General features: G+C 35.6%; 3 protein-coding genes and 1 non-coding gene across 6 annotated transcripts; 2 read left to right on the forward strand and 2 right to left on the reverse strand.

Annotated features, from left to right (window-relative positions):
- The first annotated feature begins 20,313 nt into the window (after nucleotides 1–20,313).
- LOC141720839 (protein PSK SIMULATOR 2-like) lies at nucleotides 20,314–26,785 on the forward strand. Of its 2 annotated transcripts, none has more exons than XM_074523476.1 (12): nucleotides 20,314–20,844; nucleotides 23,138–23,463; nucleotides 23,573–23,665; nucleotides 23,759–23,849; nucleotides 24,416–24,509; nucleotides 24,638–24,735; nucleotides 25,027–25,096; nucleotides 25,280–25,392; nucleotides 25,632–25,748; nucleotides 25,845–25,921; nucleotides 26,025–26,069; nucleotides 26,164–26,785. In XM_074523476.1, the coding sequence occupies exons 1-12, from the start codon at nucleotides 20,530–20,532 to the stop codon at nucleotides 26,627–26,629; spliced, it is 1,905 nt and encodes a 634-aa protein (XP_074379577.1). In that variant the 5' UTR covers nucleotides 20,314–20,529; the 3' UTR covers nucleotides 26,630–26,785. The 2 variants fall into 2 exon arrangements, with proteins under 2 accessions (XP_074379577.1, XP_074379578.1); XM_074523477.1 differs by having other exon boundaries at nucleotides 20,707–20,844; nucleotides 23,091–23,463.
- Nucleotides 26,786–26,891: 106 nt separating this feature from the next.
- On the reverse strand, nucleotides 26,892–26,996 carry LOC141722787 (small nucleolar RNA Z279/snoR105/snoR108). Its single transcript, XR_012575789.1, has one exon. It is a non-coding gene; the product is annotated as a small nucleolar RNA Z279/snoR105/snoR108 (small nucleolar RNA).
- A 2,747-nt stretch (nucleotides 26,997–29,743) lies between these two features.
- On the forward strand, nucleotides 29,744–30,241 carry LOC141719529 (chaperone protein dnaJ 11, chloroplastic-like). The gene has a single exon (XM_074521907.1). The coding sequence runs from the start codon at nucleotides 29,744–29,746 to the stop codon at nucleotides 30,239–30,241; it is 498 nt and encodes a 165-aa protein (XP_074378008.1).
- A 659-nt stretch (nucleotides 30,242–30,900) lies between these two features.
- LOC141720840 (synaptotagmin-2-like) lies at nucleotides 30,901–34,876 on the reverse strand. 2 transcript variants are annotated; one of them, XM_074523478.1, is made up of 12 exons: nucleotides 34,440–34,876; nucleotides 34,147–34,245; nucleotides 33,964–34,014; nucleotides 33,755–33,878; nucleotides 33,469–33,587; nucleotides 33,287–33,388; nucleotides 33,118–33,192; nucleotides 32,827–32,903; nucleotides 32,487–32,733; nucleotides 31,714–32,064; nucleotides 31,453–31,581; nucleotides 30,901–31,167 (listed from the first exon to the last, which is right to left on the reverse strand). In XM_074523478.1, the coding sequence occupies exons 1-12, from the start codon at nucleotides 34,548–34,550 to the stop codon at nucleotides 31,036–31,038; spliced, it is 1,617 nt and encodes a 538-aa protein (XP_074379579.1). In that variant the 5' UTR covers nucleotides 34,551–34,876; the 3' UTR covers nucleotides 30,901–31,035. The 2 variants fall into 2 exon arrangements, with proteins under 2 accessions (XP_074379579.1, XP_074379580.1); XM_074523479.1 differs by lacking the exon at nucleotides 34,440–34,876 and having other exon boundaries at nucleotides 33,964–34,024; nucleotides 34,147–34,243.
- Nucleotides 34,877–72,089: the final 37,213 nt, after the last annotated feature.

Below are 72,089 nucleotides of genomic sequence, written 5' to 3' on the forward strand. Positions count from 1 at the left end.
AAGTATACAAATGTGCCTAGGGTTACCCCCATCATCAACACGAGAAAAGGAAATGAAGATGAGGGGGAAAAAAGAGAAAAAATAATATTATCAAGGAGCCAATATCATCAAAGCGAGATCGACGGTGTATATTAGAGTCCTAACAAAAATCACTAGGAAAAAAACAATTTCAACCGAAATCAAGTACCGTCGAGAAATCCAACCAAATTGAAGAAAAACAATAATTATGATTAAAATTTAAAATATCCAAGAAAAAAAATAACTGATTTGAATAAGAAGAAGACAAGAAAAAATAATAATAATAACACATATTTTAAACCGAATATGTGGAATCTAACTCGATATAACTCATCATCAACCTATCATGGATCGAATCATAACTCTTGATATTATAATAAATAACCAGTCGCTCTAAAACCATAAGGTAGTAGAGGAAGGCCCAAAAACGATATTATACTCTTTCTCATTTATAATCAATTTATTCAGCTCAAAGAAATTAAGATATCTTTTGCTTTGCGAATTCATAATACGATTGATTTTCTATTATCATTTCAGGAGATCAGCAACTAAAAATCTCAACAAAAGGATGTTTGACCATAGGAAAGATGACTCAATGAAAATATGAGACAAATTACACCTACAATTCACATTAATTTGCATCCTAAATTAAATAAAGAATAGTCAAAAATTTAGATTCACATTAGTATGTTCTAAATAAATAAAGAAAAATCATAAACTTATATCAGTTAAAAATTGCTCAATAAATTTATAAATTATATAGAACGTTGAATATACTTTTTTCTTACAAAGCTAATCTTCTACTGCTTTTAAGTTTGTATGAACGCTAGAACTTGCTCTTACGCGAATCTTCTATATTGACAACCATTATTTACTTACAATATTTTAATGCTTATTACTATAATAGTGACGGTATGCAGGTGTATGGATAAGATTCAGTGTTTTTAGTGTTTAATATTCCTAAGCTAATATTTAAGATGTCAGTCCCTTGTCCCTTTTTAGTTGTCACATTTTCTTTATAAAAGTCAAATTGACCAATTTTTACCGTAAATTAAACATTACCCTTATATTACTTGAAAAAACTAAAAATTATATATTAACATAGATTGAATCTACTTTCCGGTGATATAATTTTTTTATTTTGTTCAATTTTAAATTATTAATAAACTTCGGTCAAACTTTAGTCAATTTGACCTGGTCAAAGTTAAATGTGACAACAAAAAGTGAGAACTAAAAAGGGACGAAGGGAGTATTATATTTTGAGTTTCTCGTTACAACACCGAAATCAAAGTACGTGATTTTCGTTGATCATTTTTTAAAAAAAATTTGTTCATTTTATTGGATCATGTTGTTGTATCAAAAATATTTTATTGATTTAGATAATTGACATTGTGATATTAAAAATATAAAAGACTTTTAGAAACTCCTAGTTTTAGTAGTATATGAGTTCATAGAATCCGGTCACTATCTAGGGTGATGGATCTTTATTTATTTCTTTTGAACTTTTGTTATTGAACTAGTGTACTAGTGTGCAAGCTCCGCCTCAATATCTTTACTTTTATTTCTACAGTGACTTTTTAATATCTTGGGTTTGGAAACTTCATCATTAGGCCTTAGAATTTGAATTATCTTAATTTCTATTTATTAGTTTGATTTTGAATTAATATTTTGAAATGTCGAGATGTTATAAATTAACCAAACATGTTTTGTTAAATATAAAAGTGTTAAATTTTTAGTTATCTTTCAATTGTCACAATAATAAAATTATAGATTTATTTTAGTACTTTAATTTTCCTTTTCAATATTACCTCGAAAATTGTAAAGTGGATATCATATGATGTAAAATATTGGGTTTAGAGTTGAAAATTGCTATTTATTCATAAAATAATGAATATTTATTTATCAATAAATAAATCATGTACAATAATTGATAAACAAATAATTTCTTTAAATTAATAAATATTTTATCAATTCTAAATACAAAGCAATTGTAAATACAAAATGTAATACAGTGCCAGAACGCTGTAAAAGCTCCTGTCACTAATCTTTCTTGTAATCTTTCTTCTCATTCCACGAAGAAAGGCATGAAGGGCTGCATATGTTAATTTTGGAGCATTTTCTTCATTGTTTACTGCAAAATCATAAGAAAATATAAGAAATATGATGAGTATTTCGAAAAATTATTTACAACAAAATTGAAGATAAGTTTGTATAACAAAACTAGATGACTACACATAAAGTTGTTTTTAACAAAGTAACAGAACTGAATTCTTACACTGTTGGAGTGGATCCGAGTTAACAAGACTTCACACATAAAATTACCCACTCAACATTTACAAATCAGAGGATTGAAAAAATTGAAATTAGAGTAATGAATATCAAAAATGGTTAAGAAGACTTTTCTAATAAACATATATGAGAAGATATATGCTTAATCGCATAAAAAAAGAAGAAGGGGCATTGAATTTGATATTAATTTGTGGTTAGGATTTCAGAAAGAGGGGAAGAGAGGCAGATGCATAATGCAGAGAGGAGGCCGAAGGTTTTTGTGATGCAAAGATAAGGCTCAATGTTAGTCTTATATAGAGTCCTAACAAATAATTGAATGGTCAAGATAAAACCCTAACACAAATCAACGATTGTGATGAAGTATGATATGTATTCTATTGTAATGTCAATGAATTGGATGGTTAAAATCAAACTGCTCATATAAATTAACAACTTTAATTCTTTCATGTACCATTTTTCCCTATAGCTAGGGAAAAATAAGCGCCCATGAATTAAAAATAATCTTGCTATTACATTAATAACATTGGGATACTTTCAATTTAAAAATGTAAAAATTTGATAAAAAAATATAGCATTTTTTATAAGGTTAATTTCATATCTAAATGGCGGAATATGTGCTTGTGATTTTTTATTTTGATCAAATAATAAACACAATTGATTTTCTAGGCAATAAAAGTAATATTTTACACCTTACTTAAAATAATACTTGAGTGCACAACTTAAAAATAAACAAAATATTATAATTTTTGAAGTAAAAATTATTTTTTTAACTTAATGCATACACATTTAAAAGTCTCTTACTTTTTGATTAGATAATAATTTTTTTGTTTACTTTTGTAAGGAGTACATATTGACTATGATATCAATTTTTAATGTGATGCTAAAACATAAAATTTTATGTTTTTACTTGTTCTATATATATGTTAAGAAAATAAAAATTTTTAAAATGGGAGATACCCAATATTTTAATTATTTATTTCATGTAAATATGTAAATTTTTAACACAATAAAAAACAAATCTAAAATAATACAAAAAAAATTTGGAAACATTTTACAATTTAGCATATTACTAGAACATATCCTTGACACTAAAATTTACATAAATATTTGCTTATGTAATTCTTGTTGTACTGTATGGTACAATTCTTTATTATTAAATAAAAATTTCAAATACACTACAATAGTTATAAAGTCTTTTTAACATATTAAAAAATATAGTGCTCATATATTCAAGTGGATATGAGATAACAAGATTTAAATCACCTATTCCTGTAAAAATGCAAGTAATCAATTAAAAGGGGTTATCAAAAATTTTGTAATTAACCTACATAAGAGAATCTTGAAGGCTGTTATCGATAAAAAACTATTATATATAATTGCTGTATTTATACTAAGGAACGTGAGCTTCAAGGCTCGAATTTGACTGCTCTTGTGTTTCGTGACTCAATCTGCCTTAACAAGATGCCTACGTACCTTGCTGATTGCCAAGGATCAAGTCAAAAAACATAGTTCTTATTGTGGGGTGAGGCCCCTTATATAGATGTGGGAGTCCTTGAATTGGACTTGGTATAGGAGACTTGGTGGACAAGCCTATGAATTAGGATAGACTTAGGAGTCCTAGGAAGTAGGAAGCTGATTCCTTATCCTTTTAGGTCCCCTTGAGGCTAATCTATAAGGATTTATATCCTTATCGGGACTCTTCTCAATAGCTGATTTTTCCCTTATTAATTAATTACGAAATTAATTAATAATCAGGGCTTTTGGTCCTTTTTTATTCCACCTAGCCTGATCTGGTCCATCAGGCTTATCCTTTCTGGTCTGAATATTATACATCTTATTATTGGGCCTAGCAGCCCATACCTTGCAGTATTTAATTATACTATCACAATTTATTTACCCCTATCATTTGCCCCCCAACTTTTGGGAAACATTGATTAGGTTTCGCAGAAGTTAAATCTACTCGTTCCCTTACAGGGTTTTGTTTTTGCGTAAAGTGTGGAGCGACCTACACATTTACAATGAATCTTCCTTTTATTTAGAAATCATCTTAATTTCCAGGAATTTTTTCCTAATTTTCTGGGATTTTCCCTAATTTCTGGGATTTGTCCTTAAATTTTTTGGATTTATTCCTTATTTCTGAAAATATTAACACTTTTCAGAAAATATTTAAGGAATTTCCTTATTTTTCTGGATTTTTTCCCTAATTTCTGGGATTTGTCCTTAAATTTTCTGGATTTTTCCCTTATTTCTGAAAATATTAACACTTTTCAGAAAATATTTAAGGAATTTCCTTATTTTTCTGGATTTTTTCCCTAATTTCTGGGATTTGTCCTTAAATTTTCTGGATTTATTCCTTATTTCTGAAAACACTTTTCAGAAAATATTTAAGGAATTTCCTTATTTTTCTGGATTTTTTCCCTAATTTCTGGGATTTATCCTTTAATTTTCTGGATTTATTCCTTATTTCTGAAAATATTAACATTTTTCAGAAATTATTTAAGGAATTTCCTTATTTTTTTTTGTAATTTTCCAGGATTTTTTCTTCCCTTTTTCTTCCTTTTTTCTTCCTCTTTTTTTTATACAATTTTCGACCAGGAATCCATTCGACCAGGATCCTGGTCGAATTAACCTCCATATTGCCCTGGTCGACAGCCTTTCGAGCAGGAGTATTTCGAGCAGAAGTCCTGGTCGAATTTCGGCCAGGATTTTTTCCCCTTTTTTTGTTTTTTTTTTTTTTGTCGACCAGGAAGTTTTTCGACTAGGGTTTTCGTCCCTTTCGGTCAGGATCTCCATTTCTGACCGAATTAGCCATCTTTTGTTGCCCAGGTCGACGTAAATTCGGGCAGGGTCCATTCGATCAGGATTTTACTTTACTTCCTGGTCGACAGGGTCAAAAAACGTTCTGGCATTCTGGTTGAATGAAACAGCTATTTCCCCTTTTCGACCAGGAATTTCTGGTCAGGATCCTTCTCTTGACCGAAATAGCCCCTTTTTCCAGCCTTGGTCGAAGGAAAATCGACCTCAATGCAATCGACTAGGATCTTGGTGCAGGTTCTGATCGAATTAGGTCAGGCTCCCTTTTTTTTATTCTTTTACCTTGAAGTTGGGCCATACATCTGAGGTGGACTCTCTTGGGTCCTTGATTTGGGCCTGGATTTCTTGGGCCTACCCTCTTAATGGGTCTTCATCCAGGGCCCATTTCTTAAATCTGGGATTTTGTCTGTCAACTAATTGGGCCCTCTTTCTGGGCTTTCTTGGACTGGGCCTTTATCATGCTTTAATATCCAAAGCCCATTCAAACTTGGATTGGGCTTTAACTTTTAAGCCTGACTTCCAGAATATTCTGTAATTTCTATATCATTCCAGATTTTTCCATATTTTTCTAAGATTTTTCTAAAATAATCTGGAACATTCCAGATCCTTCCATTTTTGGGCCCATATGGGCTTTTTTGAGGCCCAAATCCCCTTCTTCTTGGCTATAAAAAGGTGGGATGAGAGTGTGATTCCTCACACCTCTCATTTCACTTCTCCACTCATCCTACAAATTTCTCCCTCTTCTCTTCCTTTAGTTTTTTTTTTGGCCACTCCTCCCTTCAAGACTTTCAGGTTTTCTAGGCTTTACTAATGGCTGACAAGAATTCCGAGAGAGCGGCGAAGATTGCCTCGGCTTCAAAATGAGGTAAGGATATCGAGATCCGTTCTTCGTACATGTCTTTAATTGATATGATTAACACTAGGGGGGATGAATATCCCTCTACTGCACATCTCGATTCTTTTAATCATTGTAACACTTGGCACAATATTGATTTCAATAAACTAAATGCTCGTTATAACATCCTTCCTCCTTTTAGATTAGTTCCAGTCTCTGGTGGTGACCGTACTTGCCACTGGAGACCCGACACTCTCTTCATTTACACAGATGCCCTTAATGCTGGGCTTAGGTTTCCTTTTCATCCTTTTATTCCTCATCTTTTGGCTGATTTACAAATCAACCCGTGTCAGCTTCCTCCAAACGCCTGGAGGAACATTCTATGTTTTATGGTTTGTTGTCTTAGGGAGGGCTTTCCTCTTTCTGTAGCTGTTTTTAGGAAGGTCTTTCAGTGTTATAATAGTTCTTCTAATATCTGTGGCTGGGTCTATGTCAAGCAAAGGCCCAAAAGCAAACATATCTTTAACAGCGCCTCTATTCCTGATAATAATCAAAATTGGAGGAATAGTTTCGTTGGGTTACGTTGGGAGAATGGTGACTGGGGCACACTTTTTCGATCTTCCTTCGGGAAGGTCAGTGATGGTAGCCTCAAATCCATTCACTTAACTCCTGAAGAAACTATTATTTATAATGGGCTTACTCAGGATGATGGCACCACCACCAGCTGGACTCTCTTAGAGGAGTTTTCCCTGATTCATGTGGGACTATCCTCTGTTTCTCAACAGGGTATTTTTCTTCCCTTCTCAATTTTACTTCATTTCATGCATTATTAACATCACTTATTTTGTCCTTTGCTTTGTTTCAGCTGCTAAGGAGATTAACGAGGACAATGTTCCTTTGGTTGAGGAAACAGCTAGGATGAAGAAAGCTCGGCTCGCAGGCCTAGACACCCGGGGAAAGGCCACGGAGCCTATCTTTTTGAAGAAGCACAAAGAGCCTATAGGGGAGGCCTCAACTGAAGGAGCTGGAGCCCATGGTACTCCTATCACTGCTGCTGCCCCTACTGCTGCTGCCACAGGCGCCTTTCAGCCTCTCTGGGGATTCCGCCGAGGGGATACCGTAGTTGGTTCCACGAAACATGCTTGGGATTGGTCCTACCATAGCGTGACTCCCAAGGACTTTACTGATGTGGTGGCCACCCCTGATCTTGAGAGGATTAAGCTCATGGGAGCTCAGTCTCTGGCTTCGGTATGCCTTCTCTTTTTTGAACTTATTTTTCGTTCTTGTAGCATTTTCTTGCCTTATACTTTGTTAATTGCTTTGTTTCAGTCTAACGCCTACTTTCAAGGTGCTGTGAGGCAAGCCGAATCATGGAAGCGGGCTTCTGATAAGGCCGATAATGCCCTTAGGAGGCAACAGAAGAAGTATGCTACCCTGGAGAAGAAGCTCAAGCGCAAGGAGGAAGAACTCGGAGAGTCTAACGCCGAGCTGGTGGTACTTCGGTCGGAGAAGGATAAAGCTATAGACAACTATCTGGACTCGGAGGAGTTTGCCCAATCCATGAGGATTAGGGATGATTCAGTCTTTCCCGGGTTTTTTAGGACTGGTTGGGACACGGCCCTTGGGACCGTGAACGAGGCTTGTCCTGATATTAACCCGGCGGACTACATCTGCCCTGATGACGAGGCTTTGCTACAGAGGTTTCGTACCCGAGTAGTTGTCTCGGACCATGTTCCTCAGGATCCACTCCTTCCTCCTCCCGAGTCTTCTTCCAGACCAGCTGAGGACGATAGCTCTTCCTCCTCCTCCGAGACGACAGAGACATCCAGCGAGAGCGGAGAGGACGATCATATGGATGCCGAGGGTACTTCAGCTCCTTAGAGCTTTTTCAGCCCTGCGTGGCTTGTTATTTTTTATCCTATTTTCGAGACTTTATTTATCGAATTTTTGTAATATCTATCAGATCTATTTCATTTATCACCTTCTATGCTTGCATCCATGCATTTGATTTTTATTTGTTAGGCCACAAACATACTTTGAAGAACTCATGAATTTCGTAAAATTGTCTGGGATTCGTCCCTTACACAAGTAATAATAAACTTCGTAATAAAACTAAAACATATAAATCCTAAGCAAGCAAAGCTTCAAGGTGCTTTTCAACCTACTCGCCATCCTGACGAGTGAGAATCGTATCCGGCTGCCCTACACATAGTAAACCTTCAGGTTTTGTGCATGCCAAGTTCTCGGGACTTCAAAACCATCCATAGTCTCTAGCTTGTAGGTTCCTCTACCTTGAACACTCTTGACTCTATACGGCCCTTCCCAATTCGGGGCAAGCTTCCCTTTTTGTCCTACACCAGATGCTTCTATCTTCCTCAAGACTAGATCACCTTGTTTAAAAAACCTTTCTTTAACCCTTAGGTTATAGTAGAATGAAGCCTTTTTCTGATATTCTACTATCTTTGCATGTGCTCTATCTCGCACTTCATCGATCAGATCCAGGGCTAACCTTTGCCCTTCCTCATTTTCTTCTGCATTGAAAGCCTGAATCCTTGGAGAGGAATGTGATATCTCTACTGGAACTACTGCTTCTGCCCCATATGCCAACATGAAGGGAGTTGCTCCTGTCGTGACTCTACAGGTAGTCCTGTAGGCCCATAATATTGGAAGTATCTCATCTACCCAATTATTTCTTGACTTTTCGATCCTCTTCTTTATTCCATCCAGGATTATCCGATTTGCTACCTCTGCTTGGCCATTGGCTTGCGGGTGAGCCACAGAGGTGAATCGTAACTCAATTTCATTTTCTTCACAATACTTCTTGAATTCCTCATTGTTGAATTGTGTTCCATTGTCAATGACGAGGATACGGGGAATTCCATATCGGCACATAATGTTTTCCCACAGGAATTGTGCAACCTACTTAGTAGTGATTTTGGCCAAGGGTTTGGCTTCGATCCACTTGGTGAAATAATCAATGGCTACAATCAGAAATTTCCTTTGTGCCGTGGCCATAGGAAAAGGCCCTAGAATATCCATCCCCCACATGGCAAAGGGAATAGGCGAGTTGATAGAGGTCAGCATCTCGGGGGGTTGTCTAACAACTGGTGCATGCTTTTGACAGCGATCACACTTCTTCACATATTCTTTGGCATCAGCCATCATTTCTGGCCAATAGAAGCCTAAACGGGTTATCTTATGAGCCAAGGCCCTGCCCCCCAAGTGCTGCCCACAAATACCTTCATGCACTTCCTCAAGAGCCAAGCGTGCCTCATCGGGCCTGAGACACCTCAAGTAAGGAACCACGAAAGATCTCTTATACAGAATTCCATCTATCAAGGAGTACCTTAGTGCTCGAATAGTTAACTTCCGTGCCTCAGTTGTATCACTTGGCAACCAACCGGTCTGAATGTGAGCCTTGATGGGATCAATCCATGACGTCCCCAAGCCTATGGGAGCCACAAGCTTAACATCTATGCTCCGTGTCTTCAAAACACGGAAGTACACACTTCCTGAACTTTCTTCAATCTCAGACGAAGCGAACTTTGATAGCGCATCTGCTTTAGCATTTTCTTCCCTTGGAATGTGTTCAACATGGCATTCATTAAATTGGGTCATCACAGCCCTTACTAGGCGAACATACTTAGCCATCGTATCATCCCTTGCCTCAAATTCTCCCTTTACCTGGGATATGATCAGCTTCGAGTCTCCACGGACCTTTAAGTTTTTGACTCTAAGTGTCCCAGCTAGACCAAGGCCAGCAATCAGGGCTTCATACTCTGCTTCATTGTTTGTGGTTGGGAAGTCTAGCTTCATAGCATACTCAATTAGGAATCCATCAGGGCTTTGCAAAACCAACCCTGCTCCACTGGAATTTGTTTTTGATGCTCCATCAAAATAGAGAACCCAATATTCCTTCTCCTTGTCCCCATTATCGACTCCCTTGTCTTGAGGTATGGTATCTTCCTGCCCCCCGACTTCTTGGTTGGGTATGGTACATTCCACCACGAAGTCAGCTAGTGCCTGGGCTTTTATGGCCGTACGTGGCTTATACTTGAGATCGAACTCTCCCAACTCTATTGCCCACTTAATTAGTCTCCCACTTGCCTTGGGACTGTGAATGATGTTTCTCAGCGGCTGATTTGTTAGCACTTCAATCTGGTGAGCTTGAAAATAAGGACGCAGCTTTCTTGAAGCCATTACCAAGGCTAAAGCGAATTTCTCAATAGTTGAATAATTCAACTCTGCACCATGCAAGATTTTGCTGACATAGTATACGGGTTTCTGGACCTTCAGTTCCTCCTTAACCAACACCGCGCTCAAGGCGCTTTCTGAAACAGCCAAGTACAAGAATAAAACTTCACTCAGAACTGGCTTGGCCAACAACGGGGCCTGGCCCATATACTTCTTTAACTCTTCAAATGCCTTCTGATTTTCCTCACTCCATACAAAGTCTTTAATGTTCTTTAATGACTTGAAGAATGACAAGCACTTGTCTCCTGACTTGGAGATGAATCGTCCTAGCGCCGCAACCCTTCCTGTGAGCTTCTGTACATCCTTGACAGTTTTTGGTGGTTCCATATCCAGGATTGCCTTTATTTTATCGGGGTTGGCCTCAATTCCCCTCTTTGAGACCATCAATCCCAAGAATCTTCCCGATCCTACTCCGAAAGCACACTTCGTTGGATTCAACATCATCTTATGGTACCTTAGGACCTCAAAAGCTTCCCTCAAATGGGTTATATGATCAGCCTTTACTAGACTCTTGACTAGCATGTCATCAACATAGACTTCCATAGTCTTCCCAATAAGATCCTTAAAAATTTTATTCACCAACCTCTGATAGGTGGCTCCTGCATTCTTGAGACCAAACGCCATAACAAGATAACAATAAACACCAAAGTCAGTGATAAATGATACATTTGGAATGTCATTCTTATGCATTTTGATCTGATTGTATCCGCTAAATCCATCCATGAAACTCAGCATCTCATGTCCAGCAGTGGCATCAATCAAAGTATCAATTCTAGGCAGCGGGAAACAGTCTTTGGGGCATGCATCATTCAGATCAGTGAAGTCTATACACATCCTCCACTTTCCATTAGCCTTCTGCACCATTACAGGGTGCTAACCACTCCGGAAATTGAATCTCCTCAATGAAACCAGCCTCTAAGAGCTTTTCTACTTCCTATTTTATAGCCTCCTGTCTTTCCGGGGCAAAATTTCTTTTCTTTTGTTTCATTGTCTTCCGGCTTGGATCCACATTTAGTATGTGAGTAATTAACTCCGGGTCTATGCCTGGCATATCAGCTGCTGACCATGCAAACACATCACTATTTTCTTGTAAAAATTTCACTAACTTCCCTCTAAGAGGCTCCTCTAATGTGGCTCCAATGAAAGTCATCCTCTCAGGATTCTCGGGGTCTAAAGGAACCGAAACCAATTCTTCTGCTGGCCTTCCTCTATTCTCATCATTTTCTCGAACATCCATATCTTCAATAGGAAGAACCTGCCCCCCGACTCCATCTGCCCTCAAAGAGGCCACATAACAGCTTCTAGCCATTTTTTGATCTCCTCTCTCTTCTCCAATCCCGTTTCGGGTGGGAAACTTCATGACTGAATGGTAGGAAGAGGGGACTGCCTTAAAGGCATGTATCCCTGTTCTCCCCATGATAGCATTATAAGTTGAACTAGCCTTTACCACCACGAAATCCAGCATCTGCGTTGCTTGCCTTGGTTCCGTACCTATGGTGGTTGGCAATTTGATTATCCCTTCCACAGGACATTCTACTCCAGCAAATCCATATATCGGCATGTCGGTTAGTGTCAACTGGGAGTCGTTATACCCCATTCTTAGAAAGGTGTCGTGGAGCAAGATATCCACAGAAGCACCATTATCCACAAGGACCCTCTTAACCGGGCTATTTCCTATTATCGGTGTTATGACCAGCGGGTCGTCATGGGGAAACTTCACACCCTCTAGGTCGGAATCATCAAAAGCCAATGTTACTTCTGTCCTGGCCCTCTTCGGGGCTTCTCCAACAATATGCATAACCTCCCTAGTATATGCCTTTCTGGAATTTTTGGACAATCCAGCAGCAGTTGGACCTCCAAAGATCGTGTTTATCACTGGCCCTCGAGGGCGTCGCGGTCCTCCAAAAATTGCATTTATAACCGGCCCTCTAGGTTGGGGATTCCGCCCCTGATCGTCTTGGTCTCTCCTACGATCTTCAAAGTTCTTCCTTCCATTATTATTTCTATCCCCTCCATCTCCAGTATACTTGTTCAATCTTCCTTTTCGAATCAAAAACTCAATTTCATCTTTCAGTTGCCTACACTCATCGGTGTCATGGCCAACATCTTTGTGAAACCTGTAATACTTGCCCTTATCTAGCTTGGCGGGATCAGCCTTCAAGGGCTTAGGCCAGCGAATATCTCTGTCTTTCTCAATCTCCATCAAAATCTGACTTCTGGGAGCATTTAGCTTAGCGTATTCAGTGAACTTTTGCCCAGGTCCTCCCTTCTTGGGGGTTGAATCAGGGTTTTGTTCGGTTCTAGGATATTTGTCCTTAGCGATATACTCCAAATCAGTTTTTCGCTTCTTGCCTCCAGTGGGCTCATTACTTACTGCGGTCTTCCTCATGCTTTCTTCAACCTTGATATACTTCCCTGCCCTCTCCTGGAGCTGCAACATATTTTCAGGGGGACGTTTGGCCAAGGACATCTTGAAAAACTCATCCCTGGTTCCTTGTTGCAGTGCTATCATGGCTACCTTATCATCAAGGTCTGGGACTTTTAAAGCCTCCTTTGTAAAACGATTCAGGTATTCCCTCAAGGATTCCTTAGCTCCCTGCACAAGACTCATAAGAGATGCTGAACTTTTCTCATGGACTCTTCCACTGATGAATTGATTAATAAAAGCCTGACTTAATTCTCTGAACGATCCAATAGAATTTGGGGGTAGGCGACTGTACCATCTTTGAGCCATACCCGACAGGGTTTGAGGGAAGGCCCGACATTTTATAGCATCATTCACGGGTTGCAGCAGCAGTGCATTAGAGAATGTCCTAACATGATTAGCGGGGTCTCCCGTGCCATCATAGGCTTTGATAGTGGGCATCTTGAATTTCCTTGAGATATGGGCATTCATTATCTCTTCTGTGAAGGGTGGAGTTGGATCGTCAGGATCTCCAAGGGGAAGGAGATTGCTTGGATCAGTTCTTGGGACAACAGCCCTTCTTCTTACCGGACCATCCTGGTCTATGATAGGAGGAGGATTTTTCCCCCTAGGAGGTATGTGGGGTCTGGTGGCCTGGTGAGCCTCCAAATCACGCCTCAGCCTTTGGATTTCAGCCTCATGAGCCCTGATCCTTTCCTGCACTACTTGGGGATTCGCCCCTGGGGTGCTTTGGGGGCGTTGCCTTCCATCGGCCATTGGCTCTTTTCCAGGACGCCTCCTTCTCGGGGCCACTTCATCATCCGAAGATTCGGAGTCTCTCTCAGTGTATGGACCAGAAAATTCCCGATCCTCAGGGATAGGACCCAAACCTCGTATATAGGGGGGCGACCGCCCTCGTGCTTCGCTTCGCCCAGCATATCCGCTTCCTCCAACCTCAGGGTGAAGGGGCATCCCATAAGGGGGGTTAGTAGTAACAATAGTTGAATATTCATACCCGACGGGTCGAGAATTCACAGGTATATGTATTTGTTGAACTTGAGGATTCGTACCTTGAACCGGGGGAGTTGTCCCTTGTAGCTGGGGTTGAGTTGCCCCTGTCTGGGCTCCCTCCTGAGTAGATGCATAAGTTGAATGGGGAGGAACCTCCACGGTTGATGAAATCACCTGGGTTGTCTCTGATGGTGTTCCTTCCTCTATAGCTCCAGTTGTTCTCCGTGTTCTCGCCATGGTTGTTGTTGAAGTGTCCCACAGACGGCGCCAAATGTTATGGATAAAAAACTAATATATATATAATTGCTGTATTTAGTACTAAGGAACGTGAGCTTCAAGGCTCGATTTGACTGCTCTTGTGTTTCGTGACTCAATCTGCCTTAACAAGATGCCTACGTACCTTGCTGATTGCCAAGGATCAAGTCAAAAAACGTAGTTCTTATCTGTGGGGTGAGGCCCCTTATATAGATGTGGGAGTCCTTGAATTGGACTTGGTATAGGAGACTTGGTGGACAAGCCTCTGAATTAGGATAGACTTAGGAGTCCTAGGAAGTAGGAAGCTGATTCCTTATCCTTTTAGGTCCCCTTGAGGCTAATCTATAAGGATTTATATCCTTATCGGGACTCTTCTCAATAGCTGATTTTTCCCTTATTAATTAATTACGAAATTAATTAATAATCAGGGCTTTTGGGCCTTTTTATTCCACCAGGCCTGATCTGGTCCATCAGGCTTATCCTTTCTGGTCTGAATATTATACATCTTATTATTGGGCCTAGCAGCCCATACCTTGCAGTATTTAACTATACTATCACAATTTATCATCTTTTTTGCACAAATCCACAGGTTTTCTCTTCCGATTTCGCGTTACTCTGAGAAAATCGTTTCGAGATTCGTGTTTACTAGTTGTGACAATTTGATTTGATTGATGTTGCAGTCTGTGATTGTTTTGTTTGCTTCGAATTAGAAGTATTTGTTTTGATTAAGAATGTTAGGTCAAAATTTGGGGAAAAATCCTCGTGTTTCTTATGCAAATATAGTAATGAATAATAATGGACAAAATGATGCGAGTAATAATGCAGAAAGTAGTGATTCTAGGTCACAAACTCATGTTAATGATGAGATCTCGATTGAATCGAATCTTCATCATCTTTATCTTCAGAACATAGATCATCCTGGACTTGTTCTTATCTCTAAGAAGCTTACAGGAACTGATAATTTTGGTCCTTGGAAACGTTCCATCACTATAGCTCTCTCTGCTAAAAATAAGATAGGTATAGTTAATGGTACTTATGCTAAGCCTAATGAGGATTCACCTTTACGAGCACAATGGGATAGAGTCAATGACATGGTCATAAGTTGGATTTTGAATACTGTTTCTGATGAGATTAGCAATGGGATGGATTTTGTCACTTCTGCAGAGGAGATGTGGACTGAATTACATGATCAGTTCTCAAGTGTGAATGGTCATAGGGTTTATCAAGTTCTGAAAGAAATTCATGCTTTAGAACAAGGTGACAAGTCTGTTGAAATCTACTATCATAAATTGAAAAATCTTTGGGATGAATATGCAGCTTTGGAGTCTATAATTGCTTATAAATGTGGCTGCAAATATGGTTCTTACAAACTGATTGAAGAAAGGGAACAGAGGAAGAAATTGTTACAGTTCTTGATGGGTTTGAATGATAGCTATTCTGTTGCTAGAGGACAAATTTTAATGATGACACCTTTGTCTACAATTTCTCAGGCATTTTCTCTTGTTAAACAAGATGAGAAACAGAAGCAAGGGAATCATTTTTCTGTACCTTTCATTGGTAATGTTAGCAATGCATCAAAACCTGGCAACTCTGCAATGACTTCTAAGTACTCTAGTCCTACTCAAAGCAATAAGCCACCTCTAAAGTGCACTTACTGTAATAAAGATGGTCACACCAGAGAATTTTGCTACAAGTTGGTAGGTTATCCTGACAAGAAGAAAGGAAAACCAAAATAGATTGCTCAATCTACTGGATTTAGATCACTACCTTCAGTTGCAAATGCTAATCATGTTGATGTGTTATCACCAGCCTTGTCTGTTAATTCTGGTCAAACTAGTGCTCCACCTGTATCTCCTGCTCCTTCTCTGGAACAGCTACAGAATCAAATTTCTCAGATGAATAAAATGATGGTTCTGATGATGAATAAGAATGGCACTCATAATTCTCCTGAAGACCAAGTTGTTTCTATGGTAGGTATGGCTTATTGTCTACAAGCCTCTGTTTCACATAACTGGTCAAATGTTTGGATAGTTGACACAGGTGCTTCCAGTCATATGTGTGGTAACAAAAGTCTTTTGCATCACATTATCACATTGTCTACTCCTTTTCAGGTTGCATTACCAAACAAACATATTATTGATATTCATCAAATTGGTAGTGTATATCTCAATGATAAAATCACTCTGAACAATGTTTTTTTTGTTCCACAGTTTAGTTGTAATCTTTTGTCAGTCTCAAAATTGACACAAGTTGACACAAGATCTTTGTTGTATTGTCAACTTCTTTTCAAATTCTTGTGTCTTTCAGGACCTGACACAGCAGACAGTTCTAGCTACTGGTGAATATTTTGATGGCCTGCACTATTTCAATCCACTTTCTACTCTCAATAGTACTACAGGCACATCTACTTCATCTTTTGTATTACCTGTTTCACATGCTTGTATCAACGTCTCTCAACATTTTTCTGATATATCTAGTTCTAAACTTTGGCACATTAGACTAGGACATCCATCTGCTACTGTTGTACAACACATTGATGCTTTCAAATCTTATTCTTGTAATGGTTGTCCTGTTTGTCCATTTTCTAAACAATGCAAATTATCTTTCCCTAAGCATAGTCATTCTCATGCTACTGCTGTTTTTGATTTGATTCACATGGATGTCTGGGGTCCTTATCATACTCCCACTATCACTGGTGCCAAATATTTTTTAACAATAGTGGATGATCATTCCAGGGCTACTTGGGTTTTCTTGATGCCTAATAAACAGCAAGTTTTTACAATTTTCAGAAGTTTTTATTTTTATACAAACCAACAGTTTAAGGCTTCTATTAAAACTATCAGGACTGATAATGGTAGTGAGTTTTTTAACTCTACTTTTAATGATTTTTTGGCCTCTCTTGGCATTGTTCATCAGTCTTCATGTCCTTATACTCCTCAACAAAACTCTAGAGTAGAGAGAAAACATAGACATTTACTGGAAATGTCTAGAGCCCTTAGATTTCACTCAGGCTTACCCTTAAAATTCTGGGGGACTGTGTTCTTACTGCTGCTTATTTGATAAACAGGTTGCCTTCACCTATTCTTCGGTATAAATCTCCTTTTGAAATTTTACATAATCAATCTCCAGATTATTCCCAGTTAAAAGCTTTTGGTTGTCTTTGTTATGCATCTGTTCATAGTATGGATAAGTTTTCTCCTAGGGCAATCAAATCATTTTTTCTTGGATATCCAGTTCATCAAAAAGGCTATAAATTGTATAATCTGGAAACTCATTCTATTTTCACTAGCAGGCATGTTATATTTCATAAAGATAATTTCCCTTATCTTCATCAAGTCCCTGATTCTAATGATCTTTCATGTTCATCTTTCTTAGATTGGTTATCTGCCAATTCTACTTCTCCTTTTATCAATTCAATTTCTGGTTCTGATCCTCAACCATTTCAGTCTCCTACTACTACTGTCTCACCTACTCACTCATTTAATGGCACACCTTTTCCAGATTCTTCACCTATAGTCTCAGATCCTTCACCAGTTCTTCCTTATACAACTTCTATTTCATCTGACTCTGTTACTCCTATTGTGCCTAGACAGTCAACTAGACAAGTTCAGAAACCTAAGTGGTTAGCAGATTTCTATGTCCCTTCACTCACTAAATCAAATGTAAATTTGGTATCAATCTCTGCTTCTTCTTTGGAACCACAACATTTTTTCCAGGCTGTTCATCATCCACATTGGGTTGAAGCAATGCAAAAAGAATTGCATGCTCTTGAACAGAATAATACATGGCAGTTAGTCCCTCTTCCACCTGGCAAGAAAACTGTTGGTTGCAAATGGGTGTATAAAATCAAATACAATCCCAATGGTACTGTTGAAAGATATAAGGCTAGATTAGTTGCGAAGGGATATACTCAATCTGAAGGAATAGATTACCATGATACTTTTGCACCAGTGGCCAAAATGGTTACTATTAGAACTCTTCTAGTAGTAGCTGCAGCAAAGGGTTGGATTGTTGAGCAATTGGATGTCAATAATGCTTTTCTTCATGGTGATTTGCATGAAGAAGTATATATGAGTTTGCCTCTGGGTTACATAAACACTTCTGGTATTCCTAATCTTATTTTCAAATTGATAAAATCAATTTATGGTTTAAAGCAAGCATCTAGGTGTTGGTTTGACAAACTGGCCAATTGTTTACTACTGGCTGGATATGTTCAATCACAAACTGATCATTCTATGTTCACTTATTCCAAAGGTGATATTTTCCTTGTGATTATAGTGTATGTTGATGATATTCTGGTTTCTGGCAACAATCAAACTAGCATTAATGATTTGAAACAGCTATTAGATACTAAATTCAGCATCAAGGATTTAGGAAAAATCAAGTATTATCTTGGTTTGGAAATCACCAGGAATACAGATGGTATATTTGTTACTCAGCAGAAGTTCATACAAGATTTGTTAATATCTGCTGACATGTTAGACTGTAAGCCTCTTTCTGTTCCAATTGATCCGCATCTGAAACTCTTTGACAATTCTGCATCTGGGGATTTACTTGACAATCCATCTGTCTACAGAGTTTTAGTTGGGAAATTGTTGTATCTCAATTCTTGTCGACCAGATATTAGTTTTTCTGTTCAAATGTTAAGCCAATACTTGCATGCTCCCAGAGTTAAACATATGGTTGCTTTAATAAGGGTTCTTCGATATTTGAAATGGACTGCTAGTCATGGTTTATTTTTCCCAGCATCAAATTCTCTCAGTTTGTCCATGTTCAGTGATAGTGACTGGGCAGGAGATGCTAATGATCGAAGGTCTGTTGGTGCTTATTGTTTGTTGCTTGGTAATGTGGTTGTTTCCTGGCGTTCCAAGAAACAACAAGTCACTTCACGCAGCTCTGCAGAAGCTGAATACAGAGCCCTTGCAGATGCTTCCTGTGAAGTTCTCTGGTTTCTCAATTTTTTAGTTGATCTTCGTATTCCAGTTACTGGTCCAGTTCCATTATACTGTGATAGTAAAGCTGCAGTGGATCTTACTGCCAATCCAGTTTATCATGCACGCACAAAACATATCGTGCTTGATTGTCATTTTATTCGTGAGAAGATTCGACTTGGCATTGTTAATGTTCTACAGATTCCTACACTTAAGAACACTGCTGATGTTCTCACTAAAGGTCTTAGCAAGGTTTTACATTGGTCCTGTGCTTCCAAATTGGGTATTCTTACCTTTGGTTCACCTCCAATTTGTGAGGGGCTATGCTGGTATCTGTTCATAGGGGGCTGAAGACATATTACTACACAGTGAAAAAGTCAACACTGTCCACAATTGTAATTTCAGTATACAAAAGAAACTATTATTAGCTTACAAGTCGAGTGGTCAACATTTAGCAAAATAGTGTTGTATATATTTGATTCAGACTTATTGTGTAAGATTCAAGGAAATAAGAAAATAACAAACTTTCCCTCCCAAAATCTCTCTCTCTCTCTTTCTCTCTCTCTCACATGTTTCTCTGCATCACTAATGGAGATTAGTACAGAATTAAATTCATTTCACTCTTTACTAACGATCTTCTCCTTATTTATTTTACTTTAATTCAAATCTCTCTCTTCATTTATTAACTCCACTAATTCTTTTTCTCTTACTCATTTCTCATTCTTCCTCATTTTTATATTTTTAAATTAATAATTTTCAATAATTACTTTTCCTTTACTAATTTATCTTATTCAAAATTAATTTTATTTACACAATTATTCATTATTGTACTTTTATATTTAATAAAATGTTGATAATCGATATTTGTATTTTGGGTAATATTGTTTTTTAAATTTCTATAATTATAATTTTATTCTATTCTCATTAATATGTATTAATAATATTGTATTAATATATATTTAAATTAAATTATTTTAAAATAAATTTTCAAAAAATAATTATAATATAATCGAATATCTACCCTGAACTTAATTTAGTCAATAAATCAAACAGGAGACAGTCAGACAGCTAAGAATTCAAGCAACTTCTATTGTTATCCCTTCTCCGCCCGACTTTTTCTTTACTATTTTCTTTTTCTTTTTTTTACTAAAGAAATTAAGTAGTGTAAATATTACTCCCTCTGTCCCTCCCATTTGTTTACACTTTCCTTTTTGGGATGTCCCATCCAATTGTTTACATTTCAAAACTTTCCAAAAATAGTAAAGTTTTTATAATTTTTAAATTAACTACATCCACTATTTTCCTCCACTATAACCACTTTATACATATAATATTAATCGGTCCCACTACTTTACTCATTTTTTCAACTTTTCTCCACTACTTTATCATTTTTCTTAAACTCCGCGCCCCACCCAAATGTAAACATTTGGGAGGGACGGAGGGAGTAGTTTTTTGACAGAAAATAGTGTTAATATGAAAACAAAGACAAAAAACAGTTGAGTCAGCGAGGAAGACTTTTGTTACAACATTCACGAGATTCGGGGGTCATAATGAAACCTCAATTAACGCGTTATGTAATCATACACACAAACACACCTACACACATTATATTCACTCGTTCTTGGTTGTCAAATTATTGGATCTACTACTAAACATCAACAACTTTATGTACTTGTTGTATTAGACACCGTGCTGTGAGTTTAACTAGTGTTCTAAACATGGGAGGATTATGCACAGGTGGTACGATCAAACATCATCATCATCATCATCATCATCATCATCGTGATGTTCAAAGCAACAATGATTTTGATCATTCTTCCGATAACTATTCCAAGGATGTTGTTACTAAGAAGACCAATGATGATGTGGTTGAAGAGGAGAATTATGATCATGGAATGAATGGTTCTGGTTTCGAAATTTACGATAAGAAGAGAACTCGCCATATTTTGGACTCAGGGGAGCTAAATTTTAACATTTCTACTCAATTCTTGAATCGCCGATCAGCGGCTGCTCGGACTTCACCAACCACTAAGGTACCTCTTTTTTTATTCTTTAGTCAATGAGTTTTTTTGCTTTTTTGTTTTTTTGTTTGAAGTATTGACTTTGTATATTTAGACGTTTGCGTAACGTTCTGTTACAAACAACTTTGTTACGCTTTCTAGAACGAGGGTAATTATTGAATTTAAGTATAGAAATATAGTTTACAATAATAAAATGTTAGATTTGCTAAAATACCAATCATTCCCAACATTCGAAAATACATGTTATTTCGAATTGTTTGTTGACACGGACAAAGTCAGGGAAAACCTCTAAAATTATTTCAATATTGAACCTACCTTTCATGATAATTTAAATAAACTACTTTGTTTGATTCAAAAGGCGAACAGCCTATTTTTGCACTTAGGTTAATGGATCTCTTTAGATCACTATTCTATTTAGACTATAATTCCATATGGATTTCGGTGGGTTGGTCTGTATGAGAAGTTATGGGAAAGAGTATATTACAGCATCTCTAATTCGTGTAGGCTAGAATTGTATGTATATTAGAAAACAAGGGATGTTCTTGTTGCTTTGCCTACTTTGACCAACTAGAATATTTTGCTTCCCTGGTCATAAATCTACATTTCCTTTTATAGTTCAATCTTTTATATGTTTTTAACCATAGACATTATTAGTACATTAATGATTAATGTAAAAGGGTTAATCAGTTATTTCGTAAGTTCAGTTGGTACTTCGTGGTTTCTACGTCTAAACTTAAAAAGCTTTTATCACTGAACAAAATGATAAACCTCAACTATAAATCTATTTACTGTTAAAGAAAAGTGTATCACTTGATGTGCTATGGCGAGTTTACTTCTTTCTGGGATTAATGACTGATTGGTAATTGAACTTGGCACCAGTTTGCAGTTCAACAGTAAACTGACAAAGGTTTCACCAGCCTAATGTCCCTGATTCAAATAGCCTGATTTTAATGAGGCGGTCTGAATTTTTATCTATGATGGGTTAACCAGTAAATATTACTCCCAAGTCTTAAATCTTAAAAAATGCCTGATTTTAGTTAATTTAGTAATAATTTTGCATTTTGCCATGAATATGCAAATTTAGATTTTAGTAGGTTGAAGTTGTAGCTGTTGAATTGTCAAGCAATGGTGTACCTCGCCAGCGCATAACAGTTGATCTTTAAAGGTTTTCCTCTTAAGCATTTTGAAAAATGATTTTGGTTCAGTTATATTGATGCAAGCTTTACCTTATATAGTTGAACTCCTTTCCACTCGAGTGAATTCCAAGTTAGTTGTAAGTTCAGTTACCAACTGCCATTAAGCCCGATTGGGGTTATTTTCCATTTATAAAGTTATTTGCAGTGAAAGTGATGACAACAATTGTTGCTTAGAGCAACTCCAACCGCACACTGTAAGGTTATTATAGTGTAATTTACAGTGCAAAACCTACTCCAATGGAACACTATAATGGTGTCAAAGTTATACCAAATAAATAGTGTGACACCAAATTTGGTGTCAAAAGTACATTTGGTGTAATTTTTACGCCAAATTTGGTATCTTTCATAATTCCCACACTACCCTTATATTTGTTAACAAAAACAAATTTATTCCCACCATATCCCATTTATATCCTATTATCTCCAAATAAGGCGTTTGCTTTTGGAAAAGTAAGTATCTCATATCTGTATTTAGACATTTAGTGTAAAGTATAGTGTAAATAGGTTGTAGTTGATTTTGTGAATGGTGTAATTTTGACACTAAAATATTGTAAAATTTACACCATTCTAGTGTCATAGGTTGGAGATGGTCTTATTTATAGGACAAGTTTTGTAACTTTTCATAAATATAGTAGAGATGCGCAAGGTGATAATATTTGAACTGATACTTAAGTCACCAATGCAAAGAATAATTTATTTGGATAGCCGCGCCAATATGAGAGACATGTTTGAATCCAGTTGATTTTCATATACGCTGCCTATCAGTCCCCATCCATAACTTTCTTACCAATCGGACTTTTACCAAACTGGGGCACAAATTGGGAAAAGCAATACATGACGAAAAAATTGGAATTATGGAATACATGAATATAGGGTATGCATCTATGTAGTTGAACAGCTATAGTCGATAATTATATATACATTTGGTCAGAAACAACCATAGGAGAGCATGAATATATTATTATTAGTCTATTACCAAATCTTTATGTGATTGTGAACAGATTAATTACGGCAATGCTTTTGGTCTTTGTTAGAATCTTACTATTTTGTTTATTGTGCAAGTCTGCTGCCATGCTAAATTTTGAGAGAACATTGTTCCTACATTTTAGGGGCCTCATATGAACTCATTTTTTGGTAAAGCTGGCATTGTTGGCTTAGAGAGGGCAGTAGATGTTCTGGACACATTAGGAAGTAGCATGACAAATATGCACGCCGGAAGTGGATTTGCATATAATCTGGCTTCAAGGGGAAATAAAGTATCTATTCTGGCATTCGAAGTCGCTAATACCATTGCAAAAGGTTCAAATTTGTTACAATCTATTTCAGAAGAAAATATTCGAATCCTCAGAGATGAAATCTTGCAGTCAGATGGAGTACTGCGACTAGTTTCTACAGATATGACAGAGCTGCTTAGAATTGCTGCTATCGACCAAAGGTTGGCCATGATATGAAAGCATTGTCCAAATTAGCTTGTCCATTCCTTCATTCCACTTTCCGCGATAATCTTGATCATTGAGCTTACCATACTAAATGTTTATTTGTAGGGAAGAATTTAATATCTTTTCTCGAGAAGTAATTAGGTTTGGAGACCTCTGCAAGGACCCACAGTGGCACAATCTGGATCGTTACTTTTCGAAGTAAGTTGTATCCAAATTTATAATATACTTAAATAGTGTAGTATCTTGCAACTTAAACTGTATGAATTGATCATAACAGCTGTACCATGTCAGGTTTGATTCAGACCCTGGAGTTGGAAAACTGCGTAGAGAAGAGGCAGAGATGACAATGCAGGAACTCCTTAGTTTGGCCCAGTACACATCTGTAAGCTGTTTTACCCCTTCTATTTGGTTCCAAATTATAAGAATTTAAAGGGATATTCACTTTCTCCGTCTTACAGAGAGGCTATTGATCTTTATCCTATTAAACCATATTCCATCAACCTCATTATAAATTGGTAATTGATCTTGAAGGCAAATGCCCATTCACTCTGAAATCTGGAAATCTTATATCATTATGTAATCGAGAGTCTAATATCTAGTGCTATGGATTTGATGGTTCTGGACTTCTACATGAGTTTCATAGAATCATATGAAAATATATGTTTCTATATATTTTTGTGATGTGTCAGATAGGATGATCTGTAAAATGATTGTTTGACAATTTTGTGTCTTTACTCAATATTTTAGGTCAGGTTTTGTGTTTTTGTTAGGGGTCTAAGGAGGATTAGTAGGAACTAGAAACTTACCTATAAATTTATAATTTCGTCTTGCTTATTAAACACACTTGCACACCCATATTTGCAATTGCCAAGGCTTAAACCTTTGACCTCGTGTGGAGGGAGTGAAGCCACCTAAAATTTCTATGACTTACGAATGTTTATTCTGCAGGAATTGTATCATGAATTGCATGCTTTGGATAGATTTGAACAAGATTACCAAAGGAAGGTCGAAGAAGTGGAGTCTTTACATCTTCCTCGAAAAGGTTTGACATTTCAGATTTGTTCTTTGTCCATATTCAGTTTTCATGTAGTTTTCTCTACTACTATATGGTAAATATGCATTATATATATCATTATGCTGTAACCACAATAACATTTCTGTTCTGGACAGGAGAGGGTCTCTTGATATTACATTCTGAGCTAAAGCAACAGAAGAAACTTGTAAAGAGCTTGAAAAAGAAATCACTCTGGTCTAGAAGTTTGGTGGAGGTACATGGTCTTATGGTTTAGTGATTTCTGATAATTTGAACCCATATTAGTGGACTTTTGTTGAACAACACTTCAAATATTTTCTTGTACTCAAACAGTGCAGATTTTGCATCAAACTAGTCGTGTTTGTATTATGTCTGTGGGACAAAAATTAACTTCCATTCCTGACATGTTTGTTAAAAACATCAAGGACCTTCAACAAATTTTTCACTGCCATGTGGAGGAAGCCTCATCTATTACTACTTATATTGTTAAATTTAAGCTTATTGTTCTACAATTTTTTTGATATAGGTTGTGGAGAAGCTTGTAGATATAGTCACCTTCATACATCAAAATATCCTGGAAGTGTTTGGAGACAATGGTATGAGTTACATGTTTGATATAGACAGATATTCAAGAGTATTTACCAGTACTTGCATGTCCAAAGTGTGAACTATTATTTATATTTGTAACTGAATGCAGAGATTATTGATTCATGTGACTTTATGGTATATTATATGTAAAGAGATTAATAGCTCATTCCTTCACTTTTTGCTGTGATTAGTTTTAGGTTTATCGTCTTCCGAAGAAAAGGCTTCCGGAAAACCTGATGAAAGACTAGGCATTGCTGGTCTAGCTTTACATTATGCTCATATAGTCACTCAAATCGATAACATTGTAAGCACTAGTCATTCTTCCGTCTTTTTTCTTTTTAAGATGTGGTAGGCAATGGTTGGTTGAGTGTTATGCAACTGGTGTGTATAATAATTGAATTGCCGTTATCTTAAAGAAACTCATTGTTGAACTAGGCATCTCTTCCTACCTCTAAATAGAGATGGATTGTATTATAGGGTGTTCTGCAACTGGTATCTAAAATTAAAATGCTGTTATTTAACTGAAGCTCATTATTGAACTAGGCATCCCGACCTACCTCTCTCCCTCCTAACATGAGAGACGGATTGTATAGCGGGTTACCAATCAATGTGAAGAAAACACTGCGGTCACGGTTGCTGTCGTTGGATGTTCATGAAGAAGTATGTTTTTTCTAAAGATTTCCTTTGTATCAGTAATTTATCCAAGGAAATTTTCGTATCACCTTCTCATGTTCTCATACTGTCCTCATTCTCCAGTTGTCCATTCCTCAAATGAAAACTCAAATGGAAAGGACCCTCAAATGGCTTGCTCCGATAGCTGCCGATACAACCAAGTATGTACCACATTTTCCTGTTTGCTTATCTGCTGTACGTGGTTCATTTACTATGATTCTAAATTAAAAAAATTCCCTTTTCTCTGAATGTGAATTTGCGCAGAGCGCATCAAGGTTTTGGATGGGTTGGAGAGTGGGCAAATACTGGGTCGGTGGACATGTTTCTTTTGCCTTTTAAGTGTATATTTCATTTATATTATGTGGTCATCATGAGGACTAACACTGTATCACATTTTTTACAGTATTGAATTTGGTAAGACAACAAAAAATAGCGTGATTCGACTCCAGACACTTTATCATGCAGATAAAGGGAAGATGGATCGATACATTCTTGAACTGGTTATTTGCCTTCATCGCCTAATCAGCCTTGTAAAATACAAAGACAGTGGATCTAAAGCTCAGCCAGTTCAATCTCCAATTAAAAAAGAATTGGTTCCAGATCATGAGACACATAGTGAAGTCCAGAAGAACACGATTACTTTGGAGGCTGGAAATGTGACAGATAACACAATGAAACGGAGAAAGCTGCTTGGGAAGAGCAAAAGCCTAGAATTTGTAATGGAAAGGAGGAAATCACATAAAGTCCGGGCATCAAGTAGGAGTGCTGGGAGCTCCCCAAGGAGAGCACTCGAGCGAAGGCAATCGAAATCTAGCATTTTGGATGTTTTGGATGGAATAGATCAACATACTGAGCTATCGTCAATCTAGTAGTAATCCCCCTTTCCCAGAGTATTTTGTTCACAAAGTGGTATTTTTAGTCATTAAAACAGCTGTTTTCATGATTCTAATCACTGGAGCACAGCCTTAGTTTCTTCATCTTGTATATATTTTTTGGAATACCTTAATGTTTTCTTTGATGAGGCATTACTTGCTTTTTTTAGCAATGACTTGAGAAAACTGCACAAGAAACAACCTATAATTGAAAAATCCTATAATTTTTAGCCAAGATTTTAGAAAACTGCAAGGAACTGGAATCAGATTGGTAAAAGTGAGAGTGCCCCATTGTCGTAACCAGGCTTGGGCGAACACTCGTCTCGCATATTATAGTGCAAGTTTTGACCATTCATCATATTCCGTTAGCTGCCTGAAGGATCATGATATCAGAAAGAGCTTGGTATGCTTATTTATAACTCTGCGCATCATTTTATTCGTCGTGGCTTCGATGTAGGACGGACTATAGCGAGGGAACAATAGGATGCAATAGTAAATTATCCTACTCGTGTGAAGATGTATGGAACACTATTAACTTTCATTCTTAATCGGAATGCCGATAAAAATCGTAAATTTAAAGACAATCTGAGAAGAGAAAGACCACCACCTTATATCAGGATTCAGGAGTTGAATGAGAGTTGTCGAGTCTCCCAAGCACCTTATGATAAGAGAACATGGAGAGTCATTTGTTAAGGATTACCTCCTTCCACGATGTTTGACAAATGTAGTATAACTTGGTCAACATAAACTAATGGATAAGCAAAGAATCTTTCTTAACTTAGCCGGCCACCTCATATGATTCCAGGTTATTGATTTTATTAGGCCTGAGTTCATCCCGACCTCTGATGCTGCAGAGCAATGCAAGACTCTGCAAATCTCGCGGTATCGTTGCATTGTTGTGCCATTATTAAGGAATTTATATGGAGTTTGTATCACGAGATTAAAACTGCACAGAGGATTTTATCCAGAGTGATGCACCCTGAAGCTAAAATGTTTTTTCAAGGAAATTTGATGGCAAAAGCAATATTTTAACATCTGTTTACATTAATCACATTTGTGAATATTTACTTGATTTTGAAGCTTTTAGTAAAGCTTAAAGCTTACTGCAATCCCTGAGTAACTGCAACTGCAACTTGTTGGTACCGGATTTTCACCCGTCAGGACATGAAGATTACTAAACATGACGACCGCGGCATAAAGAGTTTCTGCTGACACAAAAGGAACCGACGGGAATAGTCGACATCAACTGCAGTCGACATGACGGAAGCGGGGCAGACGGACGAGAACGGAACAAAGCTAAATTAAGTCAAATAACAACCCTTAAAAATAGGAGAGAGGTTAAACTACATCTCCTATCTTCCAGCAACAAGCAGCAAGGATGTGACTTAATTGTAGCAACCGTGGGAGCTATATGAGGATGGTTAAACAAGATAAAATGGAGAGATAATTATTATCTACATGTACACACACTTACACAATTTTACTTGGATTAGAATTCTACTTCATCTCCTGCACCCACTCTCTTCAATACCCACACATTATATATAAAAACTCCATACATTATCTACTTGTATCCATAACATATATACTTCTACTTACACAAAAACACTACTACTCTCTCTACTACCTATGTATTCGTAATATCACTTGATAATGATTGATTAGCCAATTTACATTCACATCTACTTTATCATCTACACTCATTCACTTCATTACTCACATATCCAATGAATTATATATATTATTAGTTATAATTCATACATTATCTACAACACACAGTCCTATAATACATATATAAACTACAACACTTCCAATACTCAGCCTCTACATATATACACAATAATACACCATATAGATAGTTTTCTCCTCAGCCGACGAGTAGACTACACAGTCGACGAGTACAAACGGCGCACTCGACACGTCCAGACGCACAATCGACACGTCCAGACTGCATATTCGGAGAAGGAGCTTTCACCCATATTTTATTATTATCTCACTGATTGTAATCACTTGTAATCATCTTAACATCATTATAGTGAAATCATTTCGGTTGGGTAACGTCCCACCCGCGGTTTTTACCGTTTCACGGGGGTTTTCCGCGTCACCATTTGCTTGTGTCGATTACTTTTATCGTTCTTATTCTTACTTTCTTTTTTTAATTACTTAAACACTAAATCGTATTAGACTTAGCTTTTAACCCGCAAATTTTGGTAAAAACACAATTGCAACTGCATTTGTCTAGGAAAATAGCATGATCAAGCTCTCCTTGTTGAGAGGGGACCGTTCTGTATGTGGGAGTTTGATGTAGGACCTATTCGTTTAATCAAGTAAAACTACTTGTATATACGACAAAGTAATATGGTCCATACGATCAATAACTATCTAATATACATATATCGTAAAGGAAAATGATTACGTGATATCCAAAATCTCTTGATATAGCGATATCTCCCTCTCCGGTTATGATGTCGAGAATTCAAAGTACTCTTCTAAAGTTTATAAGTGTTGTTTCCATCAATCATTTGCAATGTGTCTTACTTTCAGCTCGCCTATAGCGACCTTGTTAACAGTAGCAAATGTCCTTGTTGACAATAGCAAATTAGACGCCTACCGGGTTACCATAGCTATGAACATCCCTTTTAAAATACTATGCCCAATCATCGCTAATGTAGTTTCTATAATTCGGATTAGCTCGCTTGTACAAGTTGGTTGTAGAAATGGAATTGAATTTAATATGATTACATGACTTGACAGGAAAAAGAGGAGGACCACTAATCACCGTATAAGGAGGCAGGAGTTGAATGCCTATCTGTGAAACACAGTCGACACGCATCCAAAACACGTCATTCTAAGTTGTAGATAGGAGAAAACTGAAAATTCGGTCGCTTCTGTCCAAAATGTTTGAAAATTGGAAATGGAGCCGAGTCAGCAGAAACCAACGGATAAGCTAAGAATCTTCTAAAGCTTAACTATAATTCAAACTACCTCAACTCCACCTCATTTATTATTCAGATCTCAACTTTCTATATATATGTTCCTCCACCCCCCTTAACATTCACAATTTCACATTACATTATATCCACAATTTCTCAATCTTCTGATACAACATTAATGGCCTCTCTTTTCTCCTCGGCTTCAAGTTTCCACATTCTTACTTCTTCCAGTCCCAAGTTTGCTCCCACGGTTCCAAGTAGCGCGAGACCTCGTACGTTTCACACTGTCTCCGCGGTTTCATCAACAGCGAATGCAAGTAGGACCGGATATTATAACTCGTACATTGATCAATCAATGTCGACAAATGCTTCATTGTACGATGTTCTAGGAATTCAAATGGGAGCTTCACATCGCGAGATCAAAACTGCTTACAGGAGTTTGGCACGAGTAATGCACCCTGATGTAGTATCATCTAAAGGAAAGGGTGACTCGTCTGCGGAGGCTTTCTTGCAGATTAGTGCAGCTTATACTACTTTGTCTGATGCGCAGAAACGAGCAGAGTATGATCTTCAAATTTTAAGGACAAGATTACCGTATTATTCAACCGCAACTGTTAATTCAAGGTATAAGGGCTACAGGAGCCAGAGATCATGGGAAACTGATCAGTGTTGGTAGCAGAACTCGGATCACAAACTAATTACTTATGTTAAATCGATTCGGTAGGTAGAACTGATAGTGTAATGTATAAAAATCTTAACGCATATTAGTGCCATTTATGTACATTGTCTGATCGGGAGACTTCTGTAAATTCTTTAAGTTGCTGAAATCCAAGATTGGTGATTTTTTTAATAGTCTGATACTCTGGCTACAGATTATCATGTCTTAGAAAAGCTTGAGTAAATTATATTAGGAGGTGTTTAGTTCATGGTTAAATGTGCTCGATTAACAGTCTCATTATGCATTCAAACGCCCCTCAAGCTATACGACATACATGAAATGTTGTCACAACAATATATTTATGAAAGTGTAAAACCATTTTATTAATTATGTTAATATAACAAGGGCCTACTATAAAATTATACTCATTTAATAAAGAGTATAGATGACAGAAATAATTTAAGACGGTAAACCAATCTTTGATTTGATTTCTTATGAGCAATAAAACCATTAAGTTCCGGCCCAACAAGTAATTTTGGTGTGTACTTTTCTTTCCATCTTTTTGGTGGATTACCACAAATCACACCAACGGTTCTCATCAAACAAGCTGTAGAAGCTTTGTTTCTATCAATTAACATTGCATTTACAACGCCAGTAGGATGTAGATATATCAACTATTTAGCTGAAGAATATGTACTATTTCATTTAAAAGCTATGTAAAATGTTTGTACAAAGAAATATGATGAAGGTGAAGGGATCATATTCTTGCTTGGAAAATGTATGTCTACTATACAAATTTTGCATTCTTGTGCTCAAGATGAAGTCCTCCATTGCATCTCAATCTGAATCATACCATTTTTTGAATCAATGAGGTGGTACCTCTCGTTTATCCTCTTGTTCTTGATCACATCCGAAAGGTAAATATCTACGTAACCCAGTGTTTCCTATATTATAAAAAAAAAATTGTAGATATGAGTTGATTCAGATCATAAGAGTTGCTGCAAACAGTTAAAATAAGAATATTACAAGAAGTTAAGGTGTTGCACTAGGAACTTCTCTGAGTTTCACTGTGATATAAAAAACTTGAGTTTCTGTTGACCTAGTGGGAGGGGAAAATGATCGAACCTAAGTTCATTTCAATATCGGAGATTCGTTTTTACCACTAACTTCCCTTTAATTTTTGGATGTCACTAGGGAGGTTATAAAATAATTACGGATGTTATGTGTACCTTGGGATATACACTCAGCCTACTTGAAGTACTAACAACTTCCACATGAATCCTGTCATTAATAGGTGGCTCCTCCAGCATGAACTGAAACTCCTCCTCCCATCTTGGATCTCGGTTTTTCTTCACAGTCTGCAGTTGATCAATAAACATGCATTTTATGATCTATTTTACTGCTATAACAAGGTAATATTACCAAAAGGTAAAAGAATGTTCCTAGTAATAAGACTATAAGAGTATGCACAGCAACATGAAAGTAATTACCTTGGTTTTTTTTACTTCTCCTCTAAATAATAGACGAATTGACGGATTTGTGTGGTTCTTTCCTTCCATACTTTGACCCTCGTGAACAATAATTACAAGCAAACCCCCGCCAGCAGGTGTTCCTTCAGGAGCCTTTTGCACGTCGCTAGAATTACCAGGATCAAATGGAATCTCATCGCCCTTGAAAGGTTTGTAAACCGCTTCAAGAACAAGCTGGCCACGTAGTTTTTCATTTTGAACATCTTCAGGGTCCATGTTTTTCCGCAAATCAAGTGTTAGAACTTTGGCTTCATCAGGTGTAAGAACTTTCACTGGCACAACATTCATACCCATTCTTTCATGTGTGCCAATCTGAGCTCGGAAAAATGTCCACACAAATGATAAATTAAGGCATGACCTCGGCAAGGAGAAATAAGAAGCAATAATTATTTGACCAAGATCAAAATAGTTCGTATAGTAATAAGGAAGTTTTAATTTGTTTCCATAATGCCAGTTTATGCGCCCGTATCTGCTATGAAGGTGATTTTTAAAAACAAAAAAGGAAAGAACAGCCAGTAACCAAAAAATCTGGATTACATTTATGTTGCACCCTTAATATTTTATGTTAATTTGATATTTCTCTTCTCCCGGTAACAAGAGATTGAAAGTTTGAGCATTATTAGAGGCAGGTGTGTGTGTGTGTGTGTGAGTATCTTGTCAAAACCCTGCTTCTGCTGGCCTTAACAAAAAAACAACTAATTAAATTGGATTTAAATGAGGGGAAAAACTGTTACCTTCTCCCAGTCATACACAACAATCTCCAGAACCTGAGACTCAGGATCCTTGACGACTAAATGGAATTCTTCATTCCATTCAGGGTTCAAGTTTTTCTGTTTTACTGTTGTTTTCTTTGATGGAAGTTTGTCTTCGCTAAGTTTTAATTTCACATAAGGGTCTGAAGCACCCAATAAATCTTTCTTTTTAAGCTTTGTTGCCCTCACAACCTTCACTTGGAGAATCCCTACAGGTCTCTTGGCAGCCCTGCAGTAGGCAGCAAGTAGATACATTTGGTGAGAGCAAACAACATTGTGATGCCTGAGGGGAAGACTAAAATGTTTGCACTATTGCACTTACTTTGCAGGATCCATTATCTGTACTTCAAGTGTTTTAGGCCATAGATACATATTTGCAACCTGGTCCTTAATACGATCCTGGAAGAACAGATCGAGAAATCAGAACAATTTATGAGAACAGTTCAAGTCAAGGTAGACATCACAATAACAGTAAACAGCTATTAGGTAAGATTTAAGTTTCTAAGTTCTGGATCATGAAATTTCTACAATTTTGTAAAACTTCGAGAAAGTTAAGCAGAAGTATTTTCAAAAACAATGAAGAATTTGGACAACATAAGCATCACGATAGCACCTGGACAAATCTATACAGGCCCGGGATGGACATTACATCTGCTCCTAGCAATTTTAATCCAAAGTCAACATGAGGCTGCAGATTAAAAGTAAAAATTATAGTGAAGCAAAAGTTCATGGAAAAGAAGAACTAAGTTCAACCAGAAAAGTAAGTCTGGAGATGCTTCTACCTTCTCCATGAGCGAGACTAATATTTTCGCAAAACAAGGAATATTTGGAACTAATGGCTTCAAAGTAATACGTGGACAGGCAAATACTTGCAAGTCAACCACCTGAAATGCTACAGACCATTATTACTCACAGAAATTAGTAGTCTAAATGTATCTTAGTGTGTGCGCGCACACACCAATACCTGAACGGTGGCTCTTAACCCAAATGCCTTAACTGCTACAAGGACGTTGGGGTTCCCTGCCCACTTCAATGATGGTTCCATTATCAATTCCTTCTCCTCTGTATTATAGACTTTCATTCCTGAGATGAAATGTCACAGAGTGGATGAGGATAAAAACAATATGAAGGAGGCAACAGCATTGGCATTTAGCTTGACACCTAAAATCTTGGAAGAAATAATATCTTTCCGATTTACACATGTAGCTTGATATCTCAAATACAAGGGTTGAAAGGTAGAGTAGCTTAACCTGTAAAGACAGGAGGTAGGCTTCCTAAAGATAGAACTTCAAATTGAACTGAATCAATTTTATACTTTGGAATTTGTTCAGCAATAATGGGCTGTGCTATAGTCCTGACAGTCTTGCAAATTGCCTGACAATTAAGCACCATAGACATCTCAGCCGTAGTACGGAGAATAAGAATGTCACTAAATCTGAAGGCTTAACCTTAAAGGTACCTTGTCCAGATAAGGCCACAAGGTCTCGATGAACTTATTTAGCCAATCAATCTGAATATAACTGTAAACATATCAATGTCGAATGCAACAAGATAGACAAAGAATCAACTGCAAGTTTGGCTGTAATGCTTTACATGAACTGTATAAAACTCTTCATAAATGCTTAAAACAGTGAGAACTTACGCGGTCATGGTCTGGATATTTTATCCAAACCGGAATCTCTGGAAGCAGAGTTTTTAAAGCTTTAAAGTCTTGCTCAGCTAAAGTAGGAACAACAGGATTCTGATGATTAACATGAAAAATGAACCGCAGTGCAGAATACGATGAGAAAGGTAAACTAGTCAATGATATGGCAAAACAGAGACTAGCAATTTGGCACATTAGTTGTATCTTTTACATATAATATCTATGTAGAATTAGCTAAACTCAGCAAAAGAAATTGCAAGTACAAAAACAACAGGCAGGAAGGAACTGACCTCAACATGAGTTGGCTGGAAATAGATGAAGAGGTAATATCCAATAATAAGACCAATTGTGATTCCCAGTCCAAACCCAAAAATCCCCATAAAACTGCTCACAATACCCATCTCTACTGATTTGTATTTTTTTATCAGATCACCAGAATTCTTTGCTACAATTCACTCTGGAGAAAAAAAATTACAAGTTGCAAAGGGAAACTATGATTTCATTACAAGTTCCGAGTACAAAACCAAATCAAACCAAACATACGCCGTGAGATGCATGCAACACAGTATCAACTTGATACACTCATACTATCAAGTAGTGAAGAGTTAGATGTACACGGACGTTAAACAGAGGTGTAAATGACATAAGTTTGGAGACAAATCATTTAAAAAGTCAAGGAAGATTTTCTCCTCCCTAAAACGGATCACTCATTTTTCTAACATGTTGATATTATATATTCAAGCATCCACCAAAGTAGAATAAGCATGCAATTATTTTGTAGGATCGTCGGCAGAGTGTTTTGATTGGAGGAAAAAACGAATTTATGACATTAGGCCCCAAGAAAATCATGAAAACAAAGTTACATGACAAAAGAAAACACAAAACGGGTCCCATTGGGCCCCATTAACCAACTCAAAAGGGGGACCAACCAACAGGAAAATAATAAACTAATAGCTTCCATTGGCAGTTAAAATATCTATTTTAAATTAAATTCTTAAATGCGCTAAGAATAAATGGACTTTTATTTATTTATAAGAAAAAGTTATTTATTACTTACGGTTACGGATTATAACATTTAATAAAATATGATCTTAAATGCAGTAAGAATGAAAGGACTTCTTAAATTTACTTTAATATTTTAAAATATGTTGTTTATTATGACGTATAATAAGTAGATTTAGTAAAACATGTTATAATAAATCGGAAGAACATAATGTTTGTCAATACACTATGAAATAGGGGTGAGCAAAATCGGATATCAGGTCCGGTTTTAAAATTCAAACCGAATATTCGATTTTTCGAACTGCTAAAATTACATTCCGTATCTGAATTCGCTTTAACCGGATATCCAAATATTCGGATATACAATTAAATCGGACCGAAAATCGAATTATCCAAATCCATTTAAAACTTCCATTTTTTAAGAAAATTACGATTTACAGGATAAATAATGCATATTCGAGTTATAAAACTAATGATGCATGAAATTATACATTTGTCATCACAATATTAGTTGGGAAATGTGATGACACATAACTTAATTTAATATAAACATCGATTGTAAATTAGCGTTCATGATCAATATAAACATATTTTTTATTACACAATTATATTAAATTCGTTATCTAGTTTTTAGAATACTCGTCTAACATAAATTTTTATTTCTTACTATCACTTATGTCAAATTAGTAAGTATGGTTAATGTAAACTTGTTAATAGTGATATTACGCACTTGTATCATTTTTGTTGATGATACTAATAAAGGAATGATAAGTCAATTAAATATTAACATTAAACTTTAAAAGTCTCGGGGAGAAACAATCATAATGTCATTTTTTTTTAAATAAATATAATTTATCATGTATTTATATCTATAATTTTTTTATCAAAAAAAATAAAAACCGGATCGGATCCGGATATCCTATTTTATGAAAAGTTGTGATCCAGATCCGATTCCAAATCTATATTAAAAAACCGGATCGGATATTCGGTCCGAATTATTCAGATCGGATATCCTAATTATCAGATTTTTTAAAGCGGAAACCGGATCAAAAATTCGGATAATTCGGTTTTTGAATTTTCATGCTCACTCCTGCTATGAACTCAATTTGGATTATCTTACTTTCAAAATTACATATTTATGGTAAATAAATATATAATTATATATTTTCCCGAGAATAAATGCTTAGTTTTTAAAATAATGAAAAAGAGGCCTCCAAATTTCAATCTCTATAATACATGGTCATAGGGCGGCTGCTGGATGAGTTGTGGTAGAGCCCCTCTTTGTTTCATTCCATTTGTTTTGGAAGAAAAAAAAAAGCAGTGCTCTCTGAGTGGTACGCGTACCCGCCTCTTTTTGCCAACTCCGTTTTGTCTAAAATAATATTGCATACCCCCGAAAAAATATTTCATATTTTTTGTCCGAAAATGGATCAAAATATAAATTAAATCAAATATACTCGACATATTTTGCTTAAAACGAAATTTGTGAAGAATTATATATACGCAAACTATATTTCTTATATAGGAACACTATTTTTGTAAAAATCCGACTTACTACATCGTACATATAAAATAGTGTGTAATATGTTCGAGACAATATCTAAGTCTGTGATAATATTCACAAGGACTTATCCGTAAAAGACATCGGGAAAACGATTACCATTCAAATTCAAACTTGTTGCATTAATTCGAACAGTGATCGACAAAGATGTGATTGAATCTGACCTTGAACTTTAAGATTGATGTTTGAGGCACCATTAATTCCAGCCTTTTAGTCTTCCTCCGTGTATATTATAATGATTCGTGGGAAATAACACCAAAATCATCATTTTCAAACCCTTGCTTGGCAGATTGATCGAAAAAGCGTTACCTTTTCGAACACATAATCACGATAAAACAACCAATAGTAGCAACTTCAACGGAAACATATCCCGACCATTTTTCTTCTTGAATTTAAATTGCCACTTAGTTAATCACTTCAATTAATTGATCTTTTCCCATTCCTACTATTTTCTCTTTTTCTCGTGAGTGTAATCCTAATTTCTGATAATCAATCTTTCATGCCCGTGATTCAAATCTTGGTGCATTGGCGATGTTTGTCCATATCAGGAAAGATAGTAGCGAGATTATCCAAGTGCACCGAAGTCGAACAAAACGGATTTACAAAACCAAAAGAATAGAGGCAATGTATAAGTTCCTCAATATGGATATAATTTTATATTGTTTCTTGAAGAAATGGATCAAACTATAATTTTCTAAAATTTAACGACTCTAAATGACACAATCGTGGTCCTTTTTGTATTGTATGCTCCTTTGCAAAAGTAATGTGGAACTTACATTTCTTTCACAAATTTTCAACACTAAGATAGCAACTTTGAATAATTATATCCTATTTATCTCTTAAGCATTTCAAATTAAACAAAATGTCTCGGAAAACTCTCACGGAGGAGAACACACTCCAAGCATTACTTGTTGCGCGCACACACAACAAACACCTACTCAAAATTGACTTGATAATGTGGGGCTAAAACCCACATTTTCCAACAATTTCCTATATGGATGAGATTGATATTTCTCTAGCATACACCAGAGAGCCAGACACGAATTTGACTTGGTGATAATTTCCACGAACATATATAAAATACGATAGGTAGAGAATGCTCTGTTAGGTAATGAATACAACACGGAGGGGGTGGATGTGTTTTTGACCATTTTAAATGCTTTTTGATTTACTTAAACTTGGTGAAGAAAACAGATAAAAAATGTAACAATATTATGCTAGATGAACTAAAGACAGTGCACACAAGATTTCAAAATTCATTTATTCACACAAGATTATAAAATTCACTTATTTTTATATAAAAATCCAAGTTAGTGATTTGCTACAAATTTCTGGGTTCTTTGTTGATAAAGAACTCAGCTTCTCTCTTTAGAGTTATAAGATTTTTTATATCTATTTTGTTACTTCTAAAAAACAAAGCATTCAGTGTTTACTTTATATAATAGTAAACACTGGTTTTACACAGCATGCAATAGCATGTACTAAACCCTACTTTAAGTTAAATAAAAATTTATATTTCTGGCTTACTATATCTTTTCAAATCGTGCATGTCTGTGATTTTACTTTGTCAGTTAATCTTAGCCTTTGATCATGTATTCTTCAAGCTGCTTTTTGTAGAATTCTCAAATTAGTGATTTATTTGTTTGTTGATTGATAATCTTGAATATTTAACTGATCTACATTTTGTAATTGAGTTTTACATCGAGATCTCCAGTTTGTTATATAAAGAACTCGACATCTGGATAAGTGTAATGGTTTATCGAGATCTCTTATTACTCTATAGTTGTTTTGACTTATCGAAGTCTCTGAGTTCTCTATAAGAGAATTTGGCTTGTCGAGGTCTCTAATCTTCATGTCTTCATTTTGGCTTATCGATATCTGTGAGTTCTCTAGTGAAGAAATGACTTGTCGATATCTCAGAGATCTCTAGTGATAATTAGACTTATCGATATCTCAGAGATCTCTAGTGATATTTTGACTTATCGATATCTCTAAGATCTCTAGTGATATTTTGACATGTCGATATCTCCAATCTTCATGTCTTTATTTTGACTTGTCGATATCTCTGAGACTTCTCTATAAGCTTTTCTTGATTTCTCGATAAGTCATTATGGAGTTCTCGAATGACTTCTCTATAAGACTTAATATGTGACTTGTAGATTTCTTGACTTAGAATGTTTTTCCAAAACAGATTTATTCAACTCCAAACTTCTTCACATTGTCTCTGAGGCATGATCTTCATGATCTTCTTCTAGAGTTTATTCTTAGACTTGAAACTGTTTACAGAAAAATGCTCCATTCTAATCTATTTACACTTTTACAGACTTAAGTGATATAATACAAAATGCAAACTTAGATTATCATACAACTTATTTAGGGTTGTCAATTTGACTTAGTCTTGTTATAGCAGGCATGTCTTGCACAACAATCTCCCCCAATTTGTGAGAAGATTGTTTCAGTGACTTGAATTTGCTTTGTTTTAATCCCAACAGATTTAAAGTGGATCTTGGTTGGTGGTTCAAATGAAAGTAGGTTTGAGATTTTCTTTAGGCTAGTTTGAGCGGTAGTAATTGGGATTTTGAGAAGAGAGTTTACAGTTGGCTTGTATAAGAATTTTGGCTTTGAGGTGAAGGATGGTTGAGTGTTTGAGCTAAAAGGTTTAGTGAGTTGAGCTTGGTTGATTTGGATTGGTGGGGATTGTTTCTGTGGTCCTAAACCATCTTCCTTCTTCTTCTTTCTCCTTTCATCTCCTTTCTTCCTCTCATCTTCCTTCTTCTTCTCATCCCCTTTACTCTCCTTCTTCTTCTTATCCTTGCTCCCAGTTGCTTTTGAAGATTGACTTGAATTTGAGCCAGAAGTTTTTTGCTCATCATGCTTCTGCTCATCATCATCCTTGTCATATTTTAAATTGAATTATGAGGTTGACAACATGGTATCAGCATTTACAAGATACCTTTCAAGGATTCTGATTATTTCTTCATCTTCAATTTTCTTGTTATTTTTGTATTTCAAATCAGATTAAAGTGTCATAATCAGCCTCATATTTTCTCTAACACAATTCTTGGGAACATTGAAGATCTTGCATTTCTTGGTCTGAAAACAGATGTAGGCCACCCCATTTCCTGGATATAGATAAGCTTCAGGAAAAATATCTATTTGAGCCTTTTTGAGTTCATGAAGCAATTGGGTGTCCTCTGTGATGACCAAATGTACCTTGTCAATTACTACATCCAGCTAAGATGCTCTTAAGGTTCTGAGATTTAAAAGAGACACCTGAAGACATCTTTCCGCACCTGCATCATTGATATTCACAATAATTCTTTTCTCCAAATAGTTATCAATTCTCACAACCACTGCCCTAATGAAGTTGATGTTCTTGGCCAATGCTCTTTTGTAGGTGATGTAGTTTTTTTGAAGAGACATCCTCAAGACTACAAGAAGTTCACTAAATTCTTGATCTTGATTTGGTCCTTCTACAGCCTTGATGAATCTGTCTTTTCCTACATCTTGGAATTGTTGAGATTGTGAAGAACTTTGGTCATGCTGAATTGATGTGATAGGCTCCTTAGATTTAGATTTGTCAGCATCCTTGGACTGTTGAATCCTAGCTTAAATCTCCCCTTTAGTCTTGGGAACAGGCATGAGGAGCGGAGTTGGTATTTCTGGCCTTACAGCTTCAGGCAATGAGGACAATGGTTTGTTGAGCTTCCCCATGATGGCTCCCAAAGCCACATAATTCTACATTCGGAGATGCTTGTGAGAGTCCACCAGGGTTTTGATGTCTGTTTGTTGACTTTGCACTAAAGATGTGAGAGCTTGTACTTGTGCACTTAATGAGTCATTTGAGATTTGGAGAGAAGACACTTGCTGTTGAAGTTCTTGAATTTGCATGGTTGATGAGGATTGAGATGTGGAGGAAGTAGATACCCCAAAAGTATCATGCACAACTTTCTTAGCTTCTTTCATGAGCAAGGTTGAAGGAGTATATCTGCTAGAGTGCATCTGATCCAGCTTCTGTCTGAAAGGAGTAAAATGATGGATATTTTATTCCTGTATGATGAGTTTGTGTTAATAAATGGTAATGTGCTAATTGTTAAGTGTTAAATCGATCCTTGTAAATTTCTGAAAATATTTACTTAAATGTATTATTTTCAAAAGTTATTTGAAAGCCGATCTTATTGATATTGGTAAATTGAAATTGTTTTGTAATATCCGGGAAATATCGTACTATTATTTTTATCAATAAATAATTATTATGCGATTATTATGGGAATTTTGGTGAATTATCCGAAGACTGATATTGATATTTGGGTGTTTATATGTGATAAAGTGTAAGTATTTTGATTTTTAATATGTCCAAAATAAAATATAGATAATTATGGTATTTTCTGGTAATTTTTGGATTGTTATATGATCTTATAAGGATTTATAAATTTAATAATTATTTTTTGAGTAATTATAAAACTATTTTTTAAAGTTGGGAATCGTCCAACTTCAGCCGTTTTTGCGTTTTCACAACCTGGAACTCTTCGGAAAACTCCTTCTTAACCTAATCTGATTATTCTGAACATTTTCCGTGTTATGGCCTTTTCGATCCGGAGTACGGTTTGACCCGTACGAGTCCCGATACAAAATTTTCGATACAATAATCATTTCGGCAGATCAATAAAATTCGTATTCTCGAGAGACGGGATATTTTTACATTATTTTCTCATAGGGTGTTTTATAAGAAGCTCGTTTTTGATAATTATCCAAATCTGGTATTAAATTGTATCATTTTTATAATTACTTAGCGGCTAAGTAATCTATTTTCGGATCCGATATATAAGTGTAATTACGAAATTATTAAATAAATAAAATATGTGATGGTTCTGTCAGCAGAGTGTTGTATTTATTATTAGTTGGGTGTAACTCTGTGGATTCGAGGATTAATTGTATTATTAAATGCTGAATTCTATTGTTTTGTTTTCACTTTTAAAAGTGATTTTATTGAGAAAAAAATTTATAAATATTAAAATTGTCTCTAAAATTATTTTTATGACTTTATAATTTCAATAATGATTTATGGGGATTTATAAAATTCTGAAAATAATATTTCATCAATTATTTATTCCTAAACGATTTTCTGATTGTATTAAAGTGTAAATTCAGTATTAAATTCCAGAATGTTTCAAAAATCATGAAACCTATATTTTCTGAAGTTTTGAATATTTAGAGAATTTTAAAATTATTTCGGAAATTTTTCGGGTTATATTTACCCGCACATTTGTTCATTAAATCATAAAATGCGGGTATGATACGCGATTCAAAAATATTTTAAAAATTATGAAAATTTTATTTTACAAGTTTTCTAATTATTCCGAGAATTTTAGATTTGTTTGGTAATTTTTTTGGTTTCATTTAGCGGCGCGTTTATTCAATAAATTGAGAAATACGGGGCAAAAACAAATATTCAGGCATAAATAAGGATACATGTTGCTGTACTCTTTTAAAAAAACAAAAACCTAAAACTACCCCCACCCCTCCATTTATCATTTTAGGCGCACAACAAAAGCCCCCATTCTATTATCCACCGCCACCATTTCTCTGTCTCTCCTCTCTCTCCTCTGTTTATATATTTTCAATCTTCGAAAATTTATATCTCCCAAACCGTTCGTCCAAATTTCAATTGTTATATATATAAACGATCAGCTCTTCGATACCTACGCATAGGTATATATATTGTGCAAGGTTTTGAGGAGATGATTTGCGTAGCATATTTTCCGTTTTAATTTATTTTCAGGGCGTTGAAAAGAAGTTTGACGGTGTTGATTACTCCACATGGCATTTCAGCGTGTATATGTCTATGACTATGAATTTCGGATTTTTCTGGAGATATTTTCCGGACATCAGATAATCACTTCGGGGTGATCAGAATTTATTTTGAGTAACAATTTCGAAATTCCGCTTTCGTACTTGTGTATATTATAGCATGCTAGTATTTATATATTTATTTCGTTATTTTTAAAAGTTGTTGGAGAAGTCAATTTTGGTCCGAATTTTTGTTTAGATGACCGTGTTTTTCATTTCTGGCGTATTTATACATGTAAATATAAATTATTATATGTTTTAAATTTATAAATTATATTAGAGTATAGTTGGATTGTATTGTTTGGGATTGATTTTGAGCGTTATGACCCAAAAAAAAGTCCGTTTTACAAAGACGTTATTTCGAATATTTTTCTAAGATATTTGTTTCGATTTCAAATTATTATCTTTTATTATTTTTGAAAATCATAATTTGATTCAATTATCAATAATTTGTTTTGATTAATTATTTATTCATTTAATTAATTGATTAATTTATTTAATCAATTAGTTTTATTTATAAATAGTTGAATAAAGTGTAATTATTTATAATTGAGCCAAATAATATTCTAAAATTATTTTGAGCTTTAAAATTATATAAAGGTATTGAATATTTAATTAATATTATTATTAATTAAATTATTCTTATTTTATTCCTAATAAATAGACCGTTCGTCCGTTTAATACGAAATGAACACGTCTAGACTCAGAAAAATATTTCGATTTCATTAAAAAAATACTTTCGAGACCCAAATTCTTTTGTTTCGAAAGGTCGCTTGTTTTTTGAGTCATTCTGAGTCATTTATTGTTCGGTAAATCATATTTTTGACCCGATTTTTAGTTTTAAAAATATCGAGACCTAACTTTTGACGAACCGAGGCATGTGTAATATGAATTATGTGATACGTGAGTTATGTGTTTACATGCTATGTAAATTACGTGCGTACGTGGGACATAAGTCTTGTGTTTGAATGTTTTCTTTATGTGTGGGCTATCGTATGGGTAGACTATAGGGTTTTGATGCGTAGTTCATCGAGTAGTTATCGTTTAGACGATTAAAATTGTTGTTGTGTATATGTTGTGTACTTGATGATTTCATGAACAAAACACCTTGGTAGATTTTACTTAGTGAAAATGTAGCACTCGACGGATAAGGATTATAGTCCCGATGGATAACTCATTTTAGTCCCGACGGATGATGACTTATTATCCATCGAGTGAGTAGCTTATGTAATAATAAGTCTGTAGCACATATCTGCATACACATTGTTTAGAATCTGTAGTAGTACTTAAGTCATGTTGACTTTAACTAGATATGCAGAATAGGTTGATTAATTGTACATAGGTGATGTCTTGTAATTCTGCATAAATGAAATAAAGTCTAGTGCCTGATTTCTACCCGGCGGATAAACAACAATGAATTCGACGGATGATCAACAACCCGACGGATGATCATTAACTCGACGGATGATCATAAACCCGACGGATAAAGAATTCAAATATCTGTTGACAGTGACAACACAGTCACATGCGTCGAGTAAATGCAAATGGAATGTGATAGCCTATTCAACTGGGTTTTCGAGAACAAAGAAGCATTGTCATTTCCATGTTATTATGAAGATATTCAAAGATACTGGAATAGAGTAATGAAGTAGCATTGTATTAGACTTGATAGTTTTTATTTTATTATCCTGTCTTATTACTTTGTAATCTTGGTGATATATAAACAAAGAAGCAGCAAATAGAAAAGAACTAAGGAACTAAACAACCAAGAGAGAAACATTTGTAAGCTGCATTCTTAGCATTTCTCTCATTCTTATTTGTTATCATTTTGTAAGCAGCTGTGAGCTTTTTGCACACAGAGTTCTCTCGATATATATTATATATGGTGGAATCATTCAAATCCACCAGAAAGTTTTTAAAGACTCTTGTTTTTAATTACTTGTTGTAACAACCCAAATCCGGGGTCAAGATTTGGTGTCACTAAACAATTATTACATAAAATAAAGAAATAAATAAATAACCCCTTGAATCCGGACCGTTTACATGTTATGATATGAAACAAGAATCTAACCTTCTATAACTCACAACAACTAGAATACAAGTGTAAATAACTTTGTACTAATGCTCTTGTCATATTCTTCTAACTTCTTCAACCTCTCGCAGCGGTGATTTCTCTAACTTCTGTTGTCTATCAAAGCTATTCACTTTTATCCTTATCTGTTTCTGGCAGAAATAAGAATTTACAAAGCAAGAGTGAGCCAAAAATGCCCAGCAAGTATATAATTTGAGTTTCAAGCATTAATACCAAAGAGAAAAACTTCCGGACAAAATCTTAAAACAATTTTAAACAATTCTATTTATTTGAGTGAGTGAAGCGAATAAACGTTGGCTGTCACCAGCCTTCAACTATAAGTCCAAAAGTGATAAGGGATTCCCAAATTCTTATCCAGAATCTGGGTTTTGTCCTGTTTTGGAATCATAAAACCTTTCGAGAGAGAATGCCGTTAATGGCGATCAACAACAAATTAGACTGGACACTAGTTCGTATTTATATCCTGCTGACCAGTCAGGATACAGTACAGATCTATACCTACCTGTATAGATCCAGTCGGGTCCCCAGGCACTACGACCCATCTCAAGGCACCGGTCATGTCCAGGTCCTTAGGATTAAGTAAAACTTAATCCCTAAAATATAACTATCCAGCCCGTGGAGTATTTTGATATCAAATCATTTTGAATTCAAAACATCCCAACTTAGGGTTCGCAAATAACTCGAAAGAATGGGTATTTGCTCAAGAGAGCAATCGAATTATAGGAACAATAATGACAAGGACATGCATAATTAGAGTAATTACAGCGAAATGCAAAACATTTAACTATTCTGAACTTAGAATAGGAACGAAGAATTATTTGCAGTATTTTAAAAGAAAAATCAGGAATACTTGCAGCATTTAAAAGAAAGTTCTGGAATACTTGCCTCAATAAGCTTTAATAGCTATTACTAGTTGACTTTGATTCGACTTGATTGTTCGGCTTTATCGTCAAACTACTATTCCATTCTGGATACGATCCCAACATTCAGGCCCTTCAATTGGAACTTCGTTGATCTCAACGTCTAATCACTAGATCGTTCCTAGTCCGATGTCGATACTCGGGTTTTCCGTCTAGGACCTACAGGATTGAAATACCCTAATTCAGATAACCACTTAAGCTTAACATCAAATCGCTATCCTATTCTACCCATACGATTTCATAACTGAACTCATATTTATATGTATTATTGAAATACACATAGCAATTATGGTTCACATCTTCGAATCTCAGTTCAGTATTTATTTTCGGAAAATACATATATTTGTTATTTTGAAAATAGGGTAATCGATTATTCACAAAATATCTTGTCACATTACGTAAGTAGGTTTCGTAACATTCGATTATATATCCTCGTTCGACGTCTCCGATAATTAAAGGTTATGTTCCCGTATTTTCAGAATCAGTTTTCCCCGAAAATCGAGCAACATCTCCTTTGTTTATCGGCCTACCCGTCGAATCATTTCAACGTCAATCATTACAACAAACAATCGCAATCATCCAGTTCACAACCAAATTCACCAATCCCAACTACCAATACGAACTCAATTTATTAATTATTATTTGTTTTCTTTTCGTAATTAATATCATGAACTAATTTATTTAATTTATGAATGTAGGACTCAGATTAAAATCATCACGGTCCACCGTCGGCTCGCCGAAGCTCATCGCCGACGGCGATAAAATTCGCGGGTTTCCGTTTATTACGGACATCTGACACGAATTCCATCGATTAATCTTTATAATTTCCTGCACGAATTTTTTTATTTATTTCATGGATATTATTCAATTACTTTCCTGCAGAAAATAATTTAAAATATTAAAAATTCTGAAATCAAGCAAACTGCACACGCGTAGCACACACGCGCAAAAAATATGCCACAATCAGAAATAATAGAGCACATGCGGAGATATGCCGGAAAAAGGAACGCAGGCAGCAAGGCAAGAAACAGAGAACAACCCACACAATCACACACATACATGAACATAACAACACCCACACACACATATACTTACGTATATATACACACGCGGACAGGAACAACACAGGGTGAACCACACCGCCGGCCACCGGAATTAAGCGGCGGCCAGAACACAGGGGAAACAAGGACAAGAAGTAAAGCAGGAAAGAACTCAGGGAAGAAAAGGAAAAAGAAGAAAGAAAGAAAGGGAAAGAAGAGAGAGATGAGCACAGAGAGATATCGAGAGAGAGGAGAGAGAGTCGAGAGAATAGAGAGAGGAGAGACAGTGGCGAGGGATTGAGAAAGACAAAATTGAGGCGGTGATGGAATAAAACAAGGCAACATTTACCTAAAACCCAAATCTGACACCAATTTTTATTATTTTAACGAACAACTCACGGGTAATTCAAACCCGAAAATTACTAAAATACTTTATAAAATATCACAAATAATTCAAAGTTATTTAAAATAAATTTTTCATAATTTTGAAGTCATTTTTGAAATGTAATTCATATCCGCGTTTAATAATTAAACGAAATAATGCGCGGGTGAATTTAATTCAAAAATTTCTAAAATAATTTTAAAATTCCCAAAATATTAAAAACGTAATAAAATATAAGGTTCGTAATTTTTGAAGGATTCGGGAATTAAATACTGATTTTACACTTAAATGCAATTAGAAAATCATTTAAAGATAAATAATCAATAAAATATTGATTTCTAAATTTTATAAACTTTTAAAAATAATAAATAAAATTATAAAGCAACAAAAATAATTTTAGAAATAATTTTAGCATTTATAAGAATAAATATCCAATAAAATCTCTTTAAAAATGAATTAAGTTCATACAGCTCGATAATTAATTACAAAATTAATCTCCGCATCCAATAAATCACAAATAATTAGTAATACAACAACACATAGCTGACAGAACCATCACGTACTTTATCTGTTTAATAATTCGATAATTATATTTACATATCGGATCCGAAAATAGGTTACTTAGCCGCTAAGTAACTAAAAAGACGATATGATTTTAATACCAAATTTGGATAATTATCAAAACAGAGCTTCCTATAAAATACTTTATACGAAATTAAGATAATAATGTCTCGCCTTTTGAAAATATGGATTCTTATCGATATATAAAATGATTTAAGTATCGAAAATTTCACACCGGGACTCGTACAGGTCAAACCATACTCCGGATCGAAAAAGTCAAAACATGAAAAGTGTTCAGAATTATCAGATTAGGTTTGGACGGAGTTTTTAGATGAGTTTCGGGTTGTAAAACGTAAAAATGATTGAAGTGGGACGCTTTCTGTTCTAAAAATTACTTTTATAATTATGTAAGAATAATCATTATTAATTCTATAAATTCTTATAAATTCACATAACAATCCAAAAATTCCCAGAAAATACCAAAAATTATCTATATTTTATTCTAGATAATTAAAAATTAAATTATCTAAATTTTTATCAGAAATAAACATCCAAATATTAATATCAATTTTCACATAATTCACCAAAATTCATCTAAAATCACATAATAATTATTTATTGATAAAAAATAATTACATAATATTTCTCAGGCATTACATCCTTCCCCCTTAAAATGATTTTGTCCTCAGAATCATGCTAAGGAACAGATCATGATGTTTTCCAAGTGTCTTACTTAAAATTTCTCGGAACTCATTACTTTAATCACCATTCAACGGTCCCCTACCATCATCAAATTTTATCAGTTGCTCATGCAACCCCTAACTCAATCTTTACTTCATATATTTGGAGCTAAATTACTCTTCATAGTCATACACACATGAATGTCTTATGAACTCGTTATACCTGAGACAACAAGACCAACTCATTCACAATCGTTCTATCGATCTCACTGTTTCAAAGGGACTAACTTAATTTACACTAACCTTCTGTTCTTTCCAATTCTAATAGTTCGTGTTCATGAAATTTCTATTTTCACTGACTGTTCTACTTTACTTTTCATGTCTCCTTCTGTTCGGTTAGTCTGGCCTAAACTCATTTTCTAATCAAATTCGATAATATTTAATCGGTCTCTTGCACTTTCCATCCGTCTGCGCCTGATATACTGAGCTCATGGCGTCTGATGCTTCAAAATGTTCTAAATATATTCAAAAACTAAAAATTAAAGGAAAAATCTTGGCAATTGCATTTAACTCACCACTTTGTGGTATACCTCAATTTCTTTTCAATCACTATCACGTATATTCATCGAGCGAGAATCTGTTACTATCTGAAAGAAATTATATTAATTTGGAATACAATGACTCATACTTAATTCAAAACCGAACTCTTGGTACTAATACTTATTTTGCTGTTATATCAAATTAGATATCAATATGAACTTTGATGATCACAACATTCCATACTGAAGTCAACATCAATCATCTATATTAATACCACCTTTGATATTTAACAACAAAGTCAGTATCAGTATAATCCAAAAACTGAGTCAAACTTGCTCTTCAATTTCTAACTTTTCCAATTCCTTTAACCATTTCCCAGCAATCTTAATGGTATTCACTCTTTCTTTCCTACTCAAGACACACGTCCCTACATGGACCTTTCCTGATTGGTAGTTAACCGCACAACTGGAGCTCATAATCAATTACAATCACAATTCAGACCCTTGAAGTTGAGAATGCAGTTGCTACTTTTCAACCCTTCACTTGCATATCTTCAGGCGTTCAATTCGGTCTTCCTTAGTCCTTGAATTAGCGAGGATGTTATCAATAAATACAATTAAACTATCCAAATACCCCTGGTACACTATATTCATTTAACCCTCGGAAATGACGGGTACATCATATCATTGGAACTCATGCTGCCCATACCTTACCCTAATACAGCCTTTAGGGTGACCTCAGGTTTACAAATTCTAATGATCGATGCGTAACTTCATACCTCCATTCTCTTTTTCCCATGACCTCTTTTATGCATAGCGCGAAACATGTCTTATTTCATTATTTTTTCATCCTGGAGTTTCTTTAACTTGTTACTTTATCCTTATTGGGTCATATGATACAGGGCTTTTTGACACCAGCTCCACTCTGCGCAATAACCGACGATTTTTTTTTACTTCATTCCTTGAGGTAACTTTGGTAAATCATTCATTCGAACCTTCGGGACTTCGCTTTAATTCTAAAGAATTCCATTTTAAGATTCATTGTAACGTTCTTCTCTAATAATTTGCCATTAATACCTTTGTTTAATCTTTCCTATTTACACGCATTCTTGGAACGAATTCCTATCTCCAATTATCGGCGTTTCTTCTCATTCTCTTGTCAGTTCTGGCGCAACCGACGTTTCCAACTTGCATATATCCTGGATTATTTTATAAAATTTCTTTATCATCCTTTTGATTCCATTTCTTTTCTTTATTATTTCTCCATTCTCATTATTCATTATCTCTTTTAAACATAAGGAACCTTTTTTTTTATCGACAATATTAATCTGTTCATTATTAGGTAACCCATTTCCCGAGTCTACACTGGAATGAAGGCTTTTATTCATAATATTTAAATTCTTACTAACAGAATTATTAAATTTCATCGATATCGATTTTTCTTAACCTCACTTAAATCATCACTGATCGCATAATTGGCTTTCTCCAACTGATCAACATTTCTTTTTCTCGAGTTCACATGCGGACTTCGTCAATCTCTGTTTTACATCGGATACTTGGATTTGCGAGTTTCCCAGCATTTCACGGTATCTTCCCTTAAATCGTAATTCGACATGGATGTACATTCACGTCCTTCATGGAGTATTATTACAGGGGGTAATATTTCTTTGTTCTATCTTGGATCTTCAGTTCTTGCAACCGTTCTCTCCACTATTTTCCAGTAGCTTCCATTAAATCGTCATCCGATATGGGTATACATCCAAGTCCTTCTTGGAACGCTATTACAGATGATAACAGCCCTTTAATTTGTCTTACACCTTCAGTTCGTGAAAACGCTTTTCTTGTTTATTGACAAAAAGCCTGTTTATCCAGGTAAAACTTCGCACATGTTTGCAGTCCATCATGCTAATTCTATTAAACTTTCAATTTATGTTAATGCCATTACTTCCTTCAAATTACTATTTCGGATCTGAAAATCATGTAAGAGCTTGACTCAATCTAATTGGAATCGATCTCCATTTAACTAACCATTAGTTGGTAAAGTTGATCAATTAACGCCTTTAACTGATCACTTAAACCAAGCGCTGACTAGCTAACTGGAATCAAAGACCAATTATATAAAGTCGGTTTGGTCATAACAACTTTCTCAAGAAACGAGATCGCAATCATTTGGAGTACTGACGAGAACGACTATATACTTTTTTTTCCTTAAATGTAGGGTAATTGCTGAAAATTTGGGCAGCACTTCCCCTATATCATCGACTACCAGTCGAACTCAAGCCGACACCATCAATCAATCAAAGCATCCACAAACATACCCATCCACCTTTATTAACCAAATTCATCCATTCACCATAACTCAAACTGTAACATTTTGACCAGCACCTGTACTATTAACTGACATAGCATCTATCTTTTGAATTGAACTAAGGTCTTGAACCAACAAGGATTAATATACTTTTCTCAGTTCTTTCAAGATATTACAAAATGTCATTAATGAACTTATCCCTTTGTTTTTCAAGGATTTTATTTGTGATTCTTTTAACTTATTTCTTATCATTACCAATTGTGTACAGTTACTTTTAAGAATTATGCCGCATCCTTCAATCCGTCATAACAATCATCTATCTTGGATGATACACATTCAATTTCATTAACTAGTCTGTTTATCTTTTAATAACCACGAACAATTTTCATTATTATTATCGCAATCTGGTGGAAACTTAATCGTTATATCATTATTTCTTAAAAGGTTTCACAGTCGAGTCACCATTTCTTCATCTCCACTTATGATTCCACATCAAACTTTTGTCACTGACCCGGGTATGAGCATTGAATTCACCATCACTTATTTACGCAAGTTAGATAACTTCATAATTTCTTGAAGAACACGTTCGAAGTTCGATTACATTTAAGATTTCTTCCATCTTGAATCTTCACGATAAATATCTTCCCGCGACGAAGGGATGTTTCACGTAGTAATTGCATGTCTGAATCATTGTTCAGAATTTCCTTGATCTTTGATCGTCGTCCCGATACTCGTTTGCTCCGTCAGACGCACACAACTTTACTTCCTTATTTTGTAATTAATCTAATTATTACGGTTCACTAACGATTCATTTTTCATCAAACTCTTCCAATTCAAAGTGCATCACGTTAACGTAATCTACCGTAATGATGAGATCCCTGTAGCAAGGACAACTGTCTGACTTGATATCTTCGCCATGTCCATATTTGTCGGTGTATCCAGTATCCATTTTTCCTTGCTCGCAGATGTCCACCATTTATCGATTTGCATTCGTATCTATGTTCATTGTATGATTCCACGTACCACACTATTTCATTTCTTTTGAAATCGTCAGAGAACAGACTCTACGCAAGAGGAGAGTGTGTGAATAGGAGTTTGAATGAAAAGAAGGATAAGGAATAACAATGCAACAAACAGTTGAAAGAATCTGTAAGTCAATAAATTGAAGGAAGAAGAATGAGTGAAGATTTAGATGTGAATGAGACAACCATATTCGTACTCAAGATGGCCAGTCTTTCATACTATATGGCATACAACACATGATTAGGTGGCGTCCCACCCGACTCTTTGTCATTTCGACAAAGCGTCATACCACAACACTGTTTATCTCAATCAAGAATTAATAATTTGAGGAAAGAAACAATTTTAGAAGGAATACAAGAAATTTTCTTTCATTTTTGCCTCATATAATTTATCAACAGAAGAGCTCATACGTACTCAAGAATCAAAAGAACATATGCTATCGTATTAGAAGGAAGAGTGTCAGTGCTAATTACCTTCCATACTTCACTTACGTATGCCCTCAGGAACCATTCGAATGCGAGATTCACAGTCTGGATCATATTATAATTTCGGAATATCGTCTGAAAATGACTCCACATTACTGCTTTAATGATTCAATCATGATTGCGCTCCCACGAAATTTATAGTCATTTCTTTTGGTTTCATCTATGCCACGTAGAATAACCGTTGATCATGCCACACCTTAACTTCATCGATAGAAATACGATTCTTCTCCAATCATCTGGAAGATTCTTTCATTTCCTTCAATCACCCTCTAACCGCTCGAATCACGAATTTTATTAAATTTTAATAATTTCATGAATTAGGTAAATAATATTTTAACATGTTGATTTAATTATTGATTTTATTAAACAAAGTTTATTTTCGTTTTTCACGGAAAACTTTAAACTTTCTTCTTACTAGTGGGTCTACTTGGTCCTCCAAGTCTAATTCCATTCTTCTTTTTAGGTTATTTTCTGTTTATAATAACAAGAACATAAATAGCAATTCGACAACCAAATTGTAAAACTCATTTCATGCAAAAATCCTCTGAAAGTTGATTAAGAAAATCTTTTCCGAAATCTCATTTTAAAATTTTGAAAATCAAATGTTTGGTCGTCATTACTACATCAGTCACTTGTTATTCTTATGATCCATTAATGAGATATCTAATTAAAGGAATGCCCATATAAGGGGTCTCTCCACTTTGGTACGTCTTCTATTTTTTTCCTTGGATTCCGTTCGCATTTAGTAGTCGGAGAAACTTCATTTACCGTTGTATATCATTTTATTCGCAATTCCATCGCAACGCTGACATTTAGTACTATCTTTGATATTCTCATTGTCGTCCCTGATGTTGTACTTGCTCCCACCCATGCAATTCGACGTTCGTTTGGTAGATAAGGTCGCATCTTCTTGCTAGTCTTACCTATCCCTAGTAAAATAGACATCATTCCTCGCGCAACGCCCGATAAGGGATAAGAATCTTCTCGCAACGGTGGTGCCTTCGAAATGTGCAACATTGTTTCTTCATCAGCTTCCATCAACTGGTTACCTTCAACGTGGAACTCGTTCTAATACCTAAGTTAAATCATACTAATGCTCACCTAGCATCCCTTACATAAATCCTAACCAGAATCAGTCGTATTTTCTTCAAAACCATATGAAAAGTAGGGTAACATACCCAGTCTCCGTCGATTCCTCATTACTGTAGAATCTGAGAACTCAATATACCTCTAGCGTGGCGATATTCGCCTTACACTTCCCTCAATAATAATGGCTTACCCATTCCGTATCAGATCTACTAACCCTAATTTGCACTCAAATCAACTTAACCTGAGTATGCCTAGGGTCTTTCCTATCTTGTACGACCTATCATTCCTATCCTACTCTCACCTATTCTTATTTCAGTGACCAATAACCTGCAGCACTGATACCAACTTGTAATAACCCAAATCCGGGGTCAAGATTTGGTGTCACTAAACAATTATTACATAAAATAAAGAAATAAATAAATAACCCCTTGAATCTGGACCGTTTACAGGTTATGGTATGAAACAAGAATCTAACCTTCTACAACTCACAACAACTTGAATACAAGTATAAATACCTTTGTACTAATGCTCTTGTCATATTCTTCTAACTTCTTCAACCTCTCGCAGCGGTGATTTATCTAACTTCTGCTGTCTATCAAAGCTATTCACTTTTATCCTTATTTGTTTCTGGCAGAGATAAGAATTTACAAAGCAAGAGTGAGCCAAAACTGCCCAGCAAGTATATAATTTGAGTTTCAAGCATTAATACCAAATGGAAAAACTTCCGGACAAAATCTTAAAACAATTTTAAACAATTCTATTTATTTGAGTGAGTGGAGCGAATAAACGTTGGCTGTCACCAGCCTTCAACTATAAGTCCAAAAGTGACAAGCGATTCCCAAATTCTTCTCCAGAATCTGGGTTTTGTCCGGTTTTGGAATCATAAAACCTTTCGAGAGAGAATGCCGTTAATGGCGATCAACAACAAATTAGACTAGACACTAGTTCGCATTTATATCCTGCTGATCAGTCAGGATACAGTGCAGATCTATACCTACCTGTATAGATCCAGTCGGGTCCCCAGGCACTACGGCCCATCTCAAGGCACCTGTCATGTCCCGGTCCTTAGGATTAAGTAAAACTTAATCCCCAAAATATAACTATCCAGCCCGTGGAGTATTTTGGTATCAAATCTTTTTGAATTCAAAACATCCCAACTCAGGGTTCGCAAATAACCCGAAAGAATGGGTATTTGCTCAGGAGAGCAATCGAATAATAGCAACAATAATGACAAGGACATGCATAATAAGAGTAATTGCAGCGAAATGTAAAACATTTAACTATTCTGAACTTAGAATAGGAACGAAGAAATATTTGCAGTATTTTAAAAGAAAAATCAGGAATACTTGCAGCATTTAAAAGAAAGTTCTGGAATACTTGCCTCAATAAGCTTTAATCGCTATTACTAGTTGACTTTGATTTGACTTAATCGTTCAGCTTTATCGTCAAACTACTATTCCATTCTGGATACGATCCCAACATTCAGGCCCTTCAATTGGAACTTCGTTGATCTCAACGTCTAATCACTAGATCGTTCCTAGTCCGATGTCGATACTCGGGTTTTCCGTCTAGGACCTACAGGGTTGAAATACCCTAATTCAGATAACCGCTTAAGATTAACATCAAATCGCTATCCTATTCTACCCATACAATTTCATAACTGAACTCATATTTATATGTAATATTGAAATACACATAACAATTATGGTTCACATCTTCGAAACTCGGTTCAGTATTTATTTTCGGAAAATACATATATTTGTTATTTTGAAAATAGGGTAATCGATTATTCACAAAATATCTTGTCACATTATGTAAGTAGGTTTCGTAACATTCAATTATATATCCTCGTTCGACGTCTCCGATAATTAAAGGTTATGTTCCCGTATTTTCGGAATCAGTTTTCCCCGAAAATCGGGCAGCATCTCCTTTTTTTATCGGCCTACCCGTCGAATCATTTCGACGTCAATCATTACAACAAACAATCGCAATCATCCAGTTCACAACCAAATTCACCAATCCCAACTACCAATACAAACTCAAATTATTAATTATTATTTGTTTTCTTTTCGTAATTAATATCACAAACTAATTTATTTAATTTATAAACGTAGGACTCAGATTAAAATCATCACGGTCCACCGTCGGCTCGCCGAAGCTCATCGCCGACGGTGATAAAATTCGTGGGTTTCCGTTTATTACGGACATCCGACATGAATTCCATCGATTAATCTTTATAATTTCCTGCACGAATTTTTTTTTATTTCATGGATATTATTCAATTACTTTCCTGCAGAAAATAATTTAAAATATTAAAAATTCTGAAATCAAGCAAACTGCACACGCGTAGCACACACGCACACAAAATATGCCACAATCAGAAACAATAGAGCACATGCAGAGATATGCCGGAAAAAGGAACGCAGGCAGCAAGGCAAGAAACAGAGAACAACCCACACAATCACACACATACGCGAACATAACAACACCCACACACACATATACTTACGTATATATACACACGCGGACATGAACAACACAGGGCGAACCACACCGCCGACCACCGGAATTAAGCGGCAGCGGCGGCCGGAACACATGGGAAACAAGGACAAGAAGTAAAGCCGGAAAGAACTCAGGGAAGAAACGGAAAAAGAAGAAAGAAAGGGAAAGAAGAGAGAGATGAACACAGAGAGATATCGAGAGAGAGGAGAGAGAGTCGAGAGAATAGAGAGAGGAGAGATAGTGGTGAGGGATTGAGAAAGACAAAATTGAGGCGGTGATGGAATAAAACAGGGCAACATTTACCTAAAACCCGAATCTGACACCGACTTTTATTATTTTAACGAACAACTCACGAGTAATTAAAACCCAAAAATTACTATAATACTTTATAAAATATCACAAATAATTCAAAGTTATTTAAAATTTTCATAATTTTGAACTCATTTTTGAAATGTAAATCATATCCGCGTTTAACAATTAAACGAAATAATGCGCGGGTGAATTTAATTCAAAAATTTCTAAAATAATTTTAAGATTCCCAAAATATTAAAAACGTAATAAAATATAAGTTTCGTAATTTTTGAAGGATTCTGGAATTAAATACTGATTTTACACTTAAATGCAATTAGAAAATCATTTAAAGATAAATAACCAAAAAAATATTGATTTCTAAATTTTATAAACTCCCAAAAATAATAAATAAAATTATAAAGTAACAAAAATAATTTTATAAATAATTTTAGCATTTATAAGTATAAATATCCAATAAAATCTCTTTAAAAATAAATTAAGTTCATACAGCTCGATAATTAATTACAAAATTAATCTCCGCATCCAATAAATCACAAACAATTAGTAATACAACAACACATAGCTGACAGAACCATCACGTACTTTATATGTTTAATAATTTGATAATTATATTTACATATCGGATCCGAAAATAGGTTACTTAGCCGCTAAGTAACTAAAAAGACGATACGATTTTAATACCAAATTTGTATAATTATCAAAACAGAGCTTCCTATAAAATACTTTATACGAAATTAAGGTAATAATGTCTCGCCTTTTGAGAATATGGATTCTTATCGATATATAAAATGATTTGCGTATTGAAAATTTCACACCGGGACTCGTACAGGTCAAACCATACTCCAGATCGAAAAAGTTAAAACATGAAAAATGTTCAGAATTATCAGATTAGGATAGGATGGAGTTTTTAGAAGAGTTTCGGGTTGTAAAAATATAAAAATGATTGAAGTGGGACGCTTTCTGTTCTAAAAATTACTTTTATAATTATGTAAGAATAATCATTATTAATTCTATAAATTCTTATAAGTTCACATAACAATCCAAAAATTCCCAGAAAATACCAAAAATTATCTATATTTTATTCTGGATAATTAAAAATTAAAATATCTAAATTTTTATCAGAAATAAACATCCAAATATTAATATCAATTATCACATAATTCACCAAAATTCAACTAAAATCACATAATAATTATTTATTGATAAAAATAATTACATAATACTCCCTCCGTCCCTCCCAAATGTTTACATTTGGATGGGGCGCGGAGTTTAAGAAAAATGATAAAGTAGTGGAGAAAAGTTGAAAAAATGAGTAAAGTAGTGGGACCGATTAATATTATATGTATAAAGTGGTTATAGTGGAGGAAAATAGTGGATGTAGTTAATTTAAAAACTATAAAAACTTTACTATTTTTGGAAAGTTTTGAAATGTAAACAATTGGATGGGACATCCCAAAAAGGAAAGTGTAAACAAATGGGAGGGACAGAGGGAGTATTTCTCAGGCGTTACACTTGTGTTTTAATTCATTTCAAGTAATTATTCCGCATTCTGCTAATCAATTCACACTTATATATATACTTGAGTTAGAACATTTTTATTCAAGAAAAAGTTTCAAGAATTCCATTCAACCTCCCTTCTGTAATTCTTGCTACATTGTTAAGGGACTAACAATTGGTATCAGAGCAAGCTCTTGAAGAACAAAGAGTTTAAAGATCAAAACAATACAACAAGATGAACAAGAAGGATGTTGAAGTCAAGATTCCTTTTCTGGATAAAGATAATTACCATCATTGGAAGGTAAAGATGCATCTTCATTTTCTTTCTCAAGATGAGGCCTATGTGGATTGTATAGAAAGAGGCCCTCATGTTCCAATAAGAGCTGCAACTGGAAATGAGCCATCTGTTCCCAAGCCAAGGCATGAATGGTCTGATTCTGATATTGAACAAGTCAGGAAGGATAAAAAGGTCATGAATATCCTGTTTAATGGAGTTGATGGTGATATGTTTGACAACATTATCAACTGCAAAACTGCCAAGGATGTTTGGGATACAATACAGATCATCTGTGATGGCACTGAGCAAGTTAGAGAAAACAAGATGCAACTACTGATTTAGCAATATGAGCATTTTCATAATGAAGAAAGTGAGTCTCTCACTGGCATTTTTAGTAGGTTTCAAAAACTGCTAAATGCTCTAAAGTTGCATGGAAAGGTCTATCAGATAAAAGAATCCAATCTGAAATTCCTTAGATCTCTTCCAAAGGAATGGGAACCAATGACAGTCTCATTGAGAAACTCACAAGATTATAAGGAGTTTACTTTGGAGAGACTGTATGGCATCCTGAAAACTTATGAGCTTGAAATAGAGCAAGATGAGAGGATGGAGAGAGGAAAGAAGAAATGAGGGTCCATTGCACTAGTTGCTGAGTTAGAGAAAGAGAAGGAGATGAAGATGGAAGCTGTTGAGTCAACTTCAAGGGTCTGTGAAAGCAAGGGCAAGGGGCTTGCAGTAGAAAGTGAAGATTCTTTGAGCCAAGATGACATGGAAGACATTGATGAACATTTAGCATTTCTTTTCAGAAGATTTGCCAAGATCAAGTTCAAAAAGAACTTTGGAGCAACCAAGCCAAATAGAAACATGGTGGATAAATCAAAATTCAAATGTTTCAAATGTGGCTTGGCAGGGCACTTTGCCAGTGAGTGTAGAAAGTCAGATTCCAGCAAGAAAAAGTTTAAGCCTGTGGATTATAAGCAAAAATACTTTGAGCTGCTCAAACAAAAGGAAAGGGCTTTCATTACACAAGAAAACGAGTGGGCAACAGATGGTCTGGATAAAGATGAAGATGTCAGCTACGTCAATCTAGCCTTAATGGCCAAGTCTGATGAAACAGAAACAAGTTCTTCAAGTAATTAGGTAATTACTACAAACCTTGCAAATTAATCTGAAGCTAAGTGTAATGATGCTATAAATGACATATCTACAGAGTTATATCATTTGCGTGTTACACTTAAGTCTCTTACTAAAGAAAATGCTAAAATCAAAGAAAATAATTTGTTTTTGAGTGAGAGAAATAATGTACTAGAGTCTCAGTTCATTGATTTTGAAAAATTAAGAATTGATTGTAAGATTGCCAAGGAGGAATTAACTGAGTCCTTGAAGAAAGAAGAAGTTTCGAAGAAGCAGCTCGAGCCTGAACAGGAGGTGATTAAGGCATGGAAAACATCTAGAGATGTCCATGCTCAAATCACCAAAGTTCAAGGAATCGAGTCCTTCTGTGATGCAGCCTGGAAAAAGAACAAGGAGAAACTAGAACCAAATTTGGTGGATGGAGTGCTAACAGATGTAGACTCGACGGATGATGAGGGTCATCCGTCAGATAACCAAAAGGGTTATCCGTGGACTAATGAAAATCCTCATCCATCGGTTGTAAGCAAGCCTAACGATAAAGCCAAACTTGTTAAGTTGAATGAAAAGTATGGATCTGTTTCCAAGAACTTTGTTCCAGGAGAATCGAGTCAAGTTAAGAAAGGGAAAAAGGCTAATGTTGGTCACATGACTGTCAAACAGTTAAGTGACAGACTTGAAAAGATTGAGGTGAAAATAAAGGCTAAAAAGAAAAATAATAGAAATGGTAAAGTAGGGATTAACAAACACAATAACTACACACCTGATAAATATGCTCCTAGAAAAATGTGTGTCAAGTGTGGTAGTGTAAATCATTTGTCTGTTAATTGCAAATCTGCCATGCCTACTCCCATGTCTGTGCCACCTCACTTTCCCAACATGAATGCCATGCCTCCCATGCCTATGAATGCTATGTCTACACAAAATATGAATGCACAGTTTGCTAATATGTCATTTGCACCTAATCCTTATTATGCTGCATTTAGTATGCCACAAATGCCATTTAGCATGCCTTACTGGATTAACATGTTTACTAATAGCATGTCATTCCTTGTTGATTATAATATGCATGATAATTCTGTTGCAATGAATGGTTTCAAAGGCCCAACTCAAATGACTAAGGATGAATCTGATATCCCCAAGTTAAATGAGATAAAGCCTAAGAAACAGAAAAAGAAAGCTAACAAGGCAGGACCCAAGGAAACTTGGGTACCAAAATTAACTTGATTTGATTTTGATGTGTGTAGGGAAACAGAAAGAATCTTTGGTACTTGGATAGTGGTTGTTCAAGACACATGACTGGTGATTCTACCCTACTCACAGAGTTCAAGGAGAGAGCTGGCCTAAGTATTACCTTTGGAGATGACAACAAGGGTTATATTGTGGGATATGGCTTGATTTCAAAGGACAATGTCATCATTGAGGAAGTTGCCTTAGTGGATGGTCTCAAACACAACTTGTTGAGTATCAGCCAGCTTTGTGATAAAGGCAACTCAGTATCCTTCAACTCAGAAGCCTGTGTTGTGACTAACAAAAGAAGCAACAAAGTGGTTCTCACTGGTGTGAGAAAAGGAAATGTGTACCTAGCTGATTTTAACTCATCTAATGCAGAATCTGTTACCTGTCTTCTCAGTAAAGCAAGTCAAGATGAAAGTTGGCTATGGCACAAGAAGCTATCCTATTTAAACTTCAAGACCATGAATGAGATAGTAAAGAAAGAACTGGTTAGAGGCATTCCTCTAGTGGAGTTTTCTAAGGATGGATTGTGTGATGCTTGCCAAAAAGGGAAGCAGATTAAAGCATCATTCAAGAAGAAACTTGATTCAACAATTGAAGAACCTTTGCAACTGCTACACTTGGATTTGTTTGGACCAGTCAATGTGTTGTCCATCTCAAGGAAAAGATTTTTCCTAGTAATTTTAGATGATTTCTCCAAGTTCTCTTGGACATATTTCCTAAAGTCTAAAGATGAGGCTAGTGAAATCATCATCAATCACATAAGGGAAGTCAACAATCATCCTGATTTCAAAGTTAGAAGAATCAGGAGTGATAATGGAACTGAGTTCAAGAATTCTGTCATGAGAGAATTTTGTGAGGAAAATGGGATTCTGCATGAGTTTTCAGCAGCAAGAACTCCACAACAGAATGGAGAAGTGGAAAGGAAGAACAGATCACTTATTGAAGCTGCAAGGACAATGCTTGAAGAATCTAAACTGCCAACATATTTCTGGGCTGAAGCTGTAAATACTGCATGCTACACTCAGAATATTTCCATGCTTAATCAAGCAAGGTACATGACTCCCTATCAATTGTTCAAGAACAAGAAGCCAACTATAAATTTCCTTCATGTTTTTGGCTACAAATGCTATATTCTGAGAAATCAAACTGATCAAAATGGGAAGTTTGATGCTAAAGTAGATGAAGGAATTTTTGTTGGATATGTTGTTGGTAAAGCATATAGAGTCTACAATCTAAGAACCAATATTGTTGTGGAATCAATACATGTTGTGTTTGATGATAAAAAGATTGAAGGACTTCAAGATGGAGATTACCATGAGAGCCTCAAATTCGACAATGTGGAGATGGTTAGTGATGATAGTGATGATGAAACTCATCAAGAAACAATATCAAAGGATAATGCAGAAAAATATACTACCAATGACGCACAAAACTCAATATCTGTCGAGTTGCATAATGCTTCATCCGTCGGGAGGCAATCTGCGTTATCCGTCGGGAGACAACCGGCTTCATCCGTCGGTACCCAAAATTCACCATCCGTCGGGTTATCAAAAGGAGCAGGAAGTCAGGATAGATCACCTATAGAAAGTTCCCCTTTCTCAAATCAAAGATCCACAAACTCAAGGGGAGTTTCTAACAGTCAAAACTCAATTAGACATCAAGATAACAATGAGGCCTCTTCATCTAGAGCTAATCTACCTCAACAAAGGAAATGGACAAAAGATCACCCATTTGAGCTCATAATTGGTGATGTTTCTTCTAGAGTTCAAACCAGGAGAGCAACTCAAGAAGAATGTCTATACAGCAGCTTTCTTTCCAAGAAAGAACCAAAGAAGGTAGAAGAAGCTTTGTTGGATCCTGATTGGATTTTAGCTATGCAGGAGGAGCTAAACCAATTTGAAAGGAATAATGTATGGAAGCTGGTGCCCAAGCCTAAAGGAAAGAATCCAATAGACACCAAATGGGTATTCAGAAACAAGATGGATGAAAATGACATAGTAGTCAGGAACAAAGCTAGATTGGTTGCTAAGGGCTATTGTCAACAAGAAGGAATAGATTTTGATGAAACATTTGCTCATGTTGCAAGACTTGAAGCCATCAGAATCTTCTTAGCCTATACAGCCCATGCCAAATTCAAGGTCTATCAAATGGATGTCAAAAGTGCTTTTATGAATGGAGATTTGGTGGAGGAAGTCTATGTCAGTCAACCCCCTGGTTTTGAAGATCCAAATTTTCCAGAACATGTCTATTATCTTTTGAAAACACTTTATGGATTGAAGCAAGCACCTAGAGCCTGGTATGACACTTTATCAAAGTTCCTTTTGGAAAATCATTTCACAAGAGGTATTGTAAATAATGGCTCTAGTATACTTGTTCAAATTTATGTAGATGATATTATTTTTGGCTCTACAGATGAGAAACTTTGCAAAATGTTTGCCAAATTGATGCAAAGTAATTATGAAATGAGTATGATGGGAGAACTAACTTACTTTCTTGGTTTACAAGTTAAGCAAGTTAGTGATGGAATATTCATTAGTCAAACTAAATATATTCTTGATCTTTTAAAGAAGTTTGATCTAATGGATTGCACATCTGCAAAAACTCCCATGGCTACTGCAACTAAGCTTGAATTAAACACTACTGAAAAGTCTGTGGATATTTCAAGTTATAGGGGCATGGTTGGCTCACTTCTGTACTTAACAGCTAGTAGGCCAGATATAATGTTTGCTACATGTTTATGTACTAGATTTCAGGATGACCTAGAGAATCTCACTTAATAGCCATTAAGAGAATTTTTAGATATCTCAAGGGAACACCAAAACTTGGCATTTGGTAACCTAGAGATTCCGGTTTTGATCTAACTGGTTATTCAGATGCAGATTATGCAAGTTGTAGAATCGATATAAAAAGTACAACAGGAACCTGTCAATTTCTACGAAACAAGCTTGTGTCCTGGTTCAGTAAAAAGTAAAATTCAGTTTTTACTTCTACAGCTGAAGTTGAATATATTGCTGCTGGTAGTTGCTGTGCACAGATTTTATGGATGAAAAATCAATTGCTAGACTATGGTTTGCAAGTTGAGAGGATTCCTATTTTTTGTGATAACACAAGTGCAATTGCCATCACTGAAAATCCAGTACAACATTCAATGACAAAGCACATAGATATCAAGTACCACTTCATAAGGGAACATGTAATGAATGGTACTGTGGAACTACATTTTGTTCCAAGTGAGAAGCAGCTTGCAGATATTTTTACCAAGCCACTGGATGAATCCACCTTTTCAAGTTTGGTAAGTGAGTTAGGTATGCTTAATTATTCTTAGATCTATATGAGATAATTTGCAAGTTGAAATACAGCCAGAAATTTAATTGATTTTTCAATCTTGGATGAAATTTTGGCCAAGTCAAAATTTACATCTCGACGGATGATCTTTATCCATCGAGCTTGATCATCCGTCGGTATACTATTTGCTAATAAAAATCAATTATTTTTCTGGAATATTTTATGACTCGACGGATAACAGTCTATCCTCATCCGTCAAATTGTCTTAATCTCAACCGTTAATTCCCTGAACATTATTCATCGAGTATACTTACAGTTTGTAAGCATAACACGACGGATACTGGGTGGAATTTTTACAGTTTATTTTTAAATGGCTATTTTAGGCAATTTTAATTGGTTACCTTATTTTACTTTATTATTTTTAGCAGTTATTTTTGAGATAGTATAAAAGCTTATTTCATTTATATTGCTTTTCTTTTATCATTCTCAAATCAACTGCTTCAATTTCTTTCTCTTTCAAAGCACTTACTCTCTCTCTCTTCAAGCTCTTATTCTCTTACAATGGCGCCCGTTGTCAAGATTACGTCTCAAACTGGGTTTATTTATGAGAAGAACAATTTCACTGCACTAGTAAACAAGGGTATTCAACAATCTGGTGACTATCACAAGATGATGGACTTTGTGAAGAATTGCAAGCTTAGCTATGCCATGCTGGAATCTCCCCCAATCTTTTGTGAAGTTGTTGAAGAGATGTGGACCACTGCTACATATAACTCAACAGATAAGACAATCACACTCACCATTAAAGGTAAGGACTTTTGTATCAATAGTGATGTTATAAAAGCATGTTTCAAGATTCCTGATAATAATGTGACCTCGCCACACACTGAAACTGACATAATCAATATGCTTACTTCCATGAACTATGCTCTTTCTACTTCTAAGTTAAGTGACATTAGGAGACTGGGCCTTAGGAAAGAATGGAGTTTTATGTGTGATGTAGTGACAAAGGTCTTTTCAGGTAAAGACAGTATTTTTGATTCACTCAATATCTCCATGCTTAACATGCTCTACATGCTAGTTACAGATAAGTTCTATAATTTCAGTGACGTTGTTTTGTTTGAGTTGGGTTTCAAACTAGGAGAGTTAAATAAGAGAGGTAAGAATGTGTATTATGCTAGATTCTTTATGATGTTAGCTAACCATCTCTCTGAGGGTATTGTGCTTGAGAACCCTAACAACAAATTAGATTGTTGGGTTCAAGAGAGAAGGCTCATTACAGATTTGAACAGGGCCAATCATCACAAGGAGGTGCCACTGTTCTATTTCCCTGTAATAGAAGCACCTCAGGTAAGTGAGGTAAATTTATCTATTCCTACTACTATTCCAACCTCACTAATTTCTTTGAATTCTAGTGTGGCTATGGAAACTGTGTCAATGACCCAACAGTTTCCTACCCAAGCTACCAAACCTGCAAATATTTCAAAACCCAAATCAAAGAAAGCCCCCTCTAGTATCTCTCAAAAGATGCCAATTGTAAAATCCACCAAAACCAAAGAGGGGAGTGTGAAGGTGGGTAAGGCAGGTGAGGGAAGGGGTGAACATAAAAGAAACCCTAAGGATAAGGATGGAGAGTTGAGTGGTTCCCAGCCTAGCCACACTGCAGTTTCCCAATAAACTGCAGTGCTTAAAAAGGATAAAAGCTCATTTCTAGCTGCATCCTCCCAAAAGGATGTAGTTATTGAACAAAGCTCTCAACCAAGAGCACATGCCAAGAGGGTTAGAGACACAAGCTCACCCCAAACTTATGCCAGAAAGAAGAAATCTAAAACCCTTGAGGATGCACAGGGTACACACACTGTGCAAACTGGTGCTAAAGACACAGTCACTACACCTTCACAAATTCAGTTTGATATGACTCCAATAAATGTGGAGTCACCGCCAAAATCTCTAGTAATAGAAGCACCTCAAACACCAAACTCACCCACAAACTCACTGGATGTGAATATGATAAACACATCAATTCCTGAAACCCCTTCTTTAACTTTGTCGGGGAAGCCAAAATCTAGTGCAAGTGAACATCATCTTTTAGATGATTTGTTGGCTCACTTGCCAATTCTTTCAGGAACTGTTGAATCATCTGTGCCCAAAATATCTTCAATCAGCACAGAGTCCACAATAGTTTCCATTCCTAGTTCATTCATTTCTACTCTCTCGATGGATATTTCTCATCCATCGAGCAGTGATTATATCCCGACGGATAAGCTTAACAGCAGTTATCCGTCGGATAGCAAAACCACTCACCCGATGGATATCACTCATCCGTCGAGTATCTCTGCACAACTTCAAACTTCATTTATTTCAAGTGCAGAAGAATTAGTGGTTGTACAGTCACTATTATGATTGAGAGAGAAGAGTGTTATGAGTGAGAGTCTGGGTTGCTCCCAGGAAAAAGGAGAGGAAATGAGTGAAATTATGCAATCCATTTCTTCAGGATTGGCAAAAAAAAGTGAGAGGAGTCCCACCTTAGATGGTGAAGGTGAGGGTATGAGGGTGGGGAGCCAGGGTAAGACCCTGATGCAAGAAAAGAGAGAAAATAAGAGAAATGCAGGTACTGGAGCTATAAGGATGGATGTCATTGCTAGTGAGTCAATGAATGTCCAGGATGCAGATAGGGAGGGACTATCTCAGCAACTTTAAGCTGTTATAGATTCTACCTCCCTTGATGCTGAGGCATTTACTCACTATGTTCCGGCTTATCAACTTCTAGCTGAACAGGGCAATGATAATGCAGAAAGGATGCTCAATCTGGTGCATACCACACAGTCTATGATAAGAGCTAAGGATGCCATCACAGTTTTGCCCTCTACAGCTGGTGATGTGGATTATGAGACTGGTGGCTCAGCTGATTTCTTTGGTGATGAAAGCGGGGATAGTGAAGATGAAGCAACGGACATAGGGGGAGAAGTAGGTTCCAGTTCAAGATCAGGTATGCCATCATGGGTATTCTTAAAGCACTTTGATGAGTACTACTTCAAGACACCCTGATCCAACTAATCAATCAGACAAATACTGCTCTTCAAACCACTACAAATGCCAGTACCAAGAAGCTCCTTTAGGCACATCTAGCCTCTCTGCAACTTCAACAAATTCAAGGCTTCCAACATGTTAGGGATGTAAACACCATCAAGGGTGATATTGAGGAGATGAAGAAGACCATTTCAGACAAGATGGATTCTAAGCTTCCAGAAGCTAGAATGCTTGACATCAAGAGGCAATTAAGGAAAAATTCTGATCTTGCAACCAAGATAGATGCCTTGGATACAAGAATGTCAGCCATGGAAGCATCTTTAACAGCCATTCATCTTCATCAAGCCCAACAGACAGATTTACTTCAAAAACTGGTGGCTGCTCAAACTCCCTCCTCTACTCAACTTGATGATAACAAAAAGGGGGAGAAAGGACCAAGTGAGGGGGAGAGGATTCAAATTCAAATCAGTAAAGTAATTATGCCTTAAATTACTATTTCAAAACCACCAGTTACAGACAGTATAGATCTGATAAATGCAGCAGCAGCCAACTTTAGAGCAGCTGAAAAGAAGAAATTGAGTCCAATCAACTGGGTGAAGATTGATGAGGATATACAAAAGAAATTTGGACTAGTCAAGGAGCCAGTAAAGTCAGCCATCCCTCACTCTCAAGTCAAGAAAATTTCTGTGAATGAGATGAGCATGAACTATCTGGAAAGGGGACAGTCATCCTACATCAAATCTCCAAAGGCTGAAGTAATTCTAAAACCAAGGGTGAACTATCCAAAATCATCATTGAAGAACCCTTTGGATACTGTGTATGAGACACCTAAGCCTGATGAAAAGAAACTTCTATCAAGGTCAATTGCTTTCTACAAAGATCCAACTGATTCAGTTTCGAAAAAGAGAATTGCTAAAATTTTCAGGAATGGGAAAGAAATTTGTGTGGTGGCTGGACATCCTCAATTTGCTTAAGTAAAGAGAGAAGAAAAGGCTAGATTAAAGCAGGAAAAGAAGCAAGCTGCTCTAGATGCTAAAAAGGCTAAATAAAAGAAAGAGCAAATTGCTATCTTGGCCAAGCTACATGCTGTAAATTCATCACAACAAATTCCTGCTCAACCATCTGAAATCATTGAATCTCAAGATCCAAATAAGCAAGTTGAACAACTGAAGAAAGCTCCAAGAATTAAGGAATTGGCTAAAAGAACCAAAAGGAAACTGGACACTGTTGATAAGGAATTGGAGAATCAGTTTTCCAAGGAATCCACTGCAACTACAACTCAAGCATCAAAACCCTTTGTGGTATTTGAAGATATCAAGGTGGTGGATCCTTACAGGAACATTCATGGTGAACCTATTGTGCCTAAGGATGAGCCAATAGAATGGGAGAACATACCAATTCCTGACTTCAATCTGCCAATCCTTAGCAAGCCTAAAAGAACAAAGTCAAGAGCAGTCAAGAAAGTGAAGTTGTCACCTCTCAAATCCAAATCTCTAGTCAAAGCTCAATCTAAAGTCAACAAAGGAGATTATATATTCTTGTGTGACATCAAGGAGTTTTCTGATCTAATCCTCTATCTAGATGAACTAGATGAAGTAAGAGGAATTGATGCATACAGAAACCTGCCTGAAAGTTAATATTCAAGTATAAGGGAGGAAAGGAGATTCAGTGGCCACTTCACAGGATCCTTCAAAAAAGCCAAGATGTACTGATTAAGGTTTATTCATCTTTCAAGAAGAACTTTGGGTTCAATGTTACTGCAAGAAGATTGGTTCTGAAGAATATTGAAGAACTAAGGAGTGTTAGAGCTAAAGATGCACTTCCAAAGACTATAATCATTCCTTACACAGGGAGATGAGTGCATCAAAGGCCCTACTGGTTGATGAAGTTCATGGATGACAAAGGAGTGAGAAGATTTTTCAGATTAAAAGACCAATTGAGCATCTCTAGAAATGAGACTCTCTTGGAAATGCAAGAAAAGCTAAATCTCTCAGAATCTGATGAACTGGAATTCCACAGACAGCTTCAAAATCAGATTGAAGAAAACAACATAAAGCTTGGAAAGAGATCCAGACCTTCAAGAAACTAGATAAATTTGCTCAGGCTAGAGGAGCATCTTGTAAATGACTGTGAGCAAAACTTCGTACATTTTGTTAATTGAAGCACTTTTCAGTATTATCTACTTTCTTTTAAAGTTGTATTTTTAGGGTGTTTTATTATCATCAAGTATCTCTTAATTTATGGCTACAATTCCAGTAGACATAAATTGGAGGAGATTGTTGTGTATATGTTGTGTACTTGATGATTTCATGAACAAAACACCTTGGTAGATTTTACTTAGTGAAAATGTAGCACTCGACGGATAAGGATTATAGTCCCGACGGATAACTCATTTTAGTCCCGATGGATGATGACTTATTATCCATCGAGTGAGTAGCTTATGTAACAATAAGTCTGTAGCACATTTCTGCATACACATTGTTTAGAATCTGTAGTAGTACTTAAGTCATGTTGACTTTAACTAGATATGCAGAATAGGTTGATTAATTGCACTTAGGTGATGTCTTGTAATTCTGCATAAATGAAATGAAGTCTAGTGCATGATTGCTACCCGACGGATAAACAACAATGAATTTGACGGATGATCAACAACCCGACGGATGATCATTAACTCGACGGATGATCATAAACCCGACGGATAAAGAATTCAAATATCTGTTGACAGTGACAAACAGTCACATGCGTCGAGTGTATGCAAATGGAATGTGGTAGCCTATTCAACTGGGTTTTCGAGAACAAAGAAGCATTTCCATTTCCATGCTATTATGAAGATATTCAAAGATGCTGGAATAGAGTAATGAAGTAGCATTGTATTAGACTTGATAGTTTTTGTTTTATTATCCTGTCTTATTACTTTGTAATCTTGGTGATATATAAACTAAGAAGAAGCAAATAGAAAAGAACTAAGGAACTAAGCAACCAAGAGAGAAACATTTGTAAGCTGTATTCTTAGCATTTCTCTCATTCTTAGTTGTTATCATTTTGTAAGCAGCTGTGAGCTTTTTGCACACAGAGTTCTCTCGATATATATTATATATCTCTGGTGGAATCATTCAAATCCACCAGAAAGTTTTTAAAGACTCTTGTTTTTAATTACTTGTGTTTCGATTCATTTCAAGTAACTATTCCGCTAATCAATTCACATATATATATATATATATATATTTAAGTTAGAACATTGTTATTCAAGAAAAAGTTTCAAGAATTCCATTCAAGTCATCTTCTGTAATTCTTGCTACATTGTTAAGGGACTGATAATTGTATCTTTTAATTATAAATGCGGAACATTCGAGTTGATCGGGACCAGACATTGGAAAGAATGGAATGGAATGGTATTGGATATCTGGCTTCTAGCAATCGTAAGAGCAGCGGATCAGTGAATTGTTGAAATAAAAGATGGTGATTTCTTGAGATGTCAGAGTGAGGGATTGTGTTATTGCGAGTGTGCCTAACTGCTAAAAACCAAAGGCAAGTATCCCTATCTTCACTTATCGTTCAAGTGATATTTATTTTGAATCCTATTATGCAAGTTCTCTATACTATTCTAATTCCAGAATAATTCAATATTATACATATCGAACTGCTTATGTTTATGCAAGTATTCTTCTCTATTCCCACTTCAGAATAGATAAATGTTTTACATATCACTGAATTAAATGCTCATTATGCAAGTACTTTTCTGCTATTCTATGTTCAGAATAGTTAAGTGTTTTTTTACTTATCCAAATACCGGTTTTATAAATGTTTTATACCTTGACAAAAGATGATTTTGCTGCAAATGTTCCTACCAAGTGAATGGGGGAAATAAAATTATTATGGGTGTCGATTATTTTGACCCCTTCCAACAAAAAGGTTTTGAGATTGGATGGTTACTGGTTACAACGTAGGTGATCGAGACATCGGTCCAGCGGTAATATCTTGCAAGGAGAATATATGCCTTTTCTGGTGCCCTATAGGTACGGTATGGCTGCGGGATACCCGTGGTACCTATATTTACGGTATGGCTACGGGATACCGGTGCTGTTTTGTGACTGATCATCAGGAACAACATGCAATATAATTGGTTCTGATCTAAAATGTTGTTTCCAAATTGTTTTGATAATCTTAAAATAAATGATTTATCAACTGTTTGTTTTGGATTAAAGGTGAAATGCAGTTTTGATTCAGATTCTGATTGATATGGATATTTAGGTTGTTGTTAAATATCAAAGGTGGTATTAGTATAGATGATTGATGTTGACTTCAGTATGGGATGTTGTGAGCATCAAAGTTCGTATTGAAATCTAGTTTGATATGACAACAAAATGAGTATTAATATCAAGAGTTCAGTTTTGAATAAAGTTTATGATTCAGTCCATAATCATTGTTTTATGTTATTGTTGTTTATGATATTTCCGTAAACACTATTTTACGAGTTTTATTCTCGTCAAGATTCAAAGTATTGTTGAATCCTTTTGCTCAAAATATCGAAAGGGTATTGAATACAAATGAGGAACCAATTTTTAGGATTCCTTAACTAAAATTCAGATTCAACAATTATGATTTTAAATGTATTGCTCCAGTGCAGATGTCGGTTTTTATATCAAAGGACCACATATATTCTATAAAGAACTTGTTGAGCATTTCTTTCGCTCATACTTGCCTGCTTTTAAATTTAACCTTCCAGTGAGGATTAGCTTGCGCTATTTAGCCGTGAAATTCAAGAAAGCAAAGAAGAAGCTTTTGGAAGGCGGTTGGTCCAGGGTTTATGGACTTAAGTAAGTTTTATTATATAAAGTTGTATATATATATTAGTTATGTATTGAATCGTTGGTCCTAGTATACTTCTTTTCGAAGTTATACTAGCGGGTTTAGTAATGAGTTTGGAAACTGTTAAACAGAATTTTAAAAGAAAGGAACGATAAAAATTTATTTGTGGAATTTGGAATTCTTGTTTATAGAACTGTAACCTTAAAATATATTGGATTAGTTTGGGGTCATGATGCTAAATATCTTTTGCTGATATTTTTTTATTATCAAACATGTTATTTTGGATTAAGGTTTCATCATGACAACCAAATCCTCTGACCCTAGAT

Source organism: Apium graveolens, chromosome 4 (genome assembly GCF_009905375.1).
Source record: "Apium graveolens cultivar Ventura chromosome 4, ASM990537v1, whole genome shotgun sequence".
NCBI classification, from domain to species: Eukaryota; Viridiplantae; Streptophyta; class Magnoliopsida; order Apiales; family Apiaceae; genus Apium; species Apium graveolens.

What these genes read in the sequence shown, in the direction of transcription:
- LOC141720840 (XM_074523478.1), bottom strand. Translation starts at nt 34,550, where the DNA reads ATGGGTATTGTGAGCAGTTTTATGGGGATTTTTGGGTTTGGACTGGGA. An exon ending in AATATCCAGACCATGACCGC is followed by an intron (nt 34,015 to 34,146) that starts GTAAGTTCTCAC and finishes AGTTATATTCAG; the next exon opens with ATTGATTGGCTAAATAAGTT. An exon ending in GCCTGTATAGATTTGTCCAG is followed by an intron (nt 32,904 to 33,117) that starts GTGCTATCGTGA and finishes CTGTTCTTCCAG; the next exon opens with GATCGTATTAAGGACCAGGT.
- LOC141719529 (XM_074521907.1), top strand. Translation starts at nt 29,744, where the DNA reads ATGGCCTCTCTTTTCTCCTCGGCTTCAAGTTTCCACATTCTTACTTCT.
- LOC141720839 (XM_074523476.1), top strand. Translation starts at nt 20,530, where the DNA reads ATGGGAGGATTATGCACAGGTGGTACGATCAAACATCATCATCATCAT. An exon ending in GTTTGGCCCAGTACACATCT is followed by an intron (nt 23,850 to 24,415) that starts GTAAGCTGTTTT and finishes TTTATTCTGCAG; the next exon opens with GAATTGTATCATGAATTGCA. An exon ending in CGTTGGATGTTCATGAAGAA is followed by an intron (nt 25,749 to 25,844) that starts GTATGTTTTTTC and finishes CTCATTCTCCAG; the next exon opens with TTGTCCATTCCTCAAATGAA.